The 72,089-nt window shown below is 38.0% G+C and overlaps 4 protein-coding genes and 4 non-coding genes across 8 annotated transcripts; 6 read left to right on the plus strand and 2 right to left on the minus strand.

Annotated features, from left to right (window-relative positions):
- Positions 1–3,363: 3,363 nt before the first annotated feature.
- Positions 3,364–4,347, plus strand: LOC138871337 (uncharacterized). Its single transcript, XM_070149210.1, has 3 exons — positions 3,364–3,688; positions 3,779–4,041; positions 4,207–4,347. The coding sequence occupies exons 1-3, from the start codon at positions 3,364–3,366 to the stop codon at positions 4,345–4,347; spliced, it is 729 nt and encodes a 242-aa protein (XP_070005311.1).
- A 2,092-nt stretch (positions 4,348–6,439) lies between these two features.
- LOC138871339 (uncharacterized mitochondrial protein AtMg00810-like) lies at positions 6,440–7,900 on the plus strand. The gene is made up of 2 exons (XM_070149211.1): positions 6,440–6,692; positions 6,861–7,900. The coding sequence occupies exons 1-2, from the start codon at positions 6,440–6,442 to the stop codon at positions 7,898–7,900; spliced, it is 1,293 nt and encodes a 430-aa protein (XP_070005312.1).
- A 5,004-nt stretch (positions 7,901–12,904) lies between these two features.
- On the minus strand, positions 12,905–13,426 carry LOC138871340 (uncharacterized). Its single transcript, XM_070149212.1, has one exon. The coding sequence runs from the start codon at positions 13,424–13,426 to the stop codon at positions 12,905–12,907; it is 522 nt and encodes a 173-aa protein (XP_070005313.1).
- Positions 13,427–24,235: 10,809 nt separating this feature from the next.
- On the minus strand, positions 24,236–29,923 carry LOC138871341 (uncharacterized). The gene is made up of 4 exons (XM_070149214.1): positions 29,621–29,923; positions 29,412–29,490; positions 29,167–29,255; positions 24,236–24,376 (listed from the first exon to the last, which is right to left on the minus strand). The coding sequence occupies exons 1-4, from the start codon at positions 29,921–29,923 to the stop codon at positions 24,236–24,238; spliced, it is 612 nt and encodes a 203-aa protein (XP_070005315.1).
- A 25,793-nt stretch (positions 29,924–55,716) lies between these two features.
- LOC138872267 (small nucleolar RNA snR60/Z15/Z230/Z193/J17) lies at positions 55,717–55,810 on the plus strand. The gene has a single exon (XR_011400734.1). It is a non-coding gene; the product is annotated as a small nucleolar RNA snR60/Z15/Z230/Z193/J17 (small nucleolar RNA).
- A 253-nt stretch (positions 55,811–56,063) lies between these two features.
- Positions 56,064–56,142, plus strand: LOC138872281 (small nucleolar RNA U61). Its single transcript, XR_011400744.1, has one exon. It is a non-coding gene; the product is annotated as a small nucleolar RNA U61 (small nucleolar RNA).
- Positions 56,143–56,370: 228 nt separating this feature from the next.
- On the plus strand, positions 56,371–56,458 carry LOC138872289 (small nucleolar RNA snoR14). Its single transcript, XR_011400752.1, has one exon. It is a non-coding gene; the product is annotated as a small nucleolar RNA snoR14 (small nucleolar RNA).
- Positions 56,459–56,513: 55 nt separating this feature from the next.
- On the plus strand, positions 56,514–56,609 carry LOC138872272 (small nucleolar RNA Z101). Its single transcript, XR_011400739.1, has one exon. It is a non-coding gene; the product is annotated as a small nucleolar RNA Z101 (small nucleolar RNA).
- Positions 56,610–72,089: the final 15,480 nt, after the last annotated feature.

Below are 72,089 nucleotides of genomic sequence, written 5' to 3' on the forward strand. Positions count from 1 at the left end.
GTGAACGAGAAGAACAACTCCTCGCTTGTCCCCAGATACACTTCGCGAACGCGAGACCTTTCTCGGGAACGCATAAGAGGAACCACTAACAACAAAACCAGCAGTCTTCTGCCATAATGCCAAGTCCAAAATTGATCCGCTAACCATCCGAAACTCACCCGAGGCCCCCGAGACCTCAACCAACATACCATCAAGTCTCAAAACATCATATGAACTTAGTCGAGTCCTCAAATCACCTCAAACAACATCAAAAACACGAATCACGCATAGATTCAAGCCTAATGAATTTTAAAATTTCAATATCTACAAACGACGCTAAAACCTATCAAATCATGTCCGATTGACCCTAAATTTTACACACAAATTACAAATGACACCACGGACCTACACCAACTTCCCAAACTCCAATCCGACCCCAATATCAAAAAGTCTACTCACAGTCAAACTTTCCAAAAAAATCCAACTTTCGTCATTTCAAGCTTAATTCAACTATGACCTCCGAATCACAATCCGGACGCGCTCCTAAGTCCAACAGAGCTAACGGAACCATCAAAACTCTATTCCGAAGTCGTTTACACATAAGTTAATATCCGGTCAACCTTTTCAACTTAAGCTACCAACTTTGAGACTAAGTATCTCAATTCATTCCGAAATCTCTTCGGACTCGAACCGACTAACCCGGCAAGCCACATAATAGTCATAAAGTACAAAATAAGCAGTAAATGGAGGAACAGATTTACAACTCTCGAAACGACTAGCCGGGTCGTTACAATAATAAGAAAAAATGACACTAGTGGCTCTTAAAATAATAGTCGAAAAATATATTTTTGTATATATATACACGTTATATATAAAAAAATATACAAATTTTATATACTTTAGTGGCTACCAAATATAAATAGTTTCGGCCACTGGCTAAAAACGATATTTGCCCAAATAGTAAACCTAATTATCACTATTAGGAAGGCTCTTATTTAATTATGTAACATAAACATATTTATTGATTATACACAAAGTAAGGGATTATCGTTCAGTCTTCTTCATTTTCTTTTCCTTGTTAACAAGGGATCTACATCATACTCAAAACAATTTGATGATGCTAAGCTAAATTAAGAAAATAATACATTAATGGAAAATTTTAACAATCGCAATAGCAAATGAAGAAGAAAAGTGAAGATTGGAACGCCTTATTTCAAATTACAAGATGTAGAAACCCTTGCTACGCACAGGCTTAAAGCCCGATACATTCGGACATATGTCATGTGTTATTTGTTCAGCTACAAGTTTATTAAAAATTAACACCAGAAAATACTTTCATACAACATATTAAAGTTTCATATCATTTACATGCATTGAAGGGCAAAGTTCTGCAGTAATCTATACAACATACTAATGTTTCATACATTTACAAGCATTGAAGGATACATGTATTTTTGCTCACCCCCTTAGTTTGTGCATCAATATTGGCACTTCTCTCGACCAATTCATCCATAACTTATTGCCTTAAGAAACACACGAAGTGGAGTCACACCCAGTGACTTCAAGCTCACTTCAGTCACAAAACAACGCAATCAATCAGAACAAGATCAGAATGTAAAGCTACATTTAGAGCTACATGAGACTAACTTCAAAGAATATATATTTCTTAACAGTACATACAAAAATCTCTCTTCTGGTAGAAGATTCCTTATTGAATTCAATATGGAATAAAACAAAGGTCAGTGCAGAATGTAATGAAAATTGATAGTTTAATAGGATAAATAATTTAAAAAGAATAAAATAAATAGTTCATTGTTGTAATTCTGACCCCATGAATCAAAGCAACAAACACAAACAACTAAAGCTAATAGGATAGCCAAAAATCTACTGTCCTTGGACCTTGGTGAATTAAGGGGAAAAAAAGGGAAAAAATGATAATTCTCTAACTGATTTCCTTGAGAGACGAAATAGAGCATGGGAAAATATCCAAAATAATTTACTACTTCAAGAGAAAATTAAATCAGTGATATCTTTCCTAGTTAAAGTTGATTATTTTATCAGAAAAAATAGAAATATTAACATAAGATAATGGTAAATGCCATTTAAGTTCATCTTCTAAATTAAAGAACATTAGCATAATACATAATCAGACGTGCAATTGGATTAAAAAAAAAATTATTTCTTAATCAGATGAAAAAGTTATAAGAGTGTGTGTGATCAAAATGAAAAAGAAAATTAGAATCACTATGTGTAATTCACTATTGTATACAACCATGATCAAAAGTCAGAATAGGGAACTATATAGTTATTAAGTTTATAGTCCTGAACTTTATATCAATTTCTTAACATCGACTATTTGCTCTTTGCAGAAAGATGTTGATAACACAATCACTTGTTGTATAGCAACCTTACATAAGGAAAATAAGCGAAACAAGCCACAATCACCAAGATAAGATCCAGAAAGAATATTAAGAACCTTACACCAAAAAAAAGTAGCCAAAATAGCATAAGATCAGAGACGGATTTAGCAAGAAAAGCGAGAATTGTATATCTTACCCCTCAAATACGAGTCACCTACGAATCACTATCAAATGACTTCTCCATTATAGGCCTTTCCAGTTTCTGTTGGGCTATCAGAATATTTGGCCTCAAGCCCAATAAGGCAATCTTAGTGTTTTGGCCAGATATTATTTTATTGTACATAGCCATTAATTAATTAGTTAGTTAGGCTTCTTTTGTAAGGAGTACTTCTTTTGCAAAGGTCACACAATATAAATAGAAAATGGCTGAAAGGCTAATCAGATTTTCATGCCACAAATTCACTCTTTCTTATTGTCTCTCTTCTCGAACACTCTACAGAACCCTAATCAAATTCTTTCTAAAATATCGTTCGATTCAAGATGTTCACATGGTATCAGAGCACGGATCCTGATTGATCTCGTCATGCTGAATCGAACGATGGTACCCTCGTTCATTTTAGAGAAGAAAAATTCAGAATCGTTTTTTTCTCTCGCAAAGTATTTTCTTCGATTTTCTTCGAATTCTCTGCAATTTCACCTTATATCTTCAATATCTCGGTTGATTTGAAGTTTTCTCTTGGTTTCGAGTTGGCGATTGTCGTTATTGAAGCTAGGGTTCTCGTATTCGTTTGAAGCTAGGGTTCGATGTCACTGTCGAAGTTAGGGTTTTCGATTTCCGGCTTTCAAATCCTGGTTTTTCTAGAGACTCTCGTGATTATCAAGGTCGTACTCTTTTCGGTTGCAAAAGAGGCTGGTAATATCGTTTCTTCTCAAAATTTTGTGTTTTACACTAGAGTCGTTGTATTCCTCGAACTCAGAGGGTTGTTGTGATATTTTGTGTTTGGTGTATTTTGGATTGTGAACAATGGGTAGTACTGATGAAACCAGTAATGTTACTGCTATTGATTCCTCCAGTCGCATGTTCCTCCATCCCTCTGATATCCCTAGGATTTTCTTAGTCCACACACCTTTCTCTGGTACTGGTTTTGGTGGGTGGAAAAGGAGTATAATTATATTTTTGTTTGCTAAGAATAAAATTGATTTCGTAGATGGTACTTGCCCCAAACCTGCTGAAAATTCTCCACACATTAAACAATGGAATAGATGTAATAATATGGTCATCTCTTGGTTGACCAGTTCACTTTCTTCAGAAATTGCTGAGAGTGTTCAATATTCAGAAATTGCTGAAAGTATTTGGGAACAATTAAATAAAAGATATGGGACAGTTAATGAGACAAAAGTTTTTGAAATAAAGAAAGAACTTGCTTCCACTATGTAAGGGGCTCTTGACATAGCTTCCTATTTCAACAAACTTAAGAAATTATGGGATGAATTGAGGATAATGCGTAGTAATAAGGTAAATGCGTGTGCATGCCCTATTAGAGCAGAACTTCTGAAAGAAGAAGAAGAGGATAGAGTTCACCAATTTCTAATGGGTCTAAATGAGATATATGTTAAGGTTAGGAGTAATATTTTGATGATGCAACCACTTCCATCACTTGATAACACTTATAACATCCTTTTACAAGATGGAAAAAAAAAGGCAAGTAAATCCTGGTCCAAATTTCAGTTCTGAATCTGCATCTTTTAATATGTCTGGCCTCAACAACAAGGCATCTTTTGTCAGCCTCAAAGATAGTATACTCAAAGGGTTAATTTTTACCAGAGTAAAGGTAACTTGAGTAATCTTTTTTGCAAATATTGCAAGAAGCCTGGACACTTAATTGATAAGTGTTACAAGCTTCATGGATTTCCTCCTAATTTCAAGTTTACCAAAGGCAAAAGAATTGCAGCCAATGTGACTACAGAATGTGAATTCTCCAATGATTCCAACCCAAATTCATCTTGACACACTCCTAATGTCAGTTATTGTGGCTTCTGAGGGTCAAAAGTCTGCAGTGCCTGATCTAACACAGCAGCAGTACACTCAGTTGATAAATCTTCTTCAGCAATCTCAACTATCTGATTCAATTCATCCACCTCATCTCATGGCATCTTCCAATTTTACTGGTATATTGTTGTCTGATCCTATAGTGTCTGGTTCTAGTTCTTGTATACTGATAAAAACTACCAATTCTACAAACTCTAAAAAATTAATCTGGATAATTGATTCTGGTGCTATTGATCACATGACCTCCAATAAAGATGTCCTTTTCAATATAATTCCCTTAACTATTCCTTATCTAGTCTCTCTTCCAAATGGCTATAAAGCCAAGGTCACAAGTACAGGATCCTACTCATTGAATGAATCTATCACCTTACACAATGTCCTTTATGTCCCTTCTTTTCATCATAATTTAATATCTGTGAATAGACTGGTACAACAATTGTATTGTATAGTTATGTTCACTTATATTGGATGTTTTATCCAGGGCCATTTTCTGAAGAAGCCTCTGGAGCTTGGTAGAGTGGATGATGGACTCTACAAGTCAGAGTTACCTTTGACATCTCTTCCACACAATTCTGTTGCTGAAAATTTTAATTCTTACAGCTTATATTTTGATGTTTCCCCCACTTCTGTAAATACTTTCATTTCCACTTGTAATAAAGCTACACAAGATAATATGGACATTGTTTGGCATCAAAGACTTGCACATGTTCCTTTTGTGAGAATGAAGACTATTTCTGCTATCTCTGTTTCTTCTAAACAATATTTTCCTTGTAATGTATGTCCTATGGCTAGACAAACTAGGTTGCACTTCCCTGACAGCAGCACTCAGACCAATAAACCTTTCCAACTTATTCACGTTGATATTTGGGGTCCTTATCACACCTCTACTTACTCTGGCTCTAGATACTTTTTAACAATTATGGATGATTTTAGCAGATCTACTTAGACTCACTTATTGGGGTCTAAAAGTAATGCCTTCTCTCTTCTCAAAGCCTTTGTTCTCATGGTCAAAACTCAATTTAATGTGAATGTTCAAACCATTAGAAGTGACAATGCCTTGGAACTTGGTTTCAGTCACATAGCCATTTCCTTCTTTTCTGATAATGGCATCATTCATCAAACCAGCTGCCCTCACACACCACAACAAAATGGTGTGGTGGAGAGGAAGCATAGAACTTTACTTGAAGCATCTAGAGCACTTATCTTTCAGTCCAAACTACCCCTTAGATTCTGGGGTGATTGCTTATTAACAACCACTTACATCATCAATAGACTTCCTTCTAAATTGCTCAACAACAAATCACCATTTGAAATATTATATGGGAAAGTCCCACATTATTCTCACCTAAGATCTTTTGGTTGCTTGTGTTATGCAACTGTACCAATTCCTCAAAGAGATAAACTCCGACCAAGGGCCATGAGATATGTGTTTCTGAGATACCTCTTTGCAAAAAAGGGATACAAGTTATATTGTTTAGATACTCACAAATTTTTCATTTCTAGAGATGTTGTCTTTCATGAGCATGTGTTTCCTTTTGATAAATCTTCTTCTTCTCCATCTCCTCCTACGCAGTCCCACTCTCTTCCTCAGAGTGTGGTGATGAATCTCCCTCCTGACACTATTACTTTTGTACATTCTCAGCCACCTAATCATGTTATATCCACGGCAGATATGTCTGTCAACGGCACCTCTCCATTCTCTCCTGTCAGTAGTTCCTCTCCTGTATCACCCTCAATCACTCCTACTATTCCCAATTCTGACTCTCCACCTACAACTTCTGCTCCTTTGTATTCTCCACCTAATTCTTCTGTTGTTTCCAATCATGTTTCCTCTATTCAACTCCCAGCTTTCAATCCTGACATTCTTTCTGTCACAGTAACTAATATCCCTCCATTAAGGAGATCTGACAGACCACATCATATTCCCTCTTATTTATAGGATTATCATTGTCAACTACCTGCATCTTTTTCTTGTTCTTCGGCTCAGCCTATTGAATCTGAACCATACACTTATGCTCAGGCAACTCCTATTCCAGCCTGGTAAGAGGCAATGAGAAAGGAGTTTGAGGCACTATATGCCAATAAGACTTGGGATATTGTTGAACTTCCTACTAGAAAGAAACACATTGGGTGCAAGTGGGTCTATAAAATAAAATATAGAGCAGATGGGAGTGTAGAAAGGTATAAAGCAAGCCTTATAGTTGTTGTTGTCAAGCAGGGTTGGTCTATGTTTCAACTTGATGTAAATAATGCTTTTTTTCATGGTGATTTACATGAAGAGGTTTATATGAAGCTTCCTCAAGGTCTTTCCATTCCTTCATCTTCCACATCTGCCCCCTTAGTTTGCAATCTAAAGAAATCCCTCTATGGCTTGAGGCAAGCTTCTAAACAATAGTATGCAAAGTTGTCTCAAGCTTTATGTTCAAGAGGATACACTCATTCCTTAAATGATTATTCCTTGTTTGTAAAAGGGTCTTCTGGTAACATTGTGATCCTTGCTGTGTATGTAGATGATATCATCTTAACAGGGAACAATCTTGTTAAGATTTCTGCTTTGAAGGAATTTCTGGACAATGAGTTTAAAATAAAAGATTTGGGTCTGTTACACTATTTCTTGGGCATTGAAGTAAATGCTTCTCCTACTGGTGTTTTCTTAAATCAAAGAAAGTTTGTCCTGGATTTACTTAAAGAATATAATTGTTTGGAGGTGACCCATGTTGTTTCTCCTTTAGATTTGAATTTCAAGTTGAAAGCTGATTCTGGGGAGTTGTTTGATCATCCTGAAAGGTACAAGAGTCTGATTGGTAAACTTCTCTTCTTGACTCATACTCGACCTAATCTCTCCTTTGGTGTGCAACATTTGAGTCAGTTTCTACAAGCTCCCTGGTTGCCTCATATGACTGATGCCCTCAACCTGTTGAGATACTTGAAAGGCACCATTGATGTTGGGCTATTCTACTCTAACTCGCCTGATTGTACTCTCACAACATATTCTGATAGTGATTGGGCAGCTTGCCCTGATACTCGCAAGTTTGTCTCTGGTTTTTGTGTCTTTTTGGGTGATTGTTTGGTCTCTTGGAAATCTAAGAAACAACCTATTGTTTCATTCTCCTCCGCTGAGGCAGAATATAGGGCACTTAGTAAATTGGTGGCTGAACTTACTTGGCTCACTAGGCTGCTTCTTGACCTTTTTGTTCATATTTCTTATCCTGTTTCTATTTTTTGTGACAATCAGGCTGTCATTCATATTGCTAAGAATCCGATGCTTCATGAGAGTACCAAGCATATCGAGGTGGATTGTCATTTTATACGGAAAAAGTTAGCAGATGGCTTGATTCAGTTGTTTCATGTCACCACCTCTAATCAGCTCGCCGACATCTTCACTAAGCCTCTTACTGGCATGCTTCATCAGTCCTTCTTGTCCAAGTTGAAGGTGTTCTCCCCCTCCAACTTGAAGGGGGGTGTTGGGCTATCAGAATATTTGGCCTTAGGCCCAATAAGGCAATCTTAGTGTTTTGGCCAGATATTATTTTATTATACATAGTCATTAGTTAATTAGTTAGTTAGGCTTCTTTTGTAATGAGTACTTCTTTTGTAAAGGTTGTCACGCCTTCTTTTTCTACCCCGGAAGGGGTATAAGTGAGTTTTTTCCAATTTAAGTGTCAATCGAAATAGGATTATTTTATTTAAAATTCAGAGCCGCCACTTGGGATAATTTATGGTGTCCCAAGTCACCGGTTTTAAATCCCGAATCGAGGAAAGATTGACTCTGTTTTATAGTCCACGAAATACAGAAATCCGGGTAAGGAATTCTGTTAATCTGTGAGAGGGTGTTAGGTATTCCCGGGTTCCGTGGTTTTAGCACGGTCGCTCAACTATTATTATTGGCCTATTTATCTGATTTTGAAACATTTTTTAAAACCTATGTGCATTTTATTCCTTTTAAACCACTTTTAATAATCCAATTGTTATACAACTATTTATTTGATTACACATTGCGGATCATGTCACAGAAATCGTACCCACGATCTACAACATGTTTAATTTATTAACAAGATTAAATTGTGGCCGGGTCACATAAATGTACCCCGGATTTTAGAATTGTGTACCACAACTACTTCACAGGAACCGTACTCATAGCTATGATAATTTTATTATAGCACGCCTAAAGCAAGCTACGAATTCTTATAAATATTATCGGCCTAAAACATGCTACTAGCAAATATAGGCAAGTAACAAAGCGATAGACAATTAAAGGCTCAATTTTATAAACTTTAGCACCCGAGCCTCTTTAATCTAATTTGACGTAGTTCAGTTGATGAATAGCAACCCAATTTCTATACTGTGACAAAATCATGTTCAGCTATAACCAATTCGAGTAAACACGAGCAGACAACTACGCAAACAAATTCAAAACTATGGAGAACAATTATGCAAACAACGACATCATATTACCAAACAAACAATTAACACTGAGTTTGAATAAAACGAATAGAGGATGAAAGGATTCGACCTCAATATAGTCGTAAAATTGATTGTTTCACTATTTTAAACTCAAAATGTGACGAACTGCGGACGGAACCACGAGCCAACTCCGAACAGCTTACACCTCAATTAAAACAAATTCATAATTTTAGAAGACGAGCACTATATTCAGACAGAATCCAAATCAAACAAGTCTAAGCTCCAGGAATCTAAGGTTCTGCCTCAGCAACGGCCTCATCAGCTGGTCGATCCAACTTCACGCCAACATATGTCTTCGCTTCTGCGAAATCCCCACTTCTTCAGACATTGAAGACCTTGCTCAAGCCCTACGCCATCACCAACTTCTCGATCTTGGAGTTCAGCCAACTCAACAAAAACCTTGGCAGCTGGATGCTCAACTTCTAACATCCTCAGAATTGCACCACCATCACTAGTAATTGTTACGTTTGTTCCCTTAAGCAACTCTGTAGCTTTAATAATGACTGAGGTTGTTCCATCACCAACTTCTCGATCTATTTGTCCATCTCGACAGTAACTTCTAAATCGAGCTGGTGACTGAAGAAGCAGTACTTCTCGTTGATGCTTTCCCACCGCTGTTAATTTTTGGATGGAGAAGAAGTCCCTAGCTGATGTTCCTTAGGGTGTAGGTCTGTTCGTTTTTTGTTTTTTGTTTTTTGTTTTTTGAAGAAGATGAAGCTTAGGTCTTGTGTGCTTGGAGAAGATGAAGTTCAAAGGGAAGGGGGTCTGTCAAGTTCCAAAACGGCTCCTAATCCTCTTCAGGTCAAAAACGGCGGATAGATCCCTCAGTCTTTGCTGATTTAGTCTTAAGTCTAGGGGTCCTTTTATGCTTAGGGATTTTTAGGGTTTAAAAAGACTCCTGGGTTTAATGGATTTTTGGGCTTTAACATTGAAATTGGGTTTGGTCCATGTTTTATTGGGTTTTAATTTTGGGCTAAGAAGACTAAAATATAAAAATAAAAAACTTACTCTTAATTAATTAGAACACACTACTAAAATAAAACTAGATATTAAAAGTGAAACTATTTTTTGTATTTTCAAGATTATAAAAAGATAAAAATAAGGTACTATTTTTTGTATTTTTTTTTAATTTATGAAAGGTACATAAAATAAAATATTTTTTTTGTAATTTTATTTTTATGACGAAATAAAGTAAAAGAGTCAAAATTAGTTGAAATAACTATATTAGACCTAAACTAAGTATTTAAATGCTAAAATATGTAAAATCTTGGGGATGGTCAAAAATCACATGTCTACAAAGGTCACACATATAAATAGAAAATGACTGAAAGGCTAATCAAATTTTCACGCCACAAATTCACTCTTTCTTATTGTCTCTCTTCTCGAACATTTTACAGAACCCTAATCAGATTCTTTCCAAAATATTGTTCGATTCAGGATGTTCACAGTTTCTTCTCTTGAAGTAAAAAAAAATCCGATGTGCAGCCGGAAATCTTCAATTGTTTGAACCATCTCTGATATGAAAGTTTAATTGAAGGTTCAAACCCCCGGTTTCAAATCCTATCCTAAAATCTCAAATTCTTGGATGAAATCATAGAGGATTCATTCGTACATCTTTCAGCACTATCTTTCCAAGCTTTCTGCAGTTCAGTAATCTTATACTATGCCAACAATACTTCATGGAACCAAACTATTACTTTTAAGTATGTACTCTTTCATTCAACATTTCGGATGTTGTTGATTATGTTTTGAGATAAACCTTGATAGTGTCCTACTTTCATGAAAACATGTAGAAAACTAAAGATGGCAAAAGTCAAAGAAGCCAAAACAAACTTATGGATCCCATACCTTCTTTATGCCGCAAAATAAAAACGTGCAACATACATTAAAAATAATAGAGTTACATCTATAACTTACAACTTTGACTTCTTTAAATCTGGTTGAATCATTTCTTATTTCACTTTTGCAAATCTAACAACATTTGACCAAGTCACTTACTTTCATTTCAAAAGATATTGCTTTCTTTCAAATTTTCATGATAAAAGTAGAGGAGAGGGATTGTGTCCTTGTTCATATGGTATTTCACTTAATCACCCTTTTTCTTTGTTGTTCATTTAATCCTCTTTCTACAAACCTGAAAAATAAGTAAGTGATGCCACTCTAGCTACCTAATTAGCTTTGTTTCAGAAAATAGTGGCAAGTATCCTCTAAATGCTATTACCTGGTTCATATACATGCATCAACCTTTAGGTTCATTCAATATGTGAAACTCTTAAACCTTTATGTGAAAGCATGAACAATAATTGTACATAAAATTGACTTCCGTTGATACTACTATAATTGGGTGATATTTGCTAGCCAGAATGCACATATAATGGGTTTAGGAATGTGAAAAAGAGATACAACAACAACAATAACATACCCAGTAAAATTTTACTAGTGGGGTATAGGGAGAGTAGAGTATACGCAGACCTTACCCTTACCCCGAAAAGGGTAGAGAGAATGTTTTCGGGAGACTCTCGGCTCAATAGGAGAGACAATAATATCAAAAAAGAAACAAGAGAAAAGGCATAACAACAAAAGATGCCAAAAAGAAAAATAACAACAACGAATAAGTGAAAGGACAATAACACAAAACTATGCAAAACAACAATGTGAACACAACATAGACTGCTGACAAACCTAAACAAAACTCTATCAGACTACCCAGTACAAAGAGGGAGGAACTCTCGACTACCCTTATCCTATCACCCTAATGCTCGACCTCCATATGTTTCTATCAAGAGCCATGTCCTCAGAAATCTAAAGCCGCACCATGTCCTACCTGATCACTTCGTCCCAATACTTCTTAGGCCGCCCTCTGCATCTTCTTGTACCTGCCAAAGTCAACCGCTCACACCTTCTAACCGGTGAATCTAGGCTTCTCCTCCGCATGTGTCCAAACCATCTAAGCCGTGTTCCCGCATCTTGTCGTCCATGGGAGCCATGCCCACCCTCTCCTGAATATCTTCATTCTGAACATCCTCATTTCTGCTACTTTCATCTTCTAGAATTGTGAATTCTTGACTGGCCAACACTCAGCTCCATATAACATGGTCGATCTAACCACCGCTCTATAGAACTTACCTTTGAGTTTCGGTGGCACCTTCTTGTCATATAGGACTCCAGACATTAACCTCCATTTCATCCACCCTACTCTAACACGGTGCATAACATCCCCGTCGATCTCCCCATCCCCCTAGATAATTGACCCTAAGTACTTAAAACTTTCTCTCTTGAGGATGACCTGTGAGTCAAGCCTGACTTCTACATCCGCTTCCCATATCATATCGCTGAACTTACATTCCACATATTTCGTCTTAGTCCTACTCAACTTGAAACCTTTAGACTCCAGAACATGCCTCCATATCTCCAGTCCCCTATTAACGCCACCTCGTATCTCATCAATCAGAACTATATCATCACCGAACAACATACACCATGGCACCTCTCCTTGGATATGGTGTGTTAGTGCGTCCATCGCCAGAGCAAATAAGAACGGGCTAAGCGCAGATCCTTGGTGTAACCCCATAACCACTGGAAAAGGCTCTAAGTCACCTCCCACGGTCCTAACCCGAGTCATAGCTCCATCATACATATCCTTTATCGCCCTAATTTAAGCCACTGACACACCTTTCACCTCCAAACACCTCCAAAGGATGTCCTTAAGGACCTTGTCATATGCCTTCTCTAGGTCAATAAACACCATACGCAAATCCCTCTTCCTATCCCTGTATAGTTCCACCAACCTCCTGATAAGGTGGATAGCTTCCGTAGTAGAACGACCTGCCATGAACCCGAACTGGTTTTATGATATAGACATCGCCCTCCTTATCCTCTCTTCCACCACCCTCTCCCAAGCTTTCATGGTATGACTTAGTAACTTGATACCCCTATAGTTGTTACAATTCTGGATATCCCATTTGTTCTTGTACGCCGGAACCATTGTACTCCAACGCCACTCATCAGGCATCCTCTTTGTCCTGAAGATAACATTAAATAACCTAGTCAGTCACTTCAGGCCTGCTTTATCCGCATATCTCCAAAACTCTACTGGAATCTCGTCTGGTCCAGTCGCTTTGCCCCGACTCATCTTACTCATCACATCCATGACCTCCTCAATCTTAATACGCCTACAATACATAAAGTCTCGATGACTCTCGGAGTGACCCAATTGCCCTAACACGATGTTTTCATCCCTCTCTTCATTCAGAAGTTTATGAAAGTATGACTGCCATCTTTGCCTAATCTGGCCCTCTTCCATCATTACTCGACCGTCCTCGTCTTTGATGCACCTCACTTGATCTAGGTCGCGAGCCTTCTTCTCTCTCGCTTTGGCTAACCGAAATAATTTCTTGTCTCCACTTTTATCCCCAAATTCCTCATAAAGCCGACCAAAAGCAGTAGTCTTAGTTTCTGTGACCGCTAATTTTGCCTCCTTCCTAGCCTCCTTATATGTTTCTCTGTTCGCTCTTATGTGATCCTTGTCGGTGCTCTCTACTAACTTAATGTAAGTCGCTTTCTTGGCTTCCATTTTACTTTGCACCACGTCATTCCACCAACAGTCGCCTCGGTGTCCGCCAGAGTAACCTTTCGAAACTCCCAACATCTCTCTTGTTGTCTCCCTTAGTAGTCTGTCGTCGTCCACATAACTCTAGCATCCCCACCACTCTTCCAGGCACCCATATTCGTTAGTCGCCCCTCCAACTCCTGTGCATTATCCTTAGATAAAGCTCCCCACCTGTTCCTCGACTGACCCCGTATCAATTTAAATAGCTTATATTAATGAACAAGAACAATCAATACTAATTAAACAAATAGTTCACTAACAAAAAATAGCGACCCTAATTATGAACACACCTTTTGATAAGCAAGATGTCATTCTATGGAATAGACCAACAGACTTCTAAAGTACATTAAAAAATAACTTCAGGAGCTTCATTGAAAACTCTTTATATTTAGGCATGATATGTCATTGCTTCACCTTACCGAGGACATGACTCACGATATGAAGGTGTAGTCGAGGATTAAAGTGATAGGTTGACAGAAAGTTGTGAGTTTTTCTTAGATTTACCAGTAGTACTAGTACTATTCTTGTATTCTCTTATTCCTGGTTCTTTATTACTCCATATGGTCCACAATAAGTGACCAATTTGTTTTTTTATTTTGGTCCAAAATAAGTGTCCATTTATATAATCAAGACAAAATTTAATTTATTTTTTCAAAATCACCCTTATGTATGTATCCCTAAAAAGTCTTTTACTTCTCACATTAAATTATGATGTAACATTTAATTAAGGGTAGTTTAGTCACACTAACTATTTTTGTCTAGATTTTAGTATTTTCTTAATGGGTATGCCAAAAGCAAATTGGTCACTTATTGGACAGGAGGGAGTACTTGTTATGTCATTCACTTCTATTACCATATTACATTACTGCTGCTATTGCTTGTTGCTTTATTTTTATTGTTCTTTATACCGAGGGTTTATCGGAAACAACCTTTCTGCCTTTATAGGGTAGGGGTAAGGTTGTGTACACACTAACCTCCCCAAAACCCACGTATGGAATTAAGTTGGGTTTGTTGTTTTTGTTTTTGTTGTTGTTAATCTAGTGAGCTAATCCTTTAAAGATAAAACTTAACCCACTAAATTAACGGATAACAAAATTTAAAGAGTAACATAAAAAAGAAAAAATGGCATGTTATAACAACCTATTAAGAAAATTGGCATAAAAAAGCCCTAGTTTTAGATATTGGCACCCTATAGCCCTACTTTAGATTTTTATTTGTTTTAATTGGTATAGCATAGCCAACTTTATCGTTATTCAAAATTAGAAATAACTTCAACAATTTCCCCTCTCTCCTCCCCTTTCTCCTTCTTTTACGCTTTTCTTCTGTATCTTCCCCAAATTTCAAAATTTTCAAATCCCCCAAATCTCTCCATTTTTATTTGCTTAATACTCTCTTTTGTGTCTTCTTAATGTTTTTCTTTACTATTTTTTTTTAAATCAAGTCCCTTTTGTAGAAATTGGAAGATAATATTCACATTCTTGCCAAGTTGACAGATGGATAAAAATTTAACTGGTAAGAAATCAAAATCTAAAGCAAATGTGGTCAAATCTTCATCTCTTCATGTTGCTTATGACTCTGATTTTGAAGAAACAGTGTTAAAGGGGTGCAAATCACCACATGCAATAGTCGTTCGAAAGGACAATCAAAGGGAAAAACGGGTTGAAGCATCGCATACAAAAGACAAAGGGAAAAAAAAATCAAAAATGTATCTGCTATGCAACAAAATATTGCTATTAAACCCAAAAAGAGAAAGCGCGTTAGCACGAAGGAAGTTCAATGTGATAAACTTCATGTGAAGGTATTTTTAATCTCAATTGATTTAATGTATTTTATCCGATTTATAGTTTACATTAGCTATAAGCATTCATTATTTGTACTTGATGCTATGTAAAAGTGGTAATGGCTTTGAGCTAAATATTTGTCGTCTCCAACTCACTGCTTCTATGCTAAATATATGTGGTAAAAGAATGCTACTCATTCTTCGACTATGCTGTTATGTCAGCGTCACAGGGAGAAATCTGGGAGGAGCTAGTGTTGTAACATAGTAGTTATAGAGCATTGTTAAAAATAGCTTCTATTTGGGAACCGAGACAATAGACTGGTGTGGTAACACGAAATAAACAAGTAAATAAATAATTATTTGTCAAAAAAAAAGTAGTCTGATTACTAACAAATAAATTCTAACTCAGTGCAGACACAGATTTGTGATTTCAATCTTTAGGATCCCGTACTTTATCTGATTTGAACCTTTTTTATTTAGTATTAGTATATTTTCTTTTATATTTAATTCTTTTAACATGCATCAGCTGTGAGATTGATGAAAATATGTAAAATTATTCTTCTGAAGATGTGTAGTTGAGGAAAATTTAATGATATTCACTGTTTGCATATATGGCTTAGTATAATTAATATTTTTTTTAATGTAAAAATGGGATTTCTATGTCACATTGGATACAAAATTATCCTGTTCTCATTGCAGCTCACATACCAATGTTGGGGTTGTTGATGAGTTAAAGTTGAAATTGACGGATGAGCAGATTCAAATGTTTAGGAAAACTTGTTTTGGCTATTTCCTCGATTTGCCTCCTGTTGTTGTACAGAATCAAGTTATACGGTTCTTAATGTCAAGGGAGTTAGTTCAAGATAGTGAGGATGAGTTTTACGTCAAGATCAATCATAGTACCCTGTGTTTTGGGATTAGAGAATTTGTAATTATATCTGGTCTAAGGTGTGTTGGTGAAGTCAATGATGAGGAAACTTATAGTGGATCAAATAGGCTCAAGGAAGCCTACTTTCCCGATCGTGATAGAGTATCAAAGGATGACCTTATAAATTGTTTTATGGAAAAAAGATGGCAGTCAGATAATGATGCTCTAAAGATTTCGTTATTGTACTTCATATACACCTTCTTATTTTTCACAATTAGTAAAAGATCCTTTGTAAGTAATCGAGATTTTTTTTTTTGATGGAGAGTGGGGAATTCGAGCAGTTTCCATGGGGAAAAATTGTATTTGAAACTTTGATTGAATCTGTAAGAAATAAATTTAGATTTTTAAAGAAGTTTTGTAGGTTTGGGGGTTAACCACTTGCATTGCAAATTTGGATTTATGAGTGTTGTTTTGAAGTAGACCCTAATATTGCCACCCGTGTTGCAAGCCGAGTGCCACGGATACTAAATTGGAATGTTATAGAAGGCCTAGCTTTGAGAAATTATGCAACGACATGTTGAGAGAATCAAGGAACAAGGTAACATTGTTAAATTCTTAAGTACTTTAAAGTTTTCTGTTATGTTAAAGTAATTGTTATATTTTTATAGTTCCACTAAAACAGAATGTTTCACATTTCTATGCATAATAATATTCTACTTATGATGCTTGATATACATGTACTTAGCATCATAAATTGTTGTCTTTTTGTTTATTGTAGTTGATGTTTACAAATATTTCGGCAACCGTGGATGAGTTAGGTGCATTATATTTGCCCATAAATGTTGAATATGCTGCACAAAAAGGTATTGTTTTTGAGGATGTTTGTCAATTTAGTGTCAATGAATCTGGTTACATAATGCCGCCTTTGAAAAGGAGCAACAAGCAGCAGCAACGAAATATAAATAGTAATGCCTCAAATGATCAAAGCTTTTTGGAGGAAAAATATAGTATAAGTGACTTTGAAAAGGTATGTTTGTTTTCAAATTACATTTGTTGAAATACAGTGAATATTTTAGCAATAAATTTTTTTACTTTTGAACTCTGTTAAGCTGAGAAGGGAATATGAGTCTTTCAAAAAGTTTGTCATGGAGTCATTCGAGAAAGTGTTTAATGGTAATATACCCGCACATGATTACGATCAAACGTCCGATGAGAATGTTGAGAATGATTTTGAAAATGTAAAGAATTCTTTATATTTATTAGTTGTGAATCTTCATTCTTTTTTTTCTTATAAAAAGACCTTTTTATTATTTTGTGCTATTTGTGTTCAGCTTAGCAAAGATTTTTGTTTATTCAAGGAGTATGTGATGGATTCTTTTGCTAAATTATTTGATGAAAACAACAATCTTCATAACAGATTCTCTGAGAAGAGTGATGCAAAGGTATTCTAATCTAGAAAAGAACAATTTTATTTCAAAATTTAAAATTTCAACCATTTATATTGTTACGTATATAATTAATGAAATCATTATATTCACTAAATGTGTAACATAGTGATGGAATGGTTGACGGGCCAGATAATGCAGACATCGGTTCTCCTAATAACAATCATGACCATGGTACTAATAATGTTATTCATGTGCATGCGACTACCCAAATGTATATAATAAGCCAAGTCAGCCAGGGAGATACCAATGTTCTTCATGGTATATTTGGAGTCATGTTTTATTTTCTTAATTATTATACATGTTTATACAATCAACAAGTAAACTTATTTTAATATCTTTTATGAATTTTTTAACTAGACCGGTTGGAAAGTGTGGCTGAATGTCAGAAAGATTTTCCTATGTTTGATGGTGGTGATTATCCGATTCCAAGCGAGTCTCAGATTGCTATAGTTGAACAAACTGCTATTCAAAAAGCCGTTGAGGTGGCAAATGACCCAATGCCAAAACAATCCACAAGAGTAAGACGTATTGGAAAATATGAGAAGTCTCCATATATGCCACTTGATTAAGAAGATTGCAGTTCTGCGGCACTAGTGCGTAAGTAATATTTTAACCTTAAGCATCCTTTTACCGTTGGCATCGGGGTTGAACCTGATCTTGCTTTGCGTTGGGCTTTTGAGCAATTTGTTGATGCGGGGACGTATAAGAAACCCAAGTAAGCTAATTTTTAATATCTAGCATAAATTATATTATTTTATTAATTTAATTTTTCTTTGATATTTAAGTTTTATATTTTATTTTTTAAGAGTGGGTGCGATCTACAAAAAGGGAAAGGATTTGATTGAGCCTTATGTCTCTGGAGATCATCATATTGTCAAGAAAGAATGGTTCCACACTTTGAATTACAGTGGTCGATCTTTGGACGACACGGTATGATTTTTGTACTCCTTTTACATTATATTATATCATTGTATATATATATATATATATATATATATGAATTTAAAACCCAATATATGTTTGTATACATATTCATTTTAATCCAATATGTATAACGCCATGTATATCATAAACTCGCATGTATATTCAATATGTTTTAGTGATCCCTCACTTAACTGCCTCACTACTGTGGATTATTTGAATGCATACACTTTGGATTAATAATGTAAGGTTAATGCTTCAGGTCAATATCAAGCTTACCAAGTTCATTTTTTTATTATTGATTTGAAGGAGTTGAGAGCTCACATGAACTAAATTGATAACATATATCCTTAAAATAGGTATTGCACATTATGATAGGCTGAATTTGTGTATAATTGAAGATTGTTTGGTGCCTTCTTATGCCAAATTAATCTCTCCATGGTCATTCTTTCGTGCAGTTGTATGTGCTTTGTCTAGTGAGAAATTTGATATTTTTTATCTCCTTGTGTACTATACTTACGATATCATGTTTTCGGAGGGAAATTTTAGAATCTTGATTTCTAATAGTTATGGATGCCCATTATTTGATGTTTTACTGTGTGCTGAATTCCTAATTGTAGTTTCTGCAATCTGAATTCCTAATTATAGTTTCTGCAATCTAAAACCTATTTTTCCTAGTATTTTTTTTAGAAAACTCTATGTATATATTTAACTATATATATATATATATATATATATATATATATATATATATATATATATATATATATATATATATACAATTAATTGTCGTACTGTCATTTATAACCATTTATAAACAATGAAAGTAACTGTATAACTGCCTAGTGTAATTGTATATTAAAACACTCAACTATACGGTTATGCTACATATCTACATGTATATCAAATCCAAAAATTATTAACTTCATTTATATCTTTAATTGTGAAGAAAAAGTTACCACTTATATAGGCATCTACCATAAGACAATGTATGTTGTCCTGTGTGTTGTACTGCTTGAACATTTGATCGATCCGGCATTATTTGTTGTTCAAGTGTTTAACTGTTTCATTGCATGATTCTTTTGGTGAAAAGATGCAACTAAAGTCCATTTAGTGCATATGCCTATTATGCCTAGTATGAACCACTTAAACCTCAGCAATATAAATGGAGATTATGGGCATTGTCTAATTTGTCTAACATGACATGTCATGCTATTGCTAATTAAAGAAATTACTTTGACTATGGTAAAGAATGGCCTTCTATATATCTAGATTATATTGGTTTTTGGGTATTAATGAAAAGTCTGTGTCTTATTATGAATACCATAGCAATAATGTTAAAAACTTGAAAGGAATTTCTTGATTCTGGATAGTCTTTTACTTTTTGTCCTCAAAATATATTTTCTATGTTCTTACATGTATACTTGTTAAAAGTATATCCTGATATGTATATCTAATAGTAAAACACATAACTAAATATTTATATTAATTTATTTCATGTATATCAAGACATCAATTGTATATCATACAATGTTTAACTTGAAACACATCAGTTTTTGCTTAAATACTTAGTTTTTTTTATATTAAATCTTTAAGTGTTATATTTATTGACTGAAATCCGTTTTTATTTTGGCAGCATATTGATGTCATCTTCTACTATCTAAGGAAAAAAATAAAGCATGATGTTAACATTCCAAAGTCCTTCACCATGACAAATTTTCCATTTTGTGTTAAGGTAAAATCATTGTATGATCAGTTTCTGTCGAGCAATAGGGACTATGGTGTCATCCCTAAGGATCATGAAATAGCTGATTATATGTGAGGCTCATACATGCCGTGCAATGTTCCGTGGCACACTGTCGATCATGTATTAATTCTTATATGCTTAAAAGACGAATGACATTGGATTTTAGGTGTGTTGACTTTTAAGGGCAGGTGCCATACACGTGTATGATTCCATCAGAGGAGCGCAACATGATGCTAAAATTCGTGACGTCGTTCAACCATATGCAGTGTTGATTGCTCGTTTCTTGGCTAGTACAGATTTTTACAGGAAGAGACATGATATTGATTTGACCAATGTACCATACAGCGACAGACCACTTGCTGATCCATTAGCTATTCACTTGGTTGATGATCTGCCACAACAAGAACACGCGTATGTTAAGTTTTCGTATATTTATTTCTTTAGATAATAATATTTTATTAAAGGGTGTTGATTCCTTCTAACTTATCTTCACTTTGTTTTAGTGATTGTGGTGTATATGTGGTATTTTTTTCGAGTATTTTATCCATCAAAAATCAATTCCAGCTGTCTTGGATGCAGAGCAACATCGCAAACGACTTGGTACATTGTTGTGGGATTATGGTAGATCCAAACAAGAGAATGAAGATGAAATGAGCCAGAGTTTTCTAAAAGAAGTTTCAGAATAAATGCTCTTGTAACATTGAAGAATAATTAGTCTTACTCTTTAGTTTAGTTATCTATTATTTTGGGATATGTAAATACATTTGTGCTTTATTAGTGGCTTATTATGTATCACGACCCGTATTTTCCACCCTCGGGAGTCGTGATGGCGTCTACTAATGCTAGACAAGCCAACCCTTAACTATCTAATTCCTTACCAAATTACTTCCTTTTAACAATTACGAGCAATAACATAAAAACAACATAACGTTAAATAACTAAGCGGAAGATAACCATGAAATGTCTGAAGGCTATGTCTATTACAACTTTTAAAACCTCAAATACCCCAAAACCTGGTGTCACAGTATCACAGACTGTCTAAGAGTTTCTACATACAAGGTCTAAAGAAATGCAATACACTGTTTCTGAACAAAGGAAATGAAACAGGAAATAGAGATAGAGGGAGACGCCAGGGCCTGCGGACGCCTACAGCTCTACTTTGGGTCTCCGAGTGAACTGAAGGAAGCCCTCCAACTATTGTCCGAAAGCTACTCCAGGATCTGCACACAGTGCAGAGTGTAGTATCAGCACAACCGACTCCATGTGCTGGTAAGTGCCTGGCCTAACCCCAGCGAGGTAGTGACGAGGCTAGGACCAGACTCCAGATAAACTTGTGAAGTTCTACAATATATGGCGGAAAAGTAAACAGATAATAAGCAATTAAAGCCGAGGAAGGGGAACATGCCTCGGGGATAGTTGATAAAGCAAAATAGCAAGAAATAAATAAGGAAGCTGACTATCCTTCAGAGTTTGAATAACCACTTTGAGATGTTGCTCGTGCTCCTCCTGGCTGCGGGAATATATCAAAATATCATCAATGAAGATTATCACGAATGAGTCCAAATAAGGCCTGAACACTCGGTTCATCAAATCCATAAAAGCTGTTGGGGCATTTGTCAACCCAAATGACATGACCAAGAACTCATAATGCTCGTACCGAGTGCGGAAAGCTATCTTTGGGACATCAGATGCTCTAATCCTCAACTGATGGTAGCCAGATCTCAAGTCAATCTTTGAAAATACCTTGGCACCTTGAAGCTGATCGAACAAATCGTCAATCCTCGGTAGTGGATACTTATTCTTGATGGTGACCTTGTTCAACTGTCGGTAATCAATGCACATTCTCATCGAACCATCCTTTTTCTTAACAAACAAAACTGGCACACCCCAAGGCGAAATGCTGGGTCTAATGAAACCCTTCTAAAGCAAGTCCTGCAACTGCTCCTTCAACTCTAGCGGGGCCATGCGATATGGCAGAATAGAAATGGGCTGAGTGCCCGGAGCCAAATCAATGCAAAAGTCAATATCCCTGTCGGGCAGCGTACCCGGCAGGTCTGAAGGGAATACCTCAGGAAACTCACGAACCACGAGCACAGAATCAATAGAAGGAACCTCAGTACTGGATTCACGAACGTAAGCCAAATAGGCCAAACACCCCTTCTCGACCATACGCCGAGCCTTCACATAAGAGATAACGCTACGGGTAGAATGACCAGGAGTTCCTCTCCACTCTAAACGAGGCATACCCGGCAAAGCTAAGGTCACAATCTTGGCATGACAGTCCAAGATAGCATGGTAAGGTGATAACTAGTCCATCCCCAATATAACATCAAAGTCGACCATATCTAGAAGCAACAAATCCACACGAGTCTCAAGACCCCCAATCACAACTACACAAGAGCGATGGACTCGATCTACCATAATAGAATCACCCACCGGTATAGACACATAAACAAGAATACTCAACGAATCACTAGGCATGACCAGATACGGTGCAAAATAAGATGACACATACGAGTATGTAGACCCTGGATCAAATAACACTGAAGCATCTCTATCACAAACCAGAACCATACCTGTGATCACTGCATGTGAAGACTCAGCCTCGGACCTGGCTGGAAGGGCATAACATCGGGGTTGGGCCTCACCACCCTGAACTACCTCTCTAGGACGACCTGCTGCTGGCTGGCCTCCACCTCTGGCGGCCTAAGCTCCACCTCTAGGACCTCTACCTCCACCTCTAGCACCTCTACCCCTACCTCTAGCTGGCTGGGCGGTCTGTGGAACATCTGGTGCCTGAACCATAGCACGAGAACCCTGATGCGGAGAACTGCTCGAAGCTCGAGGGCAATACCTAGCAATGTGCCTCGGGTCTCCACAAGTAAAACAAGCTCTCGACTGCTGGGGCTGACGACCCTGAAAACTCTGAAGCGGTGGTGCACTGATAGGTGCTGGTGGTGCACTGAAGGACTGCTGGTCAAAATACTGCATCGGAGGACCACGACTACCGGAAGCACCGTGAGAAACCTGAAGAGCTGACTGAAAGGGCCTAGGAGAATGGCCTCTACCATATGAATCTCTACCTCCAGACGGGGTACCACTAAATCTGCCTGAATGATGGGGCCTCTTATCCGACCCATGACCACCTCCATATGACAAAATCATCTCAACTCTGCGGCCACATTGGCCGCCTCTTGAAAAGTGATCTCACTCCCGACCTCCTTGGCCATCTAAAAACGAATCGGCTAAATAAGACCGTCGATAAACCTCCTCACCCTCTCTCTCTTGGTAGGAAGAATGACAAGAGCATGACGAGCTAAGTCGATGAACCTGGTCTCATACTGGGTGACTGTCATGGAACCTTGCTGGAGGCGCTCAAACTGCCTCTGATAGGCCTCTCTCTGAGCCACGGGGAGGAACTTCTCCAGAAACAACACTGTAAACTGCTCCCAAGTCAAAAATGGCGACCCGACTGGCCTAGCTAAGAAATAATCCCTCCACCAAGTCTTGGCGGATTCAGACAAGCGGAATGTAACAAAATCGACCCTATTGGTCTCAACAATGCCAATGTTTCTGAGAATCTCATGATAGCTATATAGGAAATCTTGGGGATCCTCAGAAGAAGCACAGCTGAAAGTAGTAGTGAAGAGCTTGGTGAACCTATCCAGCCTCCACAAAGCATCGGCGGACATAGCCGCTCCATTGCCGGTCTGATCTATGGCACCCGGCTGAACTGCTCCAACTGGCTGAATCGCTGGAGTTTGAATCTAGGGAGCTACCTGCTCCGGAGTGCCTGTAGTAGGAGTCTGAGCCCCTCCTCCAGCCTGAGAAGTGGTTGGTGCTACAGGAAGCAAACCCGCTTGGGTGACACTCTCCATGAGGCCCACCAATCGGACCAGAGCATCCTGAAGAACTGGGGTAGCAATAAACCCCTCTGGGACCTGAGCTGGGCCCACCGAAACTGCTGTGGCCGGAACCTCCTCCTCAAAATCAACCTAAGGCTCCGCCACTAGTGCTGCTGCTCGGGGCTAAACTCTGCCCCTACCTCAGCCTCTAACATGGCCTCGACCTCGCCCTTTGCCACTAGTGGAAGCTGCTGCTGGGGCTCGAGCTGCTGAGCGGTAGATGAGGAAGCGTGTGTTCTCGCCATCTGCAAAAGAACGGAGTAGAAATTTAATCAGTATTGGGAATAAAAATGCACGACAAGAAAGAACAAATGTGAAGTTTTCCTAACTTTGTAGCCTCTGGTGGATAAATACAGACGTCTCCGTACCGATCCCTCATACTCTACTAAGTTTGTCTGTAAACTGTGAGACCCATGTAACCTAGTGCTTTGATACCAACTTGTCACGACCTGGATTTCCCACCCTCGGGAGTCGTGATGGCGCCTACTAATGAGAGATAGGCAAGGCAACCCTTAACTATCTAATTCCTTCCCAAATTACTTCCTTTTAACAACTACGAGCAATAACATAAAAACAGCAGAACTTTAAATAATTAAGCGGAAGATAACCATGAAATGTCTGAAGGCCGTTTCATGGTTTTAAAACCCCAAATACCCCAAAACCTGGTGTCACAGTATCACAAACTGTCTAAGAGTTTCTACATACAAGGTCTGAAGAAATGCAATACACTGTTTCTGAACAAAGGAAATGAAACAGGAAATAGAGATAGAGGGAGACGCCAGGGCCTGCGGATGCCTACAGGTCTACCTTGGGTCTCCGAGTGGACTGAAGGAAGCTCTCCAACTACTGTCCGAAAGCTACTCCGGGATCTGCACACAGTGCAGAGTGTAGTATCAGCACAACCGACCCCAGTGCTGGTAAGTGTCTGGCCTAACCCCGGTGAGGTAGTGACGAGGCTAGGACCAGACTCCAGATAAACCTATGTAGTTCTACAATATATGGCGGAAAAGTAAATAGATAATAGCAATTAAAGCTGGGGAAGGGGAACATGCCTCGGGGATAGCTGATAAAGCAAAATAGCAAGGAATAAATAAATAAGCTGACAATATAACTTCTAACACAAATAAGGAAAAGTAAAGACAACTTTCATTTTCAGTTTCCATCTTGTTGCAGGCGTGCAACCCGATCCCATTTCTCATATCTTGTGGTAGGCGTACCACCCGCTCCCATTTCATAATATCTTGTGGTAGGCGTACCACCCGCTCCCATTTCATAATATCTTATGGTAGGCGTACCACCCGCTCCCAATTCATTATCTAGTGGTAGGTGTACCACCCGCTCCCATTTCATAATATCTTGTGGTAGGCGTACCACCCCCTCCCGTTTCATAATATCTTGTGGTAGGCGTACCACCCGCTCCCATTTCATCATTTCTTGTGGTAGGCGTACCACCCGCTCCGATTTCATCATATCTTATGGTAGGCGTACCACCCGCTCCCATTTCATAATATCTCACAATTTCAAGGAATCTCGACAAGGGAAAAATAATCAATATAATAACTTCCCGGCAAGGGAACACAATAATGTTATAATTTTTCCGGCAAGGGAACAACAATATTGAATTAGTCATCTCGGCAAGGGAGAATCAGCTATAACCAATCTCAACTTAACTTGTACTCAGTTCAATTATTGAAAATGCTCAATCATAGGAGTTCATTAAGTAAAGCACCCAAGTGTCATTTAAGAGCAGAACAACTTTCAATTTAAGACTCACGGTCATGCTTGACACCAACGTATAGATACTCGTCACCATGCCTATACATCGTACTCAACAAGAAGCAAGTAGCAAATATGATTCAACTCTTAATACCTTAAGCTAGGGTTAGACCAAACACTTACCTCGATGCCTTGATCACCACTCAAGTCTCAACTATAGCTTTACCCCTTGATTCCACCACCAATCCGCTCGAATCTAGTCATAAGTTACTTAATTACATCAATAAGTGCTAAATAAATCAACCCCAACGCATGAAAATGAGTTTTCCAAAGTTTTACCCAAAAGTCAAAAATACCCCCGGGCCCACGTGGTCGAAACCCGAGGTTCGGATCAAAACCCGATTACCCATTCTCCCATGAATCCAAATATATAATTTATTTTGAAATCGGACCTCAAATTGAGGTCCAAATACCCAATTTTAGAAAAACCCTAGGTTCTACCCAAAACACCCAATTTTCCCCATGAAAATCTTTGATTTGAAGTTGAAATCATGTTAAAAGATGTTAAGGAGTGAAGAAAATGAGTTAGAAATCATTTACCAAAGTTTTTGGAGAAGAAAGATTGTTTGAAAAATCGCCTCTTATGTTTTTAGGGTTTTGAAAAGTGAAAAATAACTGAAATTCCCGTTTATTTATACCCCTCTCAGACTCCCTGTGCGGACCGCATCAAATGGACCAAGGCCGCACAGACCTCCCTGAAGACCTGCAGTTCAGCACCCTGTGCGGACCGCACAAAGGCGATTGCGGCCATACAGCCTCCACTGCGGACCGCACAAAGCCGACCGGGCCACGCTGGCCCCTCCGCGGTCGAACACGATTTCTCGCTGACCGCACTAGAAGATTCAGAGACTGCAACTTCCTGAACCTGCAACATCTGACTTTCTAAGCCTAAGGCATCCCGGAACCCACTCGAAACTCACTCGAACCCTCGAAACTCCAACTCAAGTATTCACACAACCTCAAAAACATCCTACGGACATATTCGTGTAATCAAATTACCAAAATAACATCACGAGCATCGAATTAAACCTCGAGATCAATAAAATTTCTCAAAACTCTTTTAAACATCAAATTTCTCAATTAAGGTCTGGATCACGTGAAACGACGTCCGTTTTTAACCAAATTTCACAGGAATGACTCAAGTCATATATAAGACCTGTACTGGGCGCCGAAACCAAAAATACGGGCCCGATACTTTCTAATCAGTTTTCATTTCAAATTTCCTTAAATAATTTTAAAAAAAAACAATTTCACTTAAAATTTTATTTCTCGGGCTTGGGACCTCGGAATTCGATTCCGGGCCCCTCCGGGACCGTCGAATCACGGATCCGGGTCCATTTACCCAAAAGGTTGACCAAAGTCAAATTAACTCATTTTAAAGTCAAGACTTAACATTTTTCACAGAATTTCATATTTAAGCTTTCCATCTAAGCGCTCGGACTGTGCACGCAAATCAAGGCTACTCTAAATGAGGTTTTCAGGGCCTCGAGGCACAGAATTTAATTAAAAACAGGTGATGGCCCTTTGGGTCGTCATATTATGGCACAATATTTGTAATATATTATTTATATTTTGCAGGTTAAACGTATCTTTTTCCTTTATTTCGTCAAATTAAGAAATTTCTAGTATGTTTATGCAATTTTTTTTACTTTGTTTACTGTTTATTCTTTTTTTAAAAAAAATTTAACATGTGTATGTCTAAATTTTCTTTAGCATGCTCATGTCTTTATAACATGTGAGTCACCACTCAATAGTGTGTAAATTAAGTTAGACAACAAATGAATATCGTGGTCATTATGCAAGATAGCAGACAAATATATGTTTCACAGCATGAGTAGATGCCAAAATTAGAAAATCGAAACAAAGGTTGCAGAGTAAGAATGCATAGATTGAGTATACATAATCATAACTGATGAATTGCTAATCTTCTTTTTATTTCGGCTATTTTGATAACTAACATAAATGAATGTTGCAGTTCCTTCCCCCTAGCTAGTACACATTTACTATCTTTCTTTAATACTTAGTATAATTTAATATTGAATTATTTTGTGTCATGCTATAAATAACATGTATATCGTGAACTAGGTTATGAATATCCATAAACAAACACCACCATTATTGTGTATCTCTACCCACATGTATATCAATACATAATTGTACTACTACATGTATATATCTTGTTCTGTATATCTGTAAACTAACACACTAGCATTGTGTATATCTCTATCCACATGTATATCAATAATTAATTGTACAACTACATGTAAACATTTAAGTGTGCTAACTTGTATATACTGATATTTATATCCGTGAACTAACTACACCAGTGTTGTGTACATCTCCATCCCCATGTATATCAATAATTAATTGTCAAATACATGTATACATTTGTTTTAGCTAACATGTATATCATGTTCTGTATATCGTTCAACTAACAACACCATTGTTCTGTGATATCCCCTGTATATCAATACTTAGTTTTATAAATACATGTATACATTTAATAGAGATAACATGTATATCTTACTATGTATGTGAACTAACTACTCCAGTTTTGTGTATATCTCCATTCCCATGTATATCAATACCTAGTTGTACAAATACATGTTTACATTTAATTGAGCTAACATGTATATCCTGATGTGTATATCCTTGAACTAACAATACCAGTATTTTGTGTAACTCTATCCCTATGTATATCAAAACTTAATTGTTCAAATACATGTATACATTTTATTGTATATTTGTATGTGTAACAAGCACAAGGATGTATATTCAAACTTGTATATCCTTAAGTAATGTTAAATCTTTCCGTGTCAATAAAATTCAGTGTTCAGTATGACAACATAGTAATTCAACTTCATATAAAATGATTAAATTGTTAAAGATCATGTGCCATAATACTGTTTACATGTCTATGCAATAATATACATAATGATATACATGTCCTACACAACTTAATGTATTGACCTTGTCCAACTAATTTATATGATATATTTTGATATACATATGAAAATGCAGCCTCTATTAAATTAAAACTTGCATATACAAGTGCAAAATTTAAATAACTTCTGAACATGAATAATACTTCAATCATTTAATAAACTTGATATATATACAAATTATTTATCTTTAAAATCATTCAGTGGTGATAAGGTATATTTCTACAAGTTCTCCTATTGTGGCCCTCACGTCCATATTGTCCGCATGAAATCTTTGGCCTCTTAGCTTGTGATTCTATAACCTTCTTGTATCTCACCTTCTTCGGTCTTCCAGGCATCTTATTCCAGACTAGTGACAGCACAGCTTGTTCTAATACCTCTACTGGAATTGTCCATGGGCTTTCATCTGGAAGAGGATAAATTAGAATGTCGTATGCTTTCAACATGTATTCATTGATGTAGTACATAGAGCAGTAATCTTCACCCTCTAAATTTTTTGACCTCAAAACCGCCCACACATGCGGACAAGGAATTTGATCGAGCTAGAACCTTTTACAACTACATATCCTTTCCCTAAGGCAAACGATGAACAATCTCCCATTGTCAATAACTGAATGTAAGTTTTTAGTCGATGGTCTCACCTATATTTGGTAGAAAAGCAAGATTAGTCTATACTTTATGTAAAAAATCCAAAAGAGTAACCTTATTGAGTGTTTCTGTAGAAAAACATGAAGTTGAAAATAAGGAATATGTTATATAATATAAACTTACCATCATATGTTGTGATGCATCAAGATTTTCATCCAGTATAGCATTGTATTTAAAGGTAAGCTTTGTAAATGTCGCTTGTGCAGTGTTTTGATTTGTGTAGTTCCACCTGTTGATCAACATTCGAATTTCTTTCAATAATTGTTGTATCGGAAGTTCCCTCGCTTCCTTAGTTGCTGAATTTAATGATTCTGCAATGTTGGAAGTCATTGTCATTGTTCTGTTGACTTTTGCATGCGCTCTACTCCACCTGTGATACCCAATATCAAATAAGTAATCCTTCACTCTTCCATCTATTTGTTCCATCTCTGTCAAACGGTGATTAAACTCTTGAATAGTATATGCTCTTGCAGTAGCAAAAAAATATCTCTCTTAGCTCTTCTTGGCTCCTCTTATATCTGTCTTTTATGTTATTCCATAGATGTCATATACAAACACAATGAGAAACTTGAGGATACACTATTGAAGTTGCCTTAGTCATGCTCTCATTTCTGTCCGATACAATGCACATGTCATCTCTATCACCGAATGCTTCTTTGAACCTTTCAAAGAACCACCCCCATGAGGCATCATTCTCCTTATCAACAATTGCATATGCAAGTGGAAAAATCTTGCCTGTTTACAATATATCAATTATATTCCTTCAACAAAGTGTTTATTATAAATATATTCTATTTAATAAATACCTATGGATGGTTAATTGATATGCACAGATTTAAAATAACTATATAACTATAAATGGCTATACACAAAACTTTTATACATATATATATATACTCTGATATACAATTAGATATTTGGATATACATGAATATGTAAATGAAATATAGTAGAGTATTTCTAGAACAAACCTCCAGCATCTTGCGAGCAAGCTATGAGTAACATTCCTTTGTACGTTGCTTTATAGGAAGCTTCCATCAACCACAACAATAGGTTTGCAAAATTCACATTCCTTTATTGATGCATATAAAGCGACAAAGGCATACATGAAGTGTCCTTCATCTGATTTTCTTAAATTCATAACTGACCCGGGGTTGGAGTGCATCAACATATATAAGTAGCTTGACAGCTTTGCATACGACTCACTTGGGTCTCCTCTTAAAAAATGAAGGGCCTTTTGCTTTGATCTATTTCCCTTCCAGTAGCTTAAGTCAGTACCATAATATTTTTTCATGTCTTTTGTCACACCTCCTTTTTGCGCGCCCGCCCCCGAATGGTTAAGATGCGCGAGGGAGTTTTTTCAATTTATGTGACAATATTCGAAATTGGATTATTTATTTAGTTCAGAATTGCCACTTGGGAAAGGTTTGGCTTTTGGTGTCCCAAGTCACCGGTTTATCTTGAATCCCAAATCGAGGAAAATATTCGACTTTCCAAATGAAGTCTGCGAACCAAAAATTCTAAGTAAGGAATTCTGTTGACCCGAGGGAAGGTGTTAGGCACCCTCGAATCCCGTGGTTCTAGCACGGTCGCTTAAATTGTTATAATGGCTAAATATCTTATTTAAATACATGTTGTGACTTATGTGCTTTTATTGAATTTAAAACCGCTTTTATTATTATCATTTATTTTTATAGAATTGCAACGTCGTGAAAATGCATCTCGAACCACGTCACAATCAATGCACCCGTAGTTGTTAACACATTTCGACTCCGTTGAGATTTGAATTTGGGTCACATAAATGCGCACCCGAATTTAAGAATGTAATTTAATTAATTCGCGCCTAAAGAGCCTAACGCATTATTATCTTTGGGGAAGACAGTGAAATTCACTAAAACGGTCCTTCCCGAATTCTAAGTATTTATTATGATCAATCATTGAGGATCCCGCAATTTGCATTTTTTGTTCGGCGAGGCTCATCTCATTATTTTAGAAGGGATATCCTAAAGCGACTACATTTCTAATATGTTTGTCTCTAAAAAATAGAAGAAAAAGATACATGCTAATTCAATTGTATGCTTTGGCCAAATCCGGATTCTTGTTAATCATCTGATCAATTGTTTACCAAAGAATGAAGAATGCTATACTTCATAGAACATGTTCTTAATTTGATAAAAAAGGAAATTAACATACAAGATTGATGGAATGCTATACTTACTCCAAACAACCTTAAGTTAAATTTAGATTAGCCCCTTTTAACAAGATTAATAGAATTACTTATTAGAGGATGCTACCAATGGTATTCGGAAACTCGTCCTATGAACTGCCTAATGAAGCTGAAATTCAAGAATTTAAAATTGTATCATATTTGGCAAAATTTTAAAAGCCATCCACCCTACATATTTAAAGCATGACTGGAGAAAGAGTTTGAATTAACAATTATACTAAGCGATTACACATTCCATAAATTATATAACTATGTCATGTATACTACTAAGCGAACCATTTTGCAATTTCTAGACCCAAGTAGCTTCCATTAAGTACACACTTACTAAGATATTCTCTATTAGGCTACAAATTAAAGAATTACACAATTTTGGCAATATTTACAAAGCTGTAAGTAAAGCAACGACTGATTAAATTCCTTTGCATCTTCATTTCATGCTTTCGACTTCTTCATCAATGTGAGGTTTAAATGTGTACCTGAACGTTGAATATCAACAGAAGAAAAAGAAGATAGGGAGAATCAGCAGTAGCAGCAACAGATAGCAGCAACGACAAAGCAAAAATGGCAATCCCAGGCAGAATAGACCAAAACAGTAACCCGATGATACAGTACTCAATGTTGATTCTTTCAAATACTCAAAGGAAAATCCTAAATCTTGACAGAACCAATAACAAACTAAATGCTGAACTTCAGGTAGAAAAAATGAGGAAAGAAACAGTGTTTTCAGTTCCAGGCAAACAAAAATTTCTTTTCTAATCTCCCTCTCTGATTTCTGAAACCCCTCTTTCTTATTCAAAGCTATTTCTGACTAATTTCAGCACCTCTTTGTATGTGTGTGTGTATCTGTGTCTGTGTGTGTATGTGTGTATCTCTCTATCTGTATCTCCTCTCTATCTCTGTCTCTCCAAAATCAGTTTCTATGTATGTCCCCCCTCAATGTGTATCTGTATATGCCTGTTTTTTGTGGTATCTCTCAGTGTATATGTCTGTCCCCTTCTTTGTCCATGTGATCTCTCTATTTATAGCCTAGCATTAGGCCATTTACAGCCTGTTAAACACATCAGAACCCCCTTCTTTTCTGCTGTTTTTCCATTCATCTTTTAAAAGTAGAACCCTTCCCATGAGATTCCCTGACAGCCCTTTATCATCTTATTTAAATTAAGGCCAAGGTATGAGCAGCCTGAAGGTGGCCTGACAGCCCATGCTGTCCCATTTGCTCTAATTATTAAAACACTATAGTGCACATGCTATCAATTCAGAACTCAAGCTGAACTGAAAACCACAAACTAAAGTATAAATGTTTTCTGATTCAAATCCACAAACAGCTATACTTAGTTCCCAGTTGGATTCAGACAGAACCTCATACAAAAACCATAACATGAATCAGATTATTATCATTCAAAGCTAAACTAATTGGCGACGTATATCGACTCGACTATACTAGTTGTAACACATACAATCGAAGCCAATGATCAGAAATCTAACAATATCAACGTGTGATTCAAATTGTACTGACTGAACAAGGTTGTACTGGGGCTAATTAATCAACCAAATTTAAATTCAATTGATTGTACAGCTTACACACATACACATGATCAATAAATGAAGAGAAACTTGACTAAATACAGAGGTCCGGGCAAGGTGGACAACACAGTCGACAAAAATTCAAAACATAAATTAAACAAAACATTTGGACATATGAACAGACATTCAATTACAACAGACAAGATGAACTGATAAAGAAAAAGAAAACAAAAATTACCTTAAAGCCTTGAAAAATCAGAAAGCCTTAGCTCGGATTTGAATCGACCTTTCTTGGGGTTGAACGGGCTTTAATCGAAGTGTTCTCTACTAAAAACACTTCGATTAAGGTCCGTTAGACCCTAATCATTTAGTTCAAACGGACACAGATCGGGCTCAGGGTTCCTAGGGTTCCTAAGGGGCAGATTTGGGATTTGTGTTTCCCTGGTTAGATTCAGACCAAACCAAGCTTGGTTTGGTCACGAGGGAGGTCAAGGGATTGTCTAGTGTGAATCCGGGGGGGTTTGGTGTAAGTCGAGGTCTGGCTCGAATCTTCAAATGAAGATTCGATAAGGTGGGAGGGGATTCGAGACAAAGGGACAACAGATCTATGTTCAGGGTGGTGAGGCGGTCCTATGGTGTTAAGGTGGTGGTCACCGGCGTCCATGCCGCCGGGTTTATGGTGAGGGAAAAGGGGGCGGCTCTAGGGTTCTGAGGGACTGGGTCTGTGGTGGGGATGAGGACGAAGGAGGTCCTGGGTTTAGGGCGCGGGGTAAAGGGGGAAGGTTTATATACGGGGTGGGTGATTGGATGTTGGCCGTTGGATTGCTGATGATCAATGGATGTGATCTTTCTACTGAAAGGAACGGTGTCTTTTGTTCTCATGCTGGAAATGGGTCAAACCGGTTTCATCGGGTTGGGTCAGGTAACGGGTAAGTGATCTGGACCGTAAATCTAGTGAGATTAACGGTCCAGATTAAGAATGGTACAAACGACATCGTTTGGATGGTTGCATGGCCAGCTTAACTGGACCGGATAAAAGGGAACCTGGGCTGGTCATTTTGGTTTGGGCTTGTTCTGATTTGATTAAGACTGGCCCAATCCGAAAATCTTTTTCCTCTTTAATCTCCCAATTAAATTTGTCCAATAACACTATACAAACAATAATCAACCATTAACACACATATTAACATTTAATAACACTACTTAATGACGAAAAAATAAAATAAAAGATGCATTTTTTTTGTGATTTTCCTTTTAATAATCGAATTATGGTTTGATTAATTCCGAATAGTAGAATAATATCCTAAACTTACACACGACACATTTTTTGTATTTTTGTTTGGTAAGACTAAAAGACACGGACAAAACCAACAAATAGCTAACAAAAAATGACCGGCAAATTCACAAAACTATGCACGGAGACAATTTGTTGTTTATTTTGATTTCTTTTGGACTATTTGTCGTGTAAACAAAAATCACGTGCTCACAGCTGCCCCTCTTTGTGCGAAAACGCGAAGAGTTTCCGTACAAAGATAAAGTGAGCGGATATGAGCGATTTTGTCTATTGGAATACTCCGTGTGAAGCAACATTTGACAGATTTCACCGAATCTTTGCTTCGAAGATTTCCTACATATCCTGGGCTAAACAGGAATCAGGTCAATGTAGTTCGGGAAACTTTGGTAACTGGGACTACCATGGGATTGCAATGCTTGTTGTTACTGCTGTTGCTGTTGCCACAGTCGCTTTACTGACCGCCTTATTACAACCAAAGGAAAATTGAAACTGAACTAATTACTTATGCTTGTCAACTGCTAGTTACAAGATTCCTATCTATGATTCTTTTGCAACTTGATCTCGGGTCTTAGCTGATGTTTCTTGTAGACTTCGATCTGAATCTTGATGCTTGCAAGTTGTAGGCGCCTGTTTATTTCTGCGATATTGAGTGAGACGGGGTTGGTAGAATTCGGGACCTTGATCGAATCTTGGGGCGATCCGTCCTTCGTTATTCCAAGTATCTCGAAACATCTTTTTTTTTCTTTTTTTTTTCTTCTTTTTCTTCTTTTCTTTATTCTGGGTTGAGACTCATCTCGTGGGTCGTCTCGATCCATGCGCCTCGAGGTTAGACCTGCGGGGAAAAACAAACGGACGAAATTTTCTGCCCCAGTTCTACTAGGAAAATTTCGTGAGTCAGTTGCCAGGAAGTTTATAGAATTGATGAAGGGATTGGAAAATTCTGGTCTACAAAATGCAACTCCGGGATTGGATCCCTAATATTGCCACAAGGTAAGAATGCTCAGTTTTAGGGTTGGAGCCCTAATGTTGGCTAAACGGAAAAGCGCTCAGTTCAGGGTTGGAGTCCTAATGCTGGCTAAATGGAAAGAGTTCAGTTCAGGGTTGGAGCCCTGATGCTGACTAAATGGGAAAGTTCAGTTCAGGGTTGGAACCCCAATGCTGACTAACAGACAATGCTCAGTTCAGGGTCGAAGCCCTAATGCTGGCTAAATGGAAAGAGTTCAGTTTAGGGTTGAAGCCCTGATGCTGACTGAATGGAAAAGTTTAGTTCAAGGTTGGAACCCCAATACTGACTAACAGACAATGCTCAGTTCAGGGTCGAAGCCCTAATGCTGGATAAATGGAAAGAGTTCAGTTCAGGGTTGGAACCCCAATGCTGACTAACAGACAAATGCTCAATTCAGGGTTGAAGCCCTAATGCTGGCTAAATGGAAAGAGTTCAGTTCAGGGTTGAAGCCCTGATGCTGACTGAATGGAAAAGTTCAGTTCAGGGTTGGAACCCCAATGCTGACTAACAAACAAATGCTCAATTCAGGGTTGAAGCCCTAATGCTGGCTAAATGGAAAGAGTTCAGTTCAGGGTTGAAGCCCTGATGCTGACTGAATGGAAAAGTTCAGTTCAGGGTTGGAACCCCAATGCTGACTAACAGACAATGCTCAGTTCAGGGTTGAAGCCCTAATGCTGGCTAAATGGAAAGAGTTCAGTTCAGGGTTGAAGCCCTGATGCTGACTGAATGGAAAAGTTCAGTTCAGGGTTGGAACCCCAATGCTGACTAACAGACAATGCTCAGTTCAGGGTTGAAGCCCTAATGCTGGCTAAATGGAAAGAGTTCAGTTCAGGGTTGAAGCCCTGATGCTGACTGAATGGAAAAGTTCAGTTTAGGGTTGGAGCCCTAATGCTGACTAACAGAACAATGCTTAGTTCAGGGTTGGAGCCTTAATGCTGGCGGAAATGAAAAACTTCAGTTCAGGGTTGGAGCCCTAATGCTGACTAAACGGAAAAGTTCAGTTTAGGGTTGGAGCCCTAATGCTGACTAACTGGGGAAAGTTCAGTTTAGGGTTGGAGCCCTAATGCTGACTAAAGGGAAAAGTTCAGTTTAGGGTTGGAGCCCTAATGCTGACTAACAGACAATGCTCAGTTCAGGGTTGGAGCCCTAATGCTGGCGGAATGGAAAAAGTTCAGTTCAGGGTTGGAGCCCTAATGCTGACTAAATGGAAAAAGTTCAGTTTAGGGTTGGAGCCCTAATGCTGACTAACAGAACAATGCTCAGTTCAGGGTTGGAGCCCTAATGCTGGCGGAAATGAAAAAGTTCAGTTCAGGGTTGGAGCCCTAATGCTGACTAAATGGAAAAGTTCAGTTTAGGGTTGGAGCCCTAATGCTGACTAACTGGGGAAAGTTCAGTTTAGGGTTGGAGCCCTAATGCTGACTAAAGGGAAAAGTTCAGTTTAGGGTTGGAGCCCTAATGCTGACTAACAGACAATGCCCTGGGATACTAACTGAACCGTTTTTTTTTTTTGAGTTTTCCTTGTTTTAGTAAAAATATAAAAGAGAATTTTGTGGAAACTTCCCTTTCGAGTGGATTCCTTATTGCCAAACTGCTTCTTGCACTCATGTGTTTCTTTTCTTCTATGGGTGACACCTGCTTCTTGCACGGTTGTCTTGGATCATACCTGTTTCAACTTTTCAAACAAAGAATAATTGTTAGCTCGGAAATGGTGGTTGGTTCGGTGACCTTGATTGTTCCAGTTGCTTTGCTGCGACCTTATTTCTGTAGATAAACTCTGCCATTGATTTGGATTCAAATGGCAAAACCCTTTAGACTGCTCAGGCCTACGTTTCCAGATTCTGTGATGATTTGCCTTGTAAGGCTTTGGTTTTTCCATCCGGTTTTGCTTGGAGATTTTTCAACGGGGATTTTATTGGGGAGACTCTGTGGGGATTTGTACAAGGGGAAGCTTTGTGGGGATTTGTACAAGGGGGACTTGCTGGGGATTTGTTGCAAAGCGGACTTGCCAGGATTTGTTGGGGCAAGCTCGCTGGGGAATTTTTACAGGGGGGCTCTGTGGGGATTTGTACAAAGGGAAGCTCTGTGGGAATTTGTACAAAGCGGGCTTGCTGGGGAAATTTCTCTTTTTTTTTTTTGCTTTACTTTAAATGCAGTCATACATCATGATTCATCAGGTTTGGACAAACGTACCAACGAAACGGGGCATTTCCCTTGCGAAACGGAATTCCGTGAAACCAACCCTGCCACCTGTCCTTTCCGGTATATCTGGAACTTAGGGTTAAAAATGAAAGGGATTCGAAGAAAAACAAAGAAAGGAGAAAGCAAACTTCAGAAAAGGAGTGTCCCTTTCGGGACAAGAAAGACTTATCTGAGGAAGACAATGCTGACTTTAAATGGACATGACATGCTCTTTGGACTGGACGCCTGACCTTCAATGAACTTGCATTTCCTCCCGAACCAAAATGGGTCTGTGTTTCAAAACTGGTGGAACTTTGCCGAGACCTCCTTGGGTAGAGTCGTTCTTTCGGCCAACAGCGCCCTTTGCGGGTTTTCGCTGGCTGACCTCTCTCATTTCCCTCCTTGATGTCTCTCGATAGCACTCTTTGCGAGTTTTTACTACACAAGCTCTCTCATTTTGGTTTCTCTACTCCCGTCGCCTCGCAGTGACCGAAGGTTTTCACTGACGAGACTTTCTCATTTTATTTCTCTCAATTTACAGTGTACCGGTATCCATTCGTGACGCTTCTTGGCTTCCCGCTACCTTTGGTAATTGATCTGAAAGGCTTGTGCTTGGCAAAGAAAAGTAGATGATACTACGACTTCTAAGCCGCTTGACGTGCCCCGGTTTCAATTTCAGGGTAAATGGGATTTTATTGTTGGTGTGACTGAACCTCAGAGAGAAGCTGCCTACGTATCCTTTCGGAATCAAGTCAGACGTAGTTCAGGCCTCGATCAATGTTTTGTTTCGTTTGTTTTCTCTTTTTTTTTGCGGTAACCAAAGAACTGTAACCGGCTCAAAGGCTTGTAGAGAGAGTTGATAATGTTTGGGGTAGTGGGAATAAAACCTCCATCATTTCAAATGTGTCAGGATTGTTGGGGTGTCACTCAGACGTAGTATCTTTTGACTGCATCCGCATTTACCACTGTTTCGGGATCATTTCCTTCAATATCACCCAGGTACAATGCTCCTCTCGGCAAGATCTTCCTGATGATGTATGGGCCTTTCCAGTTTGGAGCAAATTTCACTTTTGCTTCCTGGTGATGTGGCAGAATGCACCTTAGTACCAGTTGACCCACTTCGAAATTCCTGGATCGGACTTTCTTGTTGTAAGCACGAGCCATTCTTCGTTGGTACAACTGCCCGTAACAAATTGCAGCTATTCGTTTCTCGTCAATCAAAGTCAACTGCTCCAATCGAGTCTTAACCCACTCGCTGTCTTCGATCTCTGCTTCGACAATGGTTCGAAGCGAAGGAATTTCTACCTCTGCTAGTATCACAGCTTCGGTCCCATAAACCAAAAGATAAGGGGTTGCCCCTACTGACGTGCGTACCATAGTGCGATATCTCAATAATGCAAAGGGTAGCTGTTCATGCCACTGTCGGGAACTTTGGATCGTCTTACTCAAAATCTTTTTGATGTTCTTGTTTGCTGCTTCTACAGCGCCATTGGCCTTGGGCCGATAAGGAGTAGAATTCCTATGCGTTATTTTGAATTGCTCGCATACATCTCCCATCAAGTGACTATTCAGGTTTGCTGCGTTATCTGTGATGATAGTTGCAGGAATACTGAAACGACAGATAAGATTTGAATGCACAAAATCCACTACAGCTTTTTTAGTGACCGACTTGAGAGTGATAGCCTCTACCCATTTTGTGAAGTAGTCAATGGAAACCAGTATAAATCTATGTCCATTTGAGGCCTTCGGCTCGATTGGTCCAATGACATCCATGCCCCATACAACAAATGGCCAAGGTGCAGACATGGGATGCAACTCTGTGGGAGGTGCATGAATCAAATCACCGTGCACCTGATACTGATGACACTTCCGAACGAAGCCAAAACAGTACTTTTCCATGGTCATCCAGTAATAACCTGCTCGAAGGATTTTCTTTGCCAAGACATACCCGTTCATGTGAGGTTCGCACACTCCTGCGTGTACTTCGTTCATGATCTTCCTTGGCTCCTCGGCGTCAACATATCTTAGTAGATTGAGGTCCGGGGTCCTCTTATACAACAACTCACCGCTCAAAAAGAAACCACTTGCATGCCGCCTAATGGTTCTCTTTTGATCTCCAGTAGCATGCTCGGGGTATTCTTGTGTCTTCAAGAACCTCTTGATATCATGGTACCATGGCTGTATGCATGATCCTGCCTCGATTACGTTATAGTAACCGTGTCTTTCCCTGATTTGGATTTCCAAGGGATCGACATGGGCGTTGCCTGGGTAGGGTAGCATCGAAGCCAAGGTAGCAAGTGCATCTACTAGTTCATTGTGACATCGCGGGATATACCTGAACTCTATTGATTTAAAACGCTTGCCGAGGTCTTCCACATGCTGTCGGTAAGGAATAAGCTTGACATCCCGAGTTTCCCATTCACCTTGGGCTTGTCGGATAATCAGGTCTGAATCTCCCATAATCAGTAAGTCTTCGACATCCTGATCGATCGCCATATGCATGCCCATGATGCAGGCTTCATACTCAGCTGTATTGTTTGTGCAAAAGAAACGCAGTCTAGCTGTGGCTGGATAATGCTGACCAGAGGGCGAGATCAAAATTGCCCCAATCCCTACACCTTTGGCGTTTATGGCTCCATCAAAGAACTTCTTCCAAACATGGGCGTTTTTCGAGACCACTTCTACGGTGTTTATTTCTTCATCTGGAAAATAGGTACTCAAAGGCTGGTATTCCTCATCGACTGGATTTTCGGCCAAATGATCTGCTAGCGCCTGGGCTTTCATTGTCGTACGAGTGACATAGACTATGTCGAATTCGGTAAGCACGATTTGCGACTTGGCCAGTCTTCCAGTAGGCATTGGTTTCTGAAATATATACTTCAAAGGATCTAGCCTGCTTATGAGGAAAGTAGTGTGAGCTTGGAGATAATGTCTCAGCTTTTGAGCAACCCACGTCAGAGCGCAACATGTTCTTTCCATCAGAGTGTACTTGGCCTCGTAGCTGGTGAATTTCTTGCTCAAGTAGTAGATTGCTTGTTCTTTCTTTCCGGTTATGTCATGTTGCCCGAGGACGCAACCGAAAGAATTTTCCAAGACTGTCAAATACAAGAACAGTGGTTTTTCTGGCTCTGGTAGGACCAAAACTGGGGGATTTGAAAGATATTCTTTGACTTTGTCAAAAGCTTCTTGACACTCAGCCGTCCATTTGATCGCCGCATCTTTCCTCAATAGCTTAAATATGGGCTCACACGTGCTAGTTAACTGGGCAATGAATCGACTGATATAGTTCAACCTACCCAACAAACTCATCACGTCTTTATTCGTTCTTGGGGAAGGTAGATCCTTGATAGATTTTATCTTTGTTGGATCTAATTCGATACCTCTCCTGCTTACTATGAAGCCCAAAAGCTTGCCCGATGGGACTCCGAAAGCACATTTGGCTGGGTTCAGCTTCAAGTCGTACTTCCTCAGTCTCTCGAAGAACTTCCTCAAGTCTTGGATGTGATTATCCTGCGTCCTGGATTTGATTATCACATCGTCCACGTACACCTCTATTTCTTGATGCATCATGTCATGAAAAATGGCAGTCATGGCTCTCATGTAAGTTGCCCCAGCATTCTTCAGACCAAATGGCATAACCCGATAACAGTAAGTGCCCCAAGGCGTGGTGAAGGCAGTCTTCTCGGCGTCTTCTTCATCCATCAATACCTGATGATACCCAGCGTAACAATCTACGAAAGACTGGATCTCATGTTTGGCGCAATTATCAACAAGGATGTGGATGTTGGGCAATGGGAAATTATCTTTGGGACTCGCTCTATTCAGGTCTCGATAGTCCACACATACCCGAGTTTTCCCATCTTTTTTCGGCACTGGAACCACATTTGCCAACCATGTTGTATACTGGACTACCCGAATCACTCCCGTTTTCAGCTGCTTGGTGATCTCCTCTTTAATCTTGTCACTGATCTCAGTTTTGAACTTTCGCTGCTTTTGTTGAACTGGAGGATAATCAGGGTGAATTGGCAATTTATGAACCACTAGATCAACACCTAGTCCCGACATGTCATCGTATGACCAAGCAAACACATCTTTAAATTCAAAAGGAAGTTGAATTATCGCGTCTCGCGTTTGCTTGTCCGTATGAATGCTTATTTTGGTCTCCCGGATTTCTTCAGGAGTTCCTAAATTAACCAGTTCGGTGTCATTCAGATTTGACTTAGGTTTATTCTCAAAATGTTCCAACTCTCGGTTTATTTCCTTAAAAGCCTCTTCTTCATCATATTCTGGTTCTGGGTTCATTATTTCACAATTAAATAGCTAATTGTGATCTGGGCGTGAAGTCCGCAAGCATGTCATATTTAAAGCCACATTATTATAACTGAAAGAAAAGATAAAGGAAAAAATAACAAAATCAGAACAAAAGGGAAAAATGAGAAAACAATGACGATTTTTTTCTTTTTTTTTTCTTGGAATTTTAGAAGACAACAATGTTTACAACTCGGGAATTCAAAACAACAATTGAAGGGAAGAAAACATCCAAGTTATATCCTGGAGATAACTCATGATGCAGGAAAGGTGGCAGGACAGGTCTACCCGGACTTCTGCATAGTCGGGAATGGCGTGGCCTCCCAGTTTCGAAGTTTGGCGTTTGGCCCCATATATATCATCTCGGCGGTGCTGGTTCCTTCTCCTGGTTGAACCATGTGAGCCTCATAGAGCATTTCTCTCATTGCTCAACATATCTCCTCGATTTTCTCAGCCGTGAAAACCTCATTGTCTTCTTCTTCAGTGTATCTTGGTCTGACGAAGGTTTCATATAAATCCGGCAGTGGCCGAGGCAGTTTCCAACCCCCATTCTTCCTCTTCTTTGCCCATTCTTCATCTTCTGGAGTGGGTTGAAAACCTATCCCAAAAAGTTTCTTGGCGGAAGGTAAGGTGATGGGTTCCGTTATTCCTTGCAATGTTCGTCCGAGCCCTTTCCCTGGCCTGAATCTGTGCCGGATCATCTTTTTAGCCACCATAACCGAGGCGTTAGACAAGAAAGGTTGGGGGCAAGGTCCTCCCTCTTCATGCTGCTCTGCTAACACAACTTCAAAAGCCTGATAGACAGTGTTCTCGCTCCCTTCCCTTGGCTCAAGATATGGGATGGATGAGTCCCGATATATAGACTGTTCGTCTTCTCCGTGGACCACAATTTCCCGGTCTTCGTGCTCAAACTTCACCATTTGATGAAGAGTGGAAGGTACAGCCCCCGCCGCATGAATCCAAGGTCTGCCGAGGAGAAAATTGTAGGACGTATCCATGTCAAGCACTTGGAAAGTTACTTCAAACTCTACTGGCCCTATGGTCAAAGCCAAGTCTATTTCCCCAAGGGTGTCTCTCTTGATGCCGTCAAAAGCCCTTACACAGACATTATTGGGGCGGATTCTTCCGATCCCAATTTCCATTCTCTGTAGCGTGGAGAGCGGACAAATGTCAACACCTGAACCCCCATCCAACATTACCCGCTTGACGTAGTAGTCTTCACATTTAACTGTTAGATGCAAGGCTTTGTTGTGTGCCGCTCCCTCTGGGGGTAAGTCGTTCTTGCTGAAGGAGACCTGATTAACGGCGAAGAACCTTTCAGTCATCCATTCCAGTTGTTCGACTGAGGTTTCAACTGGTACGTATGTCTCATTCAGGGTCTTGAGCAAGATCTTTTGGTGCTCGGCTGACCTCATCAGTAGTGATAGCATGGACACTTGCTCAGGGCATTTGCGTAGTTGATCTACCACTTCGTAGTCTAGCATTTTCATTTGTTGGAAGAAAACTTCCGCTTCTTCAACGCTTACAGGCTTCTTTAGTGGGAAGCGTCTCCGTGTGGCGTTGTTTAGCTCTTGAGTGTTCGAATACTTTCCAACGAAAGTATTTTCCGGAAGTTCTCCCGTGACTTCTTTACCTTTGTATGTTACCAACGTCCTCTGATAGTTCCACAGTACTGTGGACGGGTTTGTCATCGGCTTTTGTGGCACGCGTCCGATAACCACTGGCTCATTCAGTCGAGGTGGTTGAATCGTCCCCCGGACCACATAGTCCCCCTTTGGTACGTACATAGGTTTTGCCAATTTGACCTCGAAGCTCTGCGGCTTCTCTGCTCGACCTCGTAGGATGTAAAGAACTCCATTCTTTACAGGCACCGCCTTCTTCTCCACCTTCTTTTCGGGCTCGCACTTTACAGTACCGGCTTTTTCCCCTTTTTCTGGTTTCTGGGCTGTTTCGGGCTTTTCCCTTGCGTCGACAATGGCGATTATAGCTTTCAAAGCAGGGTCAAATTCTTTGTCTTCGCAAATCATTCTGATCAGCGGCCCATTATTGTGAGCATGTAATGGATTGTTAGTCACATTTGGGACCTCCTCGTCCCTTAGCACTATTTTCCCTTGCTCTATTAAATTCTCGACTACTCTTCTCAAAGCCCAGCAGTCATTTGTATCGTGCCCTTTCGCTCCTGAATAATAGGCGCATCTAACACCGGCTTTGTAAGAAGGTGATGCCGGATTGTGCCTTGTCTGAGGGACCGGCTGCAAGAAACCCAACTGGACTAGCTTCAGGAACAAAGTAGAGTATGGCTCACTGATAGGCGTGAAAGTCCGCCTTCTAGGTGGTTCCTGAGGGCGGAAGTTATTTTGAGGAGGCTATGGGTTATAGTGGTTGCGGTATGGAGGCTGATTTCTGGGAGATGGAGCTTGGCCTCGGTTGGCTTGTTGTGGTGGATGGACATAAGGCTGAGTGTTCATGACCATGTAGGGTTGAGGAGCATATGCCATGTTTTGGTGGGGGTAGTAGTGTTGTGGGGTCCTTTCTGGAAAACGGGGCTTGGGATTACGATATTCCCTTGCTTCTGATGCTGCCATGGCCGTTTCTTCCTTTTTCTTCCCTCTTGCCATTCCTCCGGACCCGCTTTGGACGGCTTGGGAGGTTGCCCTTATGGCTGCTTGACTCAAAATCCTACCCGTTTTCAGCCCATTCTCCACCATCTCTCCAATCTTAATCGCTTCTGCGAAAGGCTTTCCCATGGCTGACATCATGTTTTGGAAATAGTCGGACTCTTGAGCCTGGAGAAAAGTGGTGACCATTTCTATCTCGTCCATGGGAGGCTTCACCCTTGACGCCTGCTCGCGCCACTTAATAGCATATTCTCTGAAGCTTTTTGAAGGTTTCTTCTTCAAGTTTGACAGAGAATTTCGGTCTGGTGCAATGTCGATGTTATACTGGAATTGTCTCACAAAATCTCTAGCGATATCATCCCATATATACCACCGGGATATGTCCTGGTCCATGTACCATTCCGAGGCTATTCCTACCAGACCTTCCCCGAAATATGCCATTAGCAATTCCTCTTTTCCGCCGGCTCCCCGCAATTGGTTGCAATATTTCTTGAGATGAGCAATGGGGTCACCGTGCCCGTCGTATTTCTCAAACTTTGGGGTCTTGAAACCCACTGGTAGGTGCACGTGATGGAACATGCATAGATCGATGTAGGAGACGCTCTTTTGTCCGCTCAAACCTTGCATGTTCTTCAAACTCTGCTCAAGGCTTCTCATTCTTTTGGCCATCTCTTCTTGTTCAGCCATTTTGGGGTTTTGATCCTGCATAAGTGCAAACTCGCACTGAGGCTGTGGAGGATGAGTGCTAGTGACGAACCGAGTTGGTTCCATTGAGAAAGACGGTGCTTGGAATGTAAACGAGGATGAGTCAAAATTTGGCTTGTACGTAGCAGGTTGTGCCGCGATCGGGCAGGGTGGTGCAGTAAAGATGTTTGTGTTTGCATCTGTTGTTGATATCCGGGGATGATAATCAGAGGGCGATCCAGTAGAGAAGGCCGAAATGGCTGGGTATCCGAACGGGGTAGCAGGATAGCTTATGGGGACATTATAGGTCCCGCTTGTCCTGGAGAATAACTCAGGGAATCCAGGGACGACACTTGGTGGCTCTTTTCCGTTATTCCAGTCGTCCAGCATTTCCAACATGCGGAGCCGCAGGATTCTATTTTCCTTCGCAGTTGCGGACTCGGGTGTGAGGACGGCCGAGATCGAACTTTCCTCGGAAACAGGAACTGTTGGTAAAGGAATTTCTGCAGACATTTCTATGCTTCCTTTTGACCTTGTGAAATAAGTGTGAGCACCGCCTCCTGACTTAATAACAGGTAATTGAACACTCCCTTTCGACCTCGTGAAGTATGAGTGCGAGGCCAGACTTTCACCAAACCAACCGCCTTTTCCAAAACCTGGAGGAACTCAACGACAAATGAACGGGTTAATTCGAAACAAATAACAGATAGGCAATCTCACGTTGGGGCATGATGCACCTATACAGTTAAGTGGATTCCTACATGTTTGCGACGAAAGCATGCGTCATTCCAGCTTCCTTTTAGGATTCCCCTTTTTCTTTTTTTCTTTTTATTATTTTTTTTTATTTTTTTTATCATGTTTTTCTTTCTTTCTTTCTCCTTTTATTACTGTTTTCAATTTTTGTGGTTAAAATGCGACCGGATCCGATGAGGATTGCCTACGTATCACAATGCCACGTGAATCAGATCATTACGTAGTTCAAAAACAGATGAATGTAAAAGAAACACACATTTTATTACTGAAATGATCTATTACAAGCAATATTTCGAAAAAGGAAAAACAAAACTTGAAAATAAACATAGACTCAAACAGACTAAAACACCCTGATGCGAAAAGATAGACAGAAGATGTTAAGATACAGACTCGACCTATGAATACATTATGGTTTTTAAAATTGGTGCCCGCGGGGCATCGTTCGGCCTCGTCGCGGTCCTAGGTGTGAGATCCCTTTCAAGTTGCTCCAACTCATGCATGGTCTGCTTGACATAACTTATCACTGCCGAGAGAATGGTAACGCTGGGCATGTTCTCACAACGTAGACATCGTCTGATGATGGCGTGGGCAATGGTCCCGATCCTATCTCTGGTTTGTTTCTTTTCTATGAGCAGGCGTTTCATCTGATCACTGCACGTTTTTAAAACCTGAGAATCTTGTATATGTTGATTCTTCAGTTGCCGCACTTCTGTCTTCATTTGGGCTAACATGTCGTAACAGTATCTGCTCTCAAATGGAAATCCTCGGCCCGTTTAGCTGCTTTAACCTCAAGTGTAGCCATCTCTCTCTTCATTTTAGCAACAGTTTTCTCGTGGTCACGTTTCAGTTGGTTCAAGTATCGACGATGCTTATCTGTTCTTGTACCCCACTGTGCTTTGAGTTCTGCCATGACATTTTCAGATTCTTCTAAACCATCTCGCCATTCCCTGACTTCTCTTTTCAAACCTTTTATCAACTGCTTGTCTGATCGACTTCTGGGCTGTTCATCAAGAGCCAATCTCAATTCCTGGATTTGGGCCTTAAGTTCTTCATTCTCTTGGATCAATCTATTCCTTTTGCCTCGATCCGCAGCGATGTGTATGCTGTTATTGAATTTCAGACTGTCAATTTGTAGCTTCAAATCACTGATCTCTGCCCGATACCCCTTTTCTTTTGCTAACCAGTTCCATTGCCCTTGGGACGACTCAACGAAATCTTTGAGATGAGGTCTCTTAGTTGGTCTCTCGCAAGACAGGTCACCTATGAACCAAGCGTGATACCCTGGGGCAACTTCCCCTTTTGCTGTATCCATCACACAAGTGTTTGCTGTCAGATGTTGGCACTCACTCCAGATTTGGCGAACTTCCTCTTCGGGGAAATGACCGTCCGGACTGATTTCAATCACTTGAGTACTCAGATCTTCATCTTTTGGTACTATTTGATACCTCCCAAGTTGCCTCAAAACCCGATACGGTGCATAGGGTTGGATGCTTTTAAGTCCCATTAACAGAAAGTGGGGCCTGGTTGCCGGCATGTATAAGATTTCCTCAATGGGTAACCATCCGAGCGTCCACTGGATTTGGTTGGCAGTGAGAGTTCGGAGAAATGAGGTCCATGCTGTGACTCCCTCGGGTAGACTGAACCCTTTGATTCTTGTGTAGAATTCTCCAATACAAGTTTTTTCGGGCGAACCGTAACCCAAAAGCGGGGAGCGGTGGCATAAATGATCGGTCATCCACATTTGCAACAGTAGGTTACATCCTTCGAAAAAGTCGGCCCTGGCTCGGCAAGCAGTGAGAGCCCGGAAAATGTCAGCCATAATCATAGGTGCCAGAGTACTTTTATCTTGGGTGAGCAAAGTACTGACGACCCCAGTTACTTTTAGATCGATGTTTCCGTCTTTCCTTGGGAACACTATAAGACCCAAAAAGGCTGTCATAAAAGCTAACAGCCTGTGTTCGTCCCACTTTTGTCGGTTGCCTCTACTACATAGTTTGAAATCCGGCTTATTGAACCCGCTCTCGTGGCCGTATCTAGCATACATGAGGTGGAGACTGCAGAAACCTTTGGCAAGATCTGGATGGTGAAATGTTCGGGGTATTTTTAAGAAATCCAGAAACCGGTGTACCGTGACGGCTCTAGGTGCAATCAAGTATTTGAACCTTAACGGAGCTTCATCACCTCCAATGTATCCCGCTATTTCTTCCAACGCCGGGGTGAGCTCAAAGTCTGAGAAATGAAATACATTGTGCGCTGAATCCCAGCAAGTGACCAATGATCTGATAATATCACCCCGAGGCTGAATGTCTAGTAAATCCGGGAGATCTTTCAGATATTTCCTTACTTTGTCTTGCCCCTCCTTGCCTAAGTCGTTCCACCATAATCGCAACTCAAAAGGGATCTTGGTCATTATTGAAAAGGGTTCGTTTTGTATCGTGCTCATCCTGCACATTTATTAGGGTGATTATGCTAATAAAAAGACTTTTATTAGATTCAAAATAAAACTATCTAGATTTTTTCAAGATTTTTATTATTATTATTATTATTATTATTATTTTTTCAAAACGACGAACTCGATTTCCAAAATGCGGCCTTTTAGTACTTCGAGAATAAAGACTTTAAGGCTGCGAGGACCAACCGATCAAAAATGATGACCGAAGATGGCTGTTTATGCAATGTCAGCCTTCCGGCGTCCCGCTTGGGAACATTCGGATGTTTTTACAAAAAACGGCCTCACCCGACTCTTTATAAAAGCGGCGACATTTTGTCATTTTTTTTATTGGTTTCGGCTATCTTAGCAAAAGGTGGGGTTGAACCCGATGGGGGTTGCCTACGTATCTCACATCCGGTGAGAATCAAACCGGCGTAGTTCGGTCAGAAATAGGGGAAACAAATAAAATCTTTTAAAGAAAAGAGGAATAACTATTTTTATATATATTTTTATTTTATTTTATATATATTTTTTTTGAAAAGAGACTAAGGAAATATTTATACATTTAAACTTCTTTTTTCATTTTTTTTTGAAATTTCGAAAATCTTTTAAAGAGATACTACAAATGAAACCATATTTTTTTTTGAATTTTTTCCCCTTTTTTTATTTATATATATATTTTGGATTTTGAAAGTGATTAAAAGGAATAAATCAAAACTAAAAGACAAACTATATTTTCATTTTTTTTTAAGAAAATTCCGGCGAGGTTTCAACATTACTTGGACATTGGTTTTATTTTTCCAAAAATAAGTAATTATCTCCCTACGCTGCTATTCTTTTTTTTTTTGAAACTTTTGGAAACCGGTCAGCATGCAGACCCGAAGCAAATAGATGCGCAAAACAAACGGGATGCAGCAGGATGGTCTTTTCATTTCAGGTTGTCTGTCCTAAACGGACCCAACCCCTGTGTTGAGTCCCCTAGGTCGAATGCAACATGATGCAAATAAACGTTCCTACTAGGGATCCGGCATGAAGTTTCGTTATACTAGGTTTATAACCTAAGTATATGTTCTAGACTGTGTACCCGAGCGGACGACTCGAGTCGAGGAGGGGGCAACTTACCGGGAACCAAAAGGCCATCCGGCTTCGTAACTTGTCCGTCCTCTTTCTTATTTCAGGTATTGACACTAACAAAATAGGGAGTCTCAACCAGTAAGCACATCCCCAGAGGTGAAGAGAGAAGGGTTTCGGCACAGTTTATATACAGTTCAGATAATATCAAAGCGGTAAAAGACAACATTTAGCACGTTATGTCAAAACATGTAATAAATATCAGATAATAAAGCCAAATATAACAATTATTCTAAGCTCGAATTCTTGAACCCTGAACCAGTGGTTCTGGGTTAGAATAAATCCCTAGCAGAGACGCCAGAGCTGTCACACCTCCTTTTTGCGCGCCCGCCCCCGAATGGTTAAGATGCGCGAGGGAGTTTTTCCAATTTAAGTGACAATATTCGAAATGGGATTATTTATTTAGTTCAGAGTCGCCACTTGGGAAAGGTTTGGCTTTTGGTGTCCCAAGTCACCGGTTTATCTTGAATCCCAATTCGAGGAAAATATTCGACTTTCCAAAAAAAGTCTGCGAACCAGAAATTCTAAGTAAGGAATTCTGTTGACCCGAGGGAAGGTGTTAGGCACCCTCGAATCCCGTGGTTCTAGCACGGTCGCTTAAATTGTTATAATGGCTAAATATCTGATTTAAATACATGTTGTGACTTATGTGCTTTTATTAAGTTTTAAACCGCTTTTATTATTATCATTTATTTTTATAGAATTGCAACGTCGTGAAAATGCATCTCGAACCACGTCACAATCAATGCACCCGTAGTTGTTAACACATTTCGACTCCGTTGAGATTTGAATTTGGGTCACATAAATGCGCACCCGAATTTAAGAATGTAATTTAATTAATTCGCGCCTAAAGAGTCTAACGCGTTATTATCTTTGGGGAAGACAGTGAAATTCACTAAAACGGTCCTTCCCGAATTCTAAGTATTTATTATGATCAATCATTGAGGATCCCGCAATTTGCATTTTTTGTTCGGCGAGGCTCATCTCATTATTTTAGAAGGGATATCCTAAAGCGACCACATTTCTAATATGTTTGTCTCTAAAAAATAGAAGAAAAAGATACATGCTAATTAAATTGTATGCTTTGGCCAAATCCGGATTCTTGTTAATCATCTGATCAATTGTTTACCAAAGAATGAAGAATGCTATACTTCATAGAACATGTTCTTAATTTGATAAAAAAGGAAATTAACATACAAGATTGATGGAATGCTATACTTACTCCAAACAACCTTAAGTTAAATTTAGATTAGCCCTTTTTAACAAGATTAATAGAATTACTTATTAGAGGATGCTACCAATGGTATTCGGAAACTCGTCCTATGAACTGCCTAATGAAGCTGAAATTCAAGAATTTAAAATTGTATCATATTTGGCAAAATTTTAAAAGCCATCCACCCTACATATTTAAAGCATGACTGGAGAAAGAGTTTGAATTAACAATTATACTAAGCGATTACACATTCCATAAATTATATAACTATGTCATGTATACTACTAAGCGAACCATTTTGCAATTTCTAGACCCAAGTAGCTTCCATTAAGTACACACTTACTAAGATATTCTCTATTAGGCTACAAATTAAAGAATTACACAATTTTGGCAATATTTACAAAGCTGTAAGTAAAGCAACGACTGATTAAATTCCTTTGCATCTTCATTTCATGCTTTCGACTTCTTCATCAATGTGAGGTTTAAATGTGTACCTGAACGTTGAATATCAACAGAAGAAAAAGAAGATAGGGAGAATCAGCAGTAGCAGCAATAGATAGCAGCAACGACAAAGCAAAAATGGCAATCCCAGGCAGAATAGACCAAAACAGTAACCCGATGATACAGTACTCAATGTTGATTCTTTCAAATACTCAAAGGAAAATCCTAAATCTTGACAGAACCAATAACAAACTAAATGCTGAACTTCAGGTAGAAAAAATGAGGAAAGAAACAGTGTTTTCAGTTCCAGGCAAACAAAAATTTCTTTTCTAATCTCCCTCTCTGATTTCTGAAACCCCTCTTTCTTATTCAAAGCTATTTCTGACTAATTTCAGCACCTCTTTGTACGTGTGTGTGTATCTGTGTCTGTGTGTGTATGTGTGTATCTCTCTATCTGTATCTCCTCTCTATCTCTGTCTCTCCAAAATCAGTTTCTATGTATGTCCCCCCTCAATGTGTATCTGTATATGCCTGTTTTTTGTGGTATCTCTCAGTGTATATGTCTGTCCCCTTCTTTGTCCATGTGATCTCTCTATTTATAGCCTAGCATTAGGCCATTTACAGCCTGTTAAACACATCAGAACCCCCTTCTTTTCTGCTGTTTTTCCATTCATCTTTTAAAAGTAGAACCCTTCCCATGAGATTCCCTGACAGCCCTTTATCATCTTATTTAAATTAAGGCCAAGGTATGAGCAGCCTGAAGGTGGCCTGACAGCCCATGTTGTCCCATTTGCTCTAATTATTAAAACACTATAGTGCACATGCTATCAATTCAGAACTCAAGCTGAACTGAAAACCACAAACTAAAGTATAAATGTTTTCTGATTCAAATCCACAAACAGCTATACTTAGTTCCCAGTTGGATTCAGACAGAACCTCATACAAAAACCATAACATGAATCAGATTATTATCATTCAAAGCTAAACTAATTGGCGACGTATATCGACTCGACTATACTAGTTGTAACACATACAATCGAAGCCAATGATCAGAAATCTAACAGTATCAACGTGTGATTCAAATTGTACTGACTGAACAAGGTTGTACTTGGGCTAATTAATCAACCAAATTTAAATTCAATTGATTGTACAACTTACACACATACACATGATCAATAAATGAAGAGAAACTTGACTAAATACAGAGGTCCGGGCAAGGTGGACAACACAGTCGACAAAAATTCAAAACATAAATTAAACAAAACATTTGGACATATGAACAGACATTCAATTACAACAGACAAGATGAACTGAAAAAGAAAAAGAAAACAAAAATTACCTTAAAGCCTTAAAAAATCAGAAAGCCTTAGCTCGGATTTGAATCGACCTTTCTTGGGGTTGAACAGGCTTTAATCGAAGTGTTCTCTACTGAGAACATTTCGATTAAGGTCCATTAGACCCTAATCATTTAGTTCAAACGGACACAGATCGGGCTCAGGGTTCCTAGGGTTCCTAAGGGGCAGATTTGGGATTTGTGTTTCCCTGGTTAGATTCGGACCAAACCAAGCTTGGTTTGGTCACGAGGGAGGTCAAGGGATTGTCTAGTGTGAATCCGGGGGGGTTTGGTGTAAGTCGAGGTCTGGCTCGAATCTTCAAATGAAGATTCGAGAAGGTGGGAGGGATTCGAGACAAAGGGACAACAGATCTATGTTCAGGGTGGTGAGGCGGTCCTATGGTGTTAAGGTGGTGGTCACCGGCGTCCATGCCGCCGGGTTTATGGTGAGGGAAAAGGGGGCGGCTCTAGGGTTCTGAGGGACTGGGTCTGTGGTGAGGATGACCTAAGGGCGGGGTGTTTGGATAGTTGGTTTAGGGCACGGGGTAAAGGGGGAAGGTTTATATACGGGGTGGGTGATTGGATGTTGGCCGTTGGATTGCTGATGATCAATGGCTGTGATCTTTCTACTGAAAGGAACGATGTCTTTTGTTCTCATGCTGGAAATGGGTCAAACCAGTTTCATCGGGTTGGGTCAGGTAACGGGTAAGTGATCTGGACCGTAAATCTAGTGAGATTAACGGTCCAGATTAAGAATGGTACAAACGACGTCGTTTGGATGGTTGCATGGCCAGCTTAACTGGACCGGATAAAAGGGAACCTGGGCTGGTCATTTTGGTTTGGGCTTGTTCTGATTTGATTAAGACTGGCCCAATCCGAAAATCCTTTTCCTCTTTAATCTCCCAATTAAATTTGTCCAATAACACTATACAAACATTAATCAACCATTAACACACATATTAACATTTAATAACACTACTTAATGACGAAAAAATAAAATAAAAGATGCATTTTTTTTTGTGATTTTCCTTTTAATAATCGAATTATGGTTTGATTAATTCCGAATAGTAGAATAATATCCTAAACTTACATACGACACATTTTTGTATTTTTGTTTGGTAAGACTAAAAGACACGGACAAAACCAACAAATAGCTAACAAAAAATGACCGGCAAATTCACAAAATTATGCACGGAGACAATTTGTTGTTTATTTTGATTTCTTTTGGAGTATTTGTCGTGTAAACAAAAATCACGTGCTCACATCTTTCATTATGTCCTTTGCAGTGTATATTATTTTAGGATCAACATATTTATCACAAATAATTCTTCCAATAATAGGAACAGTAGCTACACGTTGTGTAAACAATCTATCCCTCGCCGAACATGTGTGATCCTTACTGAATTTTCTAACCCTAAAGATTTTTGACTTGTTTAGCAATGAAGACTTGAAAAACCATGTGCAACGGTCATTGACACATACCAGGCAGTATCTAATAACATCCAAATTTACACAATAGTAAAAAAATTAAGATAAACTATTATGCGTAGTGAAAATAAAAAAACTGACGATTGTATACAATTAAAGTTAGATATACATTCATACCTTGATGGACTTGATTGATCAACCTTAAACTGAATTTTTTTCTGAATAGCATAGTTTTTTATCACCATCATCAGTGTCTCCTTGTCCTTGTAAAGTTGGCCTTCCGAAACAGTATTATTTAGAGGATCATCTATTATTGGAGTTTCATCAAAATCTACAACTTCAGGATCATCTGCGTTATCAAACGCAATCAATTGTAGTGTATCCCCGTTATGTATATCATATGTATTGGCAATTTGTAGGCATACAGATGAATGTTCCTCGTTTCGATTAAACGCGTGCATATCTTTCTCTTTCACTGTTAAACACATCAGATACTCATTAAACACATAGTTTTTCTTCTTCAACTCGATATATACACGCAATCCCATTTCACTGTGTATCATCATTGGTGGTGAATCTTCATCGCATTTATACTGGATTTCAAGCAAATTAATTGTGGTGTCAACTATCAATTGTTTTGAAATTGTAGAAACAAAATCAATAAATTTAGTTTCGGTACTAATCACCACGCCTTTAACTGAGTAATCTACAAATCGATTGTTGCTATCCTAGTGTCCCCCGTGCTGTGTCAAAATCGGCAAAGTAGCCATTGAATCTGTATTCTATATATAGAGATTGATACCCTTCTTCAGCTGATATCTTAGAACTTCAAAAATAAAAAAAAAAATTGTTGCCAAAGAAAGAACTAATTATTGCACCAGAATACAGAAATTTGATATTCAATTTCCGTGACGGCTGAAAAATTGCACCCTTTTTGATTTTTGAAGGAAATATATTTTCTGCATTTGGTTTTATTTTGGTCGATTGGGTAGTTACGCTTCTGAAAGAATACATCATGCAAACGTGATTGGTGGGACAGAATCTTAAAACCCCCCTATTTTTGAGGGGTTGTATAATCGTGTATTTTGTGATTTGGCTATTTTATTCCAATATTTTTGGGCTACTAGTGCCAACCTAAATTTATGGCCAATAAAATGCCAATTATAGTGAAGGATTGTTATACGATGTCAATTCCTTCATAAAAAAGGCCATACTGTGCAAATAACCCAAAGCAAATTGCCGTTAGCCCACACTATAGGCCCATCACCATTGCGATTTTGTGAGCGGCCCAAAACCGAAGCATAAAACCCTAGTCCCCTTCACTCTTCTCCATATAAAAGCAACTTCCTTCCCTAAGGTTTATCATTCTCTCTTCTGATCTAGGGTTTTACAGTTTCAGTTCGTCCGTTAGTAAGCTCTGCCCCTTCTACTTTTGCTTTCAGATACAATATCTCTTACAAATCCTTTTATTTTTCTAGCTGAAATTTCTTTAAATTTATTTTTGTTTATATCCTTTTGGCCAATGATTAAAATTCTTTTATAGACAAGCATATGTCTGAATTTTAACATGTTGTTAGCCTAATTTTCTCTATGAGGCCAAGTAAATATTTTATTTCTTTTTATTTTCACTTTAATCCTTTTATTATATTACTGGGTCATATGATGATTAGAAGCATAGTTCAAATGAAATCTTTTATGATTTTAAAACTTCTTTTTAGTCTTTCGCTCCTATCTGATGACTCATTCCTTAATTTCATTTAGGCTAAATAAAATGTAGAATATTTAAAAATCTGATTTTTGTTATTAGGTAATTTTTGTTGACATTGAAATGGTTAATGGACAGTGACGACTTATATCAATTGGTCTCGTTCGTTTTGATTAAACCTCTTATGTTTAATTTACTTATTTTTTTTAACCTCTGTGATGAAAATTTAAGACCTCTGTGTTTAAACCTCTGTGTTTAAACCCTAGCACCATAATGGTGAAAAATAATTTAACCTCTGTGATGAAAATTTCTTGTGTCGGAAACTTTCGATCTGTGATGGTTTACACAATCCTCTAAGAAGTTCTGAGCACTTGTAATTTTTTTACTATTTTGATATTTATAATAACTATTAAATGTCAGTATTTTTCAATTAGTGTTAAGTGTTTCAATTGAAATTAGTAAAATGTGCAGATATACATTCAAATTTTATAATTAAACAACTTGATTATCAAATACTATTACAATTTCAGTGATACTGTTTCTTATTTTTTATTTTTTATTTTTTATTTTTGTAATTAGTAATTATTTGTTGAGGAGGAAAGAAGTGATGATAAAATTCATAAGTCTGTCAATCCGCTGAATACATTATTATGATGCAAATAGTGAATCCCGACAGGTTCTGATCTCTAATTATCCTCATTTTAACTGACCTTTTTTAATTTTTGTTAGGATTAGAAGTTTTATGGGGCAAATGATGAATCTTATTATATCGTAAATGGGTAATTTGCGTCTGAATTTTTCATTGATGCTATATCACCTTGGAGAACTGATGCCCTTATAATCTTTTAACACCTATTTTTTTCTTGTTTTTGATTGTAAATTATGAGTTGTTTGCAAGAAAAGCTTTTTATATTTGCATATCATTGGATCAGTTGTTTAATTTTGATAGTAACCTACTTGGCTATAGTTATAGTTTATGAGTTCATTTGAATTCTTTAACTTTTGATACTGGATCTATATATATATATATATAGCTTTATTAAAATTTTAACAAATAGTGGATTTGAACTAAGGGGTCGTTTGGTAGAATGCATTAGATAAAATAATGCATGCATTAGCTTTGTGTATTAATAATACTTTGTTTGGTAGATATTTCGAATCTGTGCATTAGTTATGCAGGCAATAATTATACATCCTATTTGGTATTATTCTATGCATAACTAATCCATAGAAAACATTGGTATTAGCAATGTAATGGATTTTAATGCATGCATTAGCTTAGTTAAAGACAAAATTGGCCTTCAAAATTTATGCTTGATTAAAATATGCTAGTTAATATATTAATGCTAGTATAAAATAATCCAAATAGTGAGAAATAAAATTATCTCTAGTAAATAAATAAATACTTAGCATTTTTCCTTTTTTTATAAATAAATATTTGGTTCTATATTACAAGGTAGACAAATTAAATAATTTTTTTAAAACTTTTTCATATAAAAATATTTCTCAACATATTTTTCTTTTACAAAGTTAGAGTGATGGACTGGTTTTGAGGGCATTTTTGTAAACAAATAATTCTTTTAGAAATTGTGCAATGCTTTAATACATCAAACCAATCAATGGATAAGAAATATGTCAGAATAATTAATACTAGCATAACTAATACCAGTATTACTAATACACCTTATTCAGCATTATTTTTATGCACACCAAACGACCCTTATAGTTTTAAGTTTTAAAAGTATATTGAGTTTAGTGCAAGTGTAAATCGATTCAACTTATCTTTAGATCTTTCACTTCAATATTTAGTTTATCTCTCCAATTCCATCACTAAATTTGCATGAAATATTATTTGAATTTATAATTTTAAAAATACAATGTTAAGAACCTAGGATATGGAGAGAGATCAAACGAATCTCTGAATAGAACAGTTGAGTTTCGTGATTTAAATCTAGACATCCTGCGTTCAACTTGTTAACTTTTTACGTACCTTAAGAAATAATGATCTACATGAATATTTTACCATAATATCATTATTAATTGATACTTGGTCTTACTAATTGAAAACAAATTCCACAGTAGTAATTATTAGAGCCAATATTAAGTTTTAAGTTTCAACATTTTTTTTTTTTTTTGCAGATATCAACACTTCATTCATTTATTCAGTTTAAAAGATCGAATTCTTGTTGGAGCTAAACGATTCAGAAAATTTTGAAGCCAAACAATTTAAAAAATACTACTGAAGAAAGAAATATTTCAAAGAAGAGAAAAACGATGATTTTAAATGGAGTAAAGTTTTCATATTTTATTTAATGCGACATTAAGAGATTTAACGAAGAGGTTTGTGTCGATTCTATTATCAGCCATTGGTTAGCTAAAATTGATCACTTGTTTTTCAAGAAGTATGGGTTAAAGAATTAAGGGTAAAACGAAAAAAATTGTCTTTAATTTTTCAATTAATGCCATATGTACATTTCATTATCCTAATATTTTTAAAATGAAAATTTGAAGATGGCCCTATTGTGAATTACATGATAACAACACGATAGGGGATTCAAGAATTACTAAAGAAAATCAAGAAACATGCGGAAGCTAAAAGAAAATAAAGAAATGAAAAAGGCAGAAATTAAAGATAGATTGAATTCAAGAAGTCTATTTTTGAAGGTTAATCTTAACAATAACAATTAACTAACGAACAACTAATCGCCTTTGATAGAGGTTAAAAACAAGAGATAGATTGTGAAACTCGACCCTTTCGAACAACAAGAACAACAATAAGTGTAAACTTATCACCTTTCTTTAATATTTAGAAGTGATCTAAGATTTCGAAGAATTCATCTTACCACCTTAAGTTGAGTTTTGAAGGTTAAAGAATAAATCCAAGAGTAGCCACACACAAGAGTGCAAGAAAAATCTCACAATTTTTATTGATAATAATCTGAATAATCTATGTCTAAAAACAAAGAATGCACCCTTTTATATAGATAGGGGTCACGAAATTCTACTTAAAAAACAAGTAAATAAAATCCTAAACTACTTCGGACAACAAGTCCAACTACCTTAGGAAAAGGAAAATACTAGGAAATAAAAGCCAAGTCATTCTTGGAAAGTAATTCCAAAAATCTTAGTAAAAGGAAAACATAACCTTAACTAACTAACAAAGAAATAAATATAATCCCATAATATATGAAAATAAGTCCCAAACCAATCTTGGATAGAATCTTGAAAATCTTGGAAATCTTGAAGGAAATTTGCAAGCAACTTGGCACCAACTTGCACTCAACATCTAGCACGACTATTGTACCATTCTTGGACATCAAGTAAGTCCTTTTTATGCTGTTGAAACGTGGCTTTATATAGGACTTCATTGGCTGCAAGCTTGGACACATTTTAGGTGCTAAATTCGTCCAACAATGACTTGATTTGGACCTTCTTCAGATGATGTTTCTTGGGATCTAATCCACCTCTTATTGGACATGAATTTGGGCCATAAAATAATTGTAACACCTAGATAACTCATATCCTTTATCCTTAAGCTCTTCCTCCCAACTAATAACTTCTTTGATCTTTCCTGAAGTTCAATGACCTTGTTTTGCAACTTTTTAGCTTGAGATCTTGTTTAATGCTCTCTTCGAGATTCCAAAGCTTTATCCTTGTCCTTAAATATATTTGAGCTTCCTAGGATGCTATCATTACAAAATCCTTCTTCCAAATTTTTTCATTGGGACATCACATTTGCTATAATACTCCCTTGTGAAATACGAGGTTTTACTCCTCCATGACTTTTTACAATATTGAAATTAAAAAAATGTCTTTTTTAGATTTTGTGTGTAAAAGACAGATCTCTTATGTGTAAAAATAAATATCCTATGTGTAAAAAAAGAGATGGTTTCATAAGACTAAAATAAATTTGTAATGGATTACAAAATCAATTGACCCGTGAAATACTCCCTCCTTTTATTTTTACTTGTCCACTAATTTAAAAATACAATAACAACAACAGATCCAATGCCCACAAGTGAGGTTTGAACTATTCTAAAAATATATTTTTCTTTTTACTTGTCATTTTTAGTATATCAATAGAGGACAATTTCATTTCCTATTTTACCATTAATTCATTTAAAGACTTATTGAAAAGGTAGTGGTCAATTTTAGCTAATCAATGCTTAATACTGGGATTGACATGAGCATCTTCGTTAACCCTCCTAATTAAAATATGAGTGTAACGACCTGATTGATCATTTTGTGTAATTGCATCTCATTATCCTTTTTATTGCTTCACACATGTGTGTCTATGATTTTATTACTTGCAGGTTTGGTTAGTTTTGTTCCAGGAAGCTTTCGGTTGATTTGGACCTTTGATTCTTGACTTAAAAGTTTAAATTACAAAATGTCGACAAAACTTTGAATTTTGAGAAAACGATCCCGGATCTATATTTTATGGATTTGATAGCTTCGTACAACGATTTCAAACTTTCGCGTATGCTCGAAATTGATTTTGGAGGTCCGTAGGTTGATTCATATTGATTTGCCAAAATTTGGCAATTTGAAGTTCAAAGATTTGATCGTAAGTAGGCTTTTATCTATCGAGGTCGGAATTTGATTTTGGGACTTGGAATAGGTCCATTATGGTATCCAGAAGCTTTCTACAAAATTTGGTTTCGTTTGGAGTTGATTTGATAGGATTCAGACGTTTAGTTGTAACATTAGAAATTCTTTAACTTTACTTTAAATTCATGCGTTTTAGTATTCAATTCATAGTTTTAGATGTTATTTTTGTGTTTTGATCACGCGAGTGAGTTCGTATAATGTTCTCAGACTTGTATGGATGTTTGGTTTGGAGCTCCAACAGCTCGGATAAGTTTCGGACATATTCCGGAATAGTTTGCACTGAAATTGTAAAAAACTGGTGTCTGGTGCTCTAATGTCGCAATTGCGAACATCAGGGTCGCATTTGCGTAGGTGACAGAAGAGTAGCAGTTGTCGCAAATGCGACCTCCCCTTCTCATTTGTGAAGACAACAGGATTATAGCTTAGTCCGCATTTGCGAACAATTGTTCGCCTTTGCGATGACCATCTATTTTGCAATTGCGATGAATGCTGAGGTTGTTAGATGCGAGCTCTGCTTCGCAATTGTGTGGGTTCGCAAATGTGAACCCTGTCGCAAATGTGATATTTGCAGCTGGTTAAAGGGCTGGGAAACAGGATTTTTAAACTTATTCTCTTATTTTTAACCCTAGATAGGGTAGGAGGCGATTTGGAGAGGGGATTTTCAATTACAAACCTTGGGTAAGTGATTCTAATATATTTCTAATCATATTCCATCAACATATCTTAAATTTTAGGCAAAATACCTTATCACCCCCCTAAACTTGTCACGGATTATTAGGTACAACCTTAAACTATTTGTGGTCTTAATTACCCCTTTAACTAGGCCTTTTGAGAGTCATTACCCTCCTGGACGCTGCTGTAGTAAATTTTGTGGGTGCACTCGCCTGCCACGTGGATTTTTCTGTATATTTGGCATTTTTTTGAAAAATAAAATATATTTTACCTTTCTAAGTATGTTACTTTTAGATAATTTTTTTCGAATACAGTTTATAATAAAACTTAGATAGAACTACATTATTTAGGCTAATTTTTTTTATTTGGCTAAAAATAATAAAGTTTTAGTCAATCTTTTTATGAATTTGACCTGAAAATAAAGATTTATACAATTAAAATAAATAGTCAAGGCATCTAAAAAGTTATAAAAATACATAGTTTGAAATTAATTATTTTGGCTATAATTTTTTATATAGCTCTAAATTATGGTGCTCTAAATATATATATATATATATATATTTAAATTTTACTTGAAAAAAGTAAAAATACACAATTGAAATAAATAGTCATTGTATCAAAAGAAGAGATAAAAAAAGTGTACAATTGCAAAACATAACTTACTCTATGGATACATTTTTAGAGCAATAAAAAAAGAATAGCTCGCTGCACTAAGCTCCCGGTCCGGGGAAGGGCCGGACCGCAAGGGTCTATCGTACGCAACCTTACCCTGCATCTCTGCAATAAGTATTTTTTAGAGCAATAAGTATGTTAGAAATAATAAGTTATTTCTTGCAATTGTTCACTTTTTTATTTCTTCTTTTGATGCAATGACTATTTATTTCAACTGTGTATTTTTACTTTTTCAGGTAAAATATGTAAAAAGTATATTTTTAGAGCACCATAATTTAGAGCTATATAAAAAATTATAGCCAAAATAATTAATTTCAAACTATGTATTTTTATAACTTTTTAGATACCTTGACTATTTATTTCAATTGTATAAATCTTTATTTTCAGGTCAAATACAAAAAAAAGATTAACTAAAACTTTATTATTTTTGGCCAAATAAAAAAATTTAGTCTAAATAATATTTTTCTATCTAAGTTTTATTATAAATTATATTTGAAAAAAATTATCTAAAAAAGTAACACACTTAAAGAGGTAAAAATATATTTTATTTTTTAAAAAAATGCCACATATACAGGAAAAATCCACGTGGCAGGCGAGTGCATCCACACAATTTGCCACATCAGCGTCCAGGGGGTAATGGTTCCCAAAAGGCTTAGTTGAGGGGGGTAATTAAGATCATGAATAGTTTAAGGCTGTAACTAATAATCTGTGACAAGTTTAAGGGGATGGTAAGGTATTTTGCCTAAATTTTAACATCAAAATAATGTGAATCAAAGTGAAAAATTGTGAAACTTTGTCAAGTTTTTGAAAAATAAAAAATTAAGTTTTGAGAGTCGTTTAGGACTCGGATTTTGAAGATAATCACATATATGAACTCGTGCGATCATAGGTAGTTAAAATCTACCATTGGACCTGAATTTTGACCGAGAGGGCCCCAGATTCTTTGTTGACTTTTTGGAAAAGGTGTAAAGATATTAGCTTTATCTATTGCATCTGAATTCTCTAGCATTGTTTGATGATATTAAGTTGATTTTGGCTAGATTTGAGCCGTATGGATGAGGATTTTAAGGAAAAAACTATTTTCGAGTGTTGAATTGGCCTAGTTGAAGTAAGTGTCTTGCCTAACTTTATGTGGAAGAACTACCTCTTAGGATTGGTATTGTTTTATTCAAATGTACTAAGTGAAATCCGTGTACGCAAGGTGACGAGTGGGTACACGGGTTATATGTGGTATTTGTCTGGTTTAGACTACTTAGACTATTTCCATGCTTTAATTAAAATGGCATATCATGTTCTAAATTCTCCTAGTCAATCTATTCTTACTTGTCTTAATCTATCCTTACATGCCTTAAATGATTTCATTAACACTTGTTTTACCTCCTAATTGATAATTTCTCTCATGCTTTAATTGAACTTATTACCTCTTTTATTGTTACATGCTATCTCTTCATTGTTGATTATCATATATGAAGTCATTATACATGTTATATCTTTCATTATTGATTATCATTAATTGAAGTTATTGTTCATGTTACCTTTTTCATTGTTGATTACGATTAGAAGTTATTGTTCATGTTATCTCTTTCGTTGTTGATTTTCATTATTTGAAGTTATTGTTGCGTGTTATCTCTCTTTCATTGGGAGTTATTCTTATTTATCACCATGGTTATACATTGTTTCTCATTGTTGAGTTATCAGTGTTGAAGTTGTGAAAGTCGTTATCACGTTGAGGCGAAATTGTTATTGTTGAAACATCTTCATTTTTGAGCATTTTACATTTATTGTTGTTGTTGATATTCTTGTACCCGTTGTGGTGGATGTAGACATATAATTTTTGACTCTCCCCAAGATTTTATAGATTTTAGCATTTAAATATTTAGTTTAGGCCTAATATCACTATTTTAACTAGTTTTGACTCTTTTACTTTATTTTATCATAAAAATAAAAATTGTAAAAAAATATTTTCTTTATTTAGTTACTTTTAGTTTACTTACCATTCATAAAATAAAAATACAAATAGTTTAACTTTTGGTGTTTAGTTTTATTTTAGTAATTTATTTTAATTAAGAGTGATTTTATATTTCATAGATACATTATGTTATTTAGTCTTCTTACCCCAAAGTTAAAGTCCAATAAGGCATGGACCCAACCTCAAAAGGTGGTCCAAGCCCAAAATTGGACCACCTTTTGAGCACAATACCCTTAAATCCATAAAAGCCTAATTTTCTAATAACCTTTCACCCTTAAGACACCCCAAAACCAACGAGACTTGTTTCTTCTTCAACCTGGGAACAATGGCTAGGGACTTCATCTCCATCCAAAAATTCACAGCGGCTGAACACAAAAAGCCATCAGCGACCAAACACCCTAAGGCAGCCGTTCCTCTCTTCTTCTTCACCCGCAACACCACCCGAAACAGAGCAAAAAACGGAGAACAAAAATCTCCAAAAAACAGCCGCAACCTGCAAACAACAAAACGGGAGTGAGAACAAAAGAGGGAAGGGAAGACGGCAAAACAAAAATGAGGGGAAAGAGAGACGTCAAAGCTGGGTTACTGCCTCCCCGAATGCGATAAAATCTTTGTCTCTATCCACAAAAAAATACATTGGTGTTTAGCTATTATCAATAAGAAGGATGAAAAGTTCTAATATCTTGATTCACTCAAAGGAAGGGATACTCAAGTATTGAAAGTGCTGGCTAGAAGGTGCTTTTCAATTGGTTCATATCAGTGTGTGGTTGGTGATGTTAATCCTAAGGTAGTCTTGAGCAGTGAACGGAAGGCGAGCCAGTAGTAGTAATTTGGCGGCGTCACTCTCAAATCTGATGATTTTCCTAGGTTTGCTATTTTACATGGGAATGTTTGCTCCACTGTCTTTCACTGCTTCTTATGCTTTTACCATTGGCTATGCATTTTTTGGGTAGGACTGCAAAATTCATCCACAAAGCACATCAAATAGCAAGCAACAACAACTTTGTAATTTGTCTGTTGATTCCATTTGTTTTGGTTTAATTCGAGTTTTCTGGTGAGTTTCTAGGTCGTCGAAGGTTGTAGTCTGAGGTTTCCGGGCAGATTTGCGGTTCCGTCAAGGTTGTCGCTGTCTAAGTCTTCCGGTATTAAGCATTTTTAGATTTCATTTGGAAAAATATATCCAAGGTCCGTTTCTTAACTTGTTCTTGGTTAATATAAATTTTGATGTCTTGCACATTTATATGTGAATCAATGAAGTTCTGCTTCTCTGATGTCGTTTTCATTTAATTTTCATGCCTAGTTGATGCTTATATCACAGTTATCTTGAACTCGCATGCTGAAAATTGTTATTTAACGTAGGCTGCTATATTGATTAATTAAGAAATAATTTGGGTTTAAGTTGTTCTAAGCGTAATTGGGTTGTTGTGGCAATTTCGCCCGTAACTAGAAGTGAAAAGTGAGTTGGGATCGGGTTAGTAAAATTGAAAAGGGTTTTGGTCGAGGAAGTTGATTTGAAGCTAAAAAAGAAATTGGGCATGAGAGCACTTTCTATTATTTTTACTTATGCTTGGTCTAATTGTGTCGTTAGAATGCATGCTTAGACCATTATTGTTTGGGTAGGCAAACTTTAGGATTTTACATCGTGGTTGAGGTTAGAGGTTGTCCCCTTTAGTTTATTATTTTATCCGGAGAATGCCCTGAATAGCTTGTAAATATTTTACCCGGGGAATGCCCCGAAGTACATGTAATTAAAGACCATTACGGACACCGTGGATGAATATATAGACATTTAATATTTTTCTCTTACTTTATTTTTCTTTTATTTAGGTGGGGACGACCTCGAGCCTCTTTTGTGTTTATTTTCCTTGGTGTGCTTTTTCCCTCAAGTTGAATATTTTAAAAGCCAACTAGATCGAGTAAGCAACCGTACTAGTTACGGGACTCGGGGAATGCCTAACACCTTCTCCCCGAGTCAAATGAACCCCCTTACCCAAATCTCTGGTGCAAACTTAGTCTTGGAGTCCAAAGTGTTTTAAAAGGAAAAAAAATATTTTTTAAAAAAAAACGATGACCTGGCACACCGAAACCAATGTCAGGTGGCGACTCTTAAAAATCCTTTTGAATACAATTCTTTGTCACTTTCAAAATTGAAAATCTTTTTGAGCTTCAAAAATCTCTTTTATTATTTTTAAGAGGATTAAGTGAGGTGTAAAAAAGGGGGTGTGACAGCTCTGGCGACTCCGCTGGGGAGTTGCAGGTTCGAGCCAGTACTTGATCTTGTTGGTTTTTAGAATATTCGGTTGAGGTTTTTATGTGTTTTGTGTGCTTTATTTGATTTTCATTTTTGTTTATGTCGTTTTATTATTTGCTAGTTGCTTATTTGTTTACGGTTTTTCCTTTATGTGTTACTGCTTTATAAACTATCATCATTTGCATAACCATGGGTCTTCTTTCTGCAACAAGTCTTCCGGAGTATGTTTGAGCATACACGACCTTTTGTGAGTCATCCATGTCTTTAGGGGGCGGCATGGGAGCGTGGAGTGGGCGAACAGCTAGAGCAGCCGTCATCGACCACGTGTCGCCCCGAATAGCCTTGTCTAGTGAACCCCTAACTTAGGTCAACCTTTAGGTCATGCCTATCTGCATCATATCATTTATACTTAGCAGGGCTCGGTCCCAAGCACCGTGTCCTAGGAGGCCTATCCAAATTATGTCAAAATGGGTCTGTGGTCCAAAAAGATATTTAATCATCCCTCTGTGCCGCATGCTACATTCTTTAAGGGTAAAAGAGTCGTTTGTCGGACCAATAATAGTTGAGGGCAAATGGAAAAGAAAAGAGGGTGAAATATAAGATTAAGCAAGTAAGGCTCAGTTATGTTTTTCTTTCACAATTTTTTCAAGAAATGACAAAAAGTGAAAATGAAAAATCCAAAAAGATTTTGCACTTTCCCATTATTTTGCAAAAATAAAAAAAAATCCAAAAAGATTTTACATTTTCCATCATTTTTCAAAAAGAGACAAAAATATGCTTTCTCCAAATCAGTTTTCTTAAAAATTCTCGCCCATCTCCAATCTTCCCGAACTACGCATACCTGATTCTTGTCTTTCGGGGCGGGATACGTAGGCAACCCACGTAGGCAACCCACATAGGGTCCGGTCTTCCTAGTGAGTCTTAGGTTCTTGGCTTCGCGGGGTCTTAGCCAAATCTTGCATGTTTAGCCATATTTGGCCACATCAGTTTTTTTTGCAGAATAGGGCTATTCTCTCAAAATAGTTTGTTATCCCATATCTTAGAGTCTCGAGTCTACAACAAGGTGTCCTTTCAGTTTTAAGGTCCATTCCTGTTAAATGCATGTCTAGCCACTTTTGGCCACATCGGTCATTCTTGCAAAACGGGGTCATTTTCGCAAAAGTGGTTCATTGACCCATGTCTCAGAATCCTGAGTTCGCAACTAAGTGTCCCACTACCTTAAGGTCCATCCTTTTGAGTTTGCATCTTTAGTCACTTCTGGCCATATCAGTCATTTTTGCAAATTGGGGCATTTCCGCAATTAATTTTGGGCCATGATATTGGGAGTCTGAATCCATATAAGCCTTAGTGAGGCATTTTCCATGTCTATGAGGTCAATCTTGTTGAGTTAACACTTCTAGCCACTCTTGGCCACATAGGTTAATTTTCACAAATAGCCCAATTGTGTCTTGCATGTGTCCCATAGGAGATGTTGTGGCGTCGCATAGTGTCTTGAGTCACTAACTCTGTTTGGTTTTATTTTTCTCATTCAGATATGGATTAGTGTACCAGAGCTCAATCATGTCAAATACCCCAGGACCACTGCATTCAGGAGCTACTTAAAGATACTTTTATGTTTTGAGTCTGTCATTCATGTTGTCTTTTACTTTCTAGTCTTGTACAGTAATATCGAGTATTTTGTTATATTACTTCCCATTTGTATTTGAAAAACCAAAAAGGAAAAAAAATAAATGAAAAATCCAAAAAAAAATTGTTTTTTAGTTTATTTTGTCCATTACTTTTCCAGAACTACGCTTGATCTGATTCATGAGGGACATGATACGTAGGCAACCTACATAGGGTTCGATCAAATCATTATTAAGAAAAAGAAAAAAAGGAGAAAGAAAGAGATGAAGTTATGGGATGTGAAAATGAGAGGAAACTGTGGGCTGCAAGAAAAGAGCGATAATCAGAAAGAAATGAGAGGAAAGAAAAGATAAGATTGAAATGAACAAAATTGGGATGATTCCAAATGACCTTGTGACCCTCGAAGTCATTCTAGAACCGTTAATTGCTAGGGGCATTGCACACAATGTGATATTTCTATCTGATAAATATCCTAACACTAACATGTTGGCTTTGTTTTGCTCCTCTTTATTACTTTCATTGTTATCATAACAGAGGGTGGTTAGTTTGTGGCACTTTGGCGATTCGTCCATACAACACAAGGTCAAAAAGCAAGGAAGCCATGGCTAGCAAAGACTTGGACACAGGAGTTGTTGACCCCTCGAGGGAGATTGTGGAGTCGGAATCTGAATTGAAAGAAGGGGTCCAAAGGCTGAAACAACAAATGTCTGAAATGTGTCAAGCATGGGCCAATGGTCAAGGACCACCCCTTTCTTATGTTTTCCCAGAGTTTACACCCATCTCAACTACTACCACTCCGGTTTCATTGTCTGATCAATTCTATCCATTTAGGTTCAGTCTTTATCCCAATTGTATGACTATAGCTAGAACTTCTGTTGCGTACTCCCAAAGTGTGCCATTGATGATGTAACGATCCGACCGGTCGTTTTGAGCTTTTTCACTTTTCTCACTAGTTCTCGGGCATGACAAGCCCCACGTGATGTATTATGACTTATGTAAATCGTTGGTTTTGATTTTCGGGGTAATCAGAATGAATTTGGAAGAATAGTTCCCAATTTGAAACTTAAAATTTGAAAAGTTTGACCAAGATTTGACTTGTCGGTATACGATCTCGGATCAGATTTTTTATGATTTGGTTAGCTCCGTTAGGTGATTTGGGACTTAGGAGCTTGATCGGAATACATTTTGGAAGTCCGTGGAAGGTTTAGGCTTGAATTGGCGAAATTGAGATTTTTGCGTTTTCCGGTTGATAGGTGAGATTTTGATATAGGGGTCGGAATGGAATTCCGGAAGTTGCAATAGCTTTGTTTGTCATTTTCGACGTGTGTGCAAAATTTTTGGTCATTCGGATGTGGTTTGGTTGGGTTTTTGATCAAAAGCGTAATTCGGAAGATTTTGGAATTCTTAGGCTTGAATTCGATGCAAATCTGATGTTTTAATGTTGTTTTGAGCGTTCCGAAGATTGGAACAAGTTTGAATGATGTTATGGGATATGTGGGCATGTTTGGTTGAGGTCCCGAGGGCCTCAGGTGAGTTTCGGGTGGTCCATCGGGCCATTTCATGTTTAGAAAAGTTGCAGAAATTGCTGATTAGTGTTGCAGAGAAAATAGCCTTCGTGTTCGCGAGTAGGCCCTCGCGTTCACGAAGGGTTAGCTGGTGAAGGCTGGAATTTTAGCCTTCGTGTTTGCGAAGGGGCTATGTTATTGGTCATCGCATTCCTTGAAGTGGACCGCGTTCGCGTAAGAGGAATTGGGCAGCTGAGCTTCAGGGTGTTTATTCATCGTGTTCGCGATAGAGGTTACGCGATCGCGAAGGGTTAGTCTGTGGAAGCATCGCGTTTGCGAGTGGCAAGATGCGATCGCAAAGAAGGATTTTTGGTCAAAGATGGATTGTTCTTCGCGAACGCGAGGCTTTGATCGTGTTCGCGAAGAAGGGTTTTGATGCTTGGGCAGAATGTTTAAATAGCCACTGTCCGCGATTTTGGGGCTAACTTTCACTATTTTTGGGCGATTTTGGAGCTTTTTGAGAGGATTTGAAGAGGGATTCAAGATATAATACCTGGAGGTAAGATTTTTGAACTCAATACTCGATTCTTGTGTGAATTCTACCTAATTAATCATGGAAATTAAGCCTAAAATTAAGGAATTAGGGCTTGAATTTGGAGAGTGTAAATTGGGGATTTGAAGGGGCAATTGAGGTTCGATTTTGATGTTCTTAGTATGTATAGAATCGTGAGAGGATGAGGATTCTATTGATTTGACTCTTATCGGATTCCGAGACGTGGGCCCGGGGTCCAGGTTTGAGCAATTTCGGGATTTTTGATGTAAAAATTGGTTATTTTCGAGTGGGCTATATCCCTTCGCATATTTTAATAGTTATGTACTTATTGTGGTTAGATTTGGGGCATCTGGAGGTCAATTCGTGGGGGCAAAGGCATCGCGGGCTAGAGTTTGGACCGGATCGAGGTAAGTAATGATTGTAAATGCTATACTGAGGGTTTGAAACCCCGGATTTCACATCGTTGTGCTATTTTAAGGTGACACACACGCTAGATAACGAGCGTGGAGTCGTGTACCATTGGGGATTGTGACTTGGTCCGTCCCGTACAATTGTTAAGTCGCGTATTTGATTTGAAATCTTATGATATTCCATATTTTAGAGATTGATATTACATCTTGGGCTGTATGCCATGTTTGGGGCTTTGTGCCGACCTGTTGAGACTCTTAGAGGCATTTTCACTATTGTTTCCTCACTCTATTTGTTTTGAAAGCATATCCTCAGTCATGTTTTACCTGTTATTGTTTAAATCTGATTTTATCACTTTACTTCTTAAAATGTAAAAACTGTTTGGGTTGAGTTCCCTATTTTAGTAATGGTCCGACTGATTGTGAGGTTGATGACTAAGATAGACCGAGGGTCTGACTGTGAGGTTGATGACTGAGATAGACTAAGGGTCTGATTGTGAGGGTATTGACTAAGATAGACCGAGGGTCTGATAGTGAGGTTAATGATTGAGAGAGGTCGAGGGCCTGGTTGTGAGGATTATATATTTATGGATCGGGCTGCATGCTGCAGCAATATATATATGGATCGGGCTGCACGCCGCAGCGATATGTTGGATCGGGCTGCACACCGCAACGATATAACGCTTGGGCTGTAGGAGCCCCTCCGGAGTCTGCACACCCCCAGTGAGCGCAGTCGACTATATATATGGATTGGACTACACGCCGTAGCGATATACGGATAGGGTTGCACGCCGCATCGGTTTCTATATGGTACTTATTGAGTGTGAGTGCTGAGTGTCAGCGTGGACTGATGAAAATTGAGTCTCGAGTGACTGAGAGGCTTGCCCGAGGGGCTGTATACATATATGAGTGATGCTTTGTCCGAGGGGCTTGTTTTGATGTAATTGCCGTTTTCACTCCTCTTTATACTAAGCCCCTGTTGAAAATGTTGAACAAATATTTTTAAACAACTTTCTTTTAAGTTGGAGTTTTTATGAGATATTCAGTATTTAATCACTGAGTTGGCTTTGTTATTTCCACTAAGATTTTTATGTTATGAGGTGTTTATGATTCCTGTTTTGCCCGAGGGGCTATATACGAACTATGTTTTGCCCGAGGGGCCGATTATGGTTTTCATCTCTTTTATTATAAATGGTATTGAACCCCCACTGAAACTGTTAGAAAGCATTTTAAATAATTTTTACCAAAGGCTGGATTTTAAATGAGACGATTGACTCGTATTCTGATTTGAAAGCTTGTTGTGCTTATTTAGTTTATCATAAATGTGGATTCATCGTTTCCTACTGCTCAATCTTTATTTACTCTTATTACTTACTGGGTTGGAGTACTCACATTACTCCCTGCACCTCGTGTGCAGATTCAGGTATTTCGGAACCCGGTAGCGGGTGTTGATTGCCCAGACGCGGAGTCATCAGAGGTAGCAAGGTGGCTGCACGATGTTCGCAGCACTGCTTCCTTCCTCTTATTTTCATTACTGTACTTAGTACATTTTTGACTATTTTGTTGTATTCAGACCCTGGTAGATGCTCATGACTAGTGATACCCCGATGTCGGGCTTGTGTAATTATTCCACACTTTTCTTTTAAATTTTCATTATGAGATTATTGTTTATAAATGGCATAAAAACAACTTTTATTGGAAAATGGTTGATTCGAGAGTTGTGTCAGCTGGCCTAGTTTCACGATAGGCGCCATTACGACCTGGTCAGTTTTGGGTCATGACAAGTTGGTATCAGAGCCTAGGTTACATAGGTCTTACGAGTCATGAGCAGGTTTAGTAGAGTCTTACGGATCGGTACGAAGATGTCTGTATTTATCCTCGGGAGGCTGCAGAACCTTTAGGAAAAACTTCACATTCTTGAATTCTTTTCGTGCGTCCTTGATTCAGGTTGAAAAGTAACTCTTTGAATTCCTTCCACACGTTCGTATGCGCACATGAGCGCTCGGTATTAGATGTGCATCGATGGCTTGTGATTCCCCTATCAAGGGGCGA

The sequence above is a fragment of the Nicotiana sylvestris genome, chromosome 6 (assembly GCF_000393655.2).
Source record: "Nicotiana sylvestris chromosome 6, ASM39365v2, whole genome shotgun sequence".
NCBI lineage: Eukaryota > Viridiplantae > Streptophyta > Magnoliopsida > Solanales > Solanaceae > Nicotiana > Nicotiana sylvestris.

Excerpts from the sequence above, each read along its gene's own strand:
- LOC138871340 (XM_070149212.1), bottom strand. The coding sequence starts at position 13,426 with ATGGAAGCCAAGAAAGCGACTTACATTAAGTTAGTAGAGAGCACCGAC.
- LOC138871341 (XM_070149214.1), bottom strand. The coding sequence starts at position 29,923 with ATGGAACAAATAGATGGAAGAGTGAAGGATTACTTATTTGATATTGGG. Across the intron at positions 29,491-29,620 it reads ATGCATCACAACATATGATG|GTGAGACCATCGACTAAAAA; the intron begins GTAAGTTTATAT and ends TACCAAATATAG. Across the intron at positions 24,377-29,166 it reads TGCCTGGAAGACCGAAGAAG|ATGGCGAGAACACACGCTTC; the intron begins GTGAGATACAAG and ends GTTCTTTTGCAG.
- LOC138871337 (XM_070149210.1), top strand. The coding sequence starts at position 3,364 with ATGGGTAGTACTGATGAAACCAGTAATGTTACTGCTATTGATTCCTCC. Across the intron at positions 3,689-3,778 it reads ATATTCAGAAATTGCTGAAA|GGGCTCTTGACATAGCTTCC; the intron begins GTATTTGGGAAC and ends CCACTATGTAAG. Across the intron at positions 4,042-4,206 it reads TACAAGATGGAAAAAAAAAG|AAGCCTGGACACTTAATTGA; the intron begins GCAAGTAAATCC and ends AAATATTGCAAG.
- LOC138871339 (XM_070149211.1), top strand. The coding sequence starts at position 6,440 with ATGAGAAAGGAGTTTGAGGCACTATATGCCAATAAGACTTGGGATATT. Across the intron at positions 6,693-6,860 it reads TTATATGAAGCTTCCTCAAG|GGTCTTCTGGTAACATTGTG; the intron begins GTCTTTCCATTC and ends TGTTTGTAAAAG.